The sequence below is a fragment of the Crinia signifera genome, chromosome 1 (genome assembly GCF_055691185.1).
Source record: "Crinia signifera chromosome 1, ASM5569118v1, whole genome shotgun sequence".
Classification (NCBI taxonomy): domain Eukaryota; kingdom Metazoa; phylum Chordata; class Amphibia; order Anura; family Myobatrachidae; genus Crinia; species Crinia signifera.
Genome location: NC_139217.1, coordinates 421252145 through 421324233, shown reverse-complemented (window position 1 = coordinate 421324233; position 72089 = coordinate 421252145). Strand labels below are relative to the sequence as shown.

Below are 72089 nucleotides of genomic sequence, written 5' to 3'. Positions count from 1 at the left end.
CCATATATATTGCACAAACTCTTTCATATTTCTGTTACAGGACATATGAGGCCCATATGAGCAGCATGGACGGTGTAATGCAGTGGCGTAACTACTGTTAGGCAGACCCCGCTGCCACTTGGGGGAGCAAGCAGCGGTGGGGTCTGTGTGGGCGCCGGCACCTGCCCAGCACACTGACATGCTGCCACTGCCTGCTGGCTAAGCACCGGAAGACGAGTCAGCCGCGGCGTGGGTGCTCCGTGACAGCTTTAGTTAACCCTTTGAGTGCCAGGTAAATTTGTCAAAATAGGTGTCAAAATTGGCAAGGTAACATTTTTATTCATCTTCATGACCTGTAATGTTTACCCAACATTTTTTATTTGAATTTATATAACAATGTGATCGATGCTTGTACTTTTAGCTGACATTTTGCACATCTCTCAAAGACATGTTGGCACTTAAAGGGTTAATATTTGTATTTTTCTTCATCAGGATGGCTTTTATTATAGCACTAGGTGATTCATCGCGCCCTACGGGCGCTCTTCACACTGCGCCCCCATAATTTGTGAACGTTTGTATATGAGAAATATGGTTAGAATTGTATGAAAGATGCCCTGTATTGCAACTTAGGTGTCCGCGAATCGCGGGAGGGGGGGTCGCGGAGGGTGCCGCGAATTGCAGGAGGGGGGGTCGCGGGGGGTGCCGCGAATTACAGGAGGGGGGGTTGTGGGGGGGTGGATGCTGCGAATCGTGGGAGGGGAGGGATTGCAGAGAATCGCGGGAGGGGGGTCGCGGGGTGGGTTGCCGCAAATCGCGGGATGGGGGTTACGGGGGCGGGGGTTGCGGCGAATCATGGTAGGGGGGGCCGCGGGGGGTGTGCCGTGAATCACGGGAGGGGGGGTCACGGGGTGGGGTGCCGAGAATCGCGGGGGGGTGTGTGTGTGCCGTGAATCGCTGGAGTGGGGGTTGCGGGAGGGGTGGGGGGGTGTGACGCGAATCGCCACAAGAAAAAATCAACACAGAAAGGTCAACACATGTAAATGTTGACATAAGTGTGGCACTTCATTGGTGTCCATGTCGACACATGAGAATGAATATGAAAACATTCAAAAAATGAAAAAAAAAACTTCAAAAACTCATGTCAACCTTTTTCATTGTCGACCATAGCCATGTCAGTGTTTTCCATGTGCAATTTAATTCTGGAGCTGCTGCGAATCGCGGGGGGGTGCCGCGAATTGCGGGAGGGGGGGTCGCGGGGGTGGGTGCCGCGAATCGCGGGAGGGGGGGTTACGGGGCGGGGGTTGCGGCGAATCATGGGAGGGGGGGTCGCGGGGGTGTGCCGTGAATCACGGGAGGGGGGGTCACGGGGTGGGGTGCCGAGAATCGCGGGGGAGGTGTGTATGTGCCGTGAATCGCGGGAGTGGGGGTTGTGGGGGTGGGGGGGGTGTGACGCAAATCGCCACAAGAAAAAATCAACACAGAAAGGTCAACACATGTAAATGTTGACATAAGTGTGTCACTTCATTGGTGTCCATGTCGACACATGAGAATGAATATGAAAATATTCAAAAAATGAAAAAAAAAACTTCAAAAACTTTTTCATTGTCGACCATAGCCATGTCAGTGTTTTCCATGTGCAATTTAATTCTGGAGCTGCCGCGAATCACGGGGGGTGTCGCGAATTGCGGGAGGGGGGGGGGGGTCGCGGGGTTGGGTGCCGCGAATCGCGGGAGGGCGGGGTTCACAGGGGTTCCGGTGGGGGGTTGCCGCGAATTGCGGGAGGTGGGGGGTCACGGGGGGTGCCGCGAATCGCGGGGGGGGGTTGCGGGGGGGTGTGACGCGAATCGCCACAAGAAAAAATCAACACAGAAAGGTCAACACATGTAAATGTTGACATAAGTGTGCCACTTCATTGGTGTCCATGTTGACACATGACAATGAATATGAAAACATTCAAAAAATGAAATAAATCTTCAAAAACTCATGTCAACCTTTTTTATTGTCGACCATAGCCGTGCCAGTGTTTTGCATGTGCCATTTAATCCTGGGGCTGCCGTGAATCGCGGAGGGTGCCGCGATTTGCGGGAGGGGGGGTTGCGGGGGGTGGGTGCCGCGAATCGCGGGAGAGCGGGGTTCATGGGGGTTCCGGTGGGGGGTTGCCGCGAATTGCGGGAGGGGGGGGGTCGCAGGGGGGTGCCGGGGTGCCGCGAATCGCCGGAGGGGGGGTTGCGGGGGGTGTGACGCAAATCGCCACAAGAAAAAAATCAACACAGAAAGGTCAACACATGTAAATGTTGACATAAGTGTGGCACTTCATTGGTGTTCATGTCGACACATGAGAATGAATATGATAATATTCAAAAAATGACAAAAAAACTTCAAAAACTCATGTCAACCTTTTTCATTGTCGACCATAGCCATGTCAGTGTTTTCCATGTGCAATTTAATTCTGGAGCTGCCGCGAATCACGGGGGGGTGCCGCGAATTGCGGGAGGGGGGGTCGCGGGGGTGGGTGCCGCGAATCGCGGGAGGGCGGGGTTCACAGGGGTTCCGGTGGGGGGTTGCCGTGAATTGCGGGAGGTGGGGGGTCACGGGGGGTGCCGCGAATCGCGGGAGGGGGGGTTGCGGGGGGGTGTGACGCGAATCGCCACAAGAAAAAATCAACACAGAAAGGTCAACACATGTAAATGTTGACATAAGTGTGCCACTTCATTGGTGTCCATGTCGACACAGGACAATGAATATGAAAAAATTAAAAAAATTACAAATAAATCTTCAAAAACTCATGTCAACCTTTTTCATTGTCGACCATAGCCGTGCCAGTGTTTTGCATGTGCCATTTAATCCTGGGGCTGCCGCGAATCGCGGAGGGTGCCGCGATTTGCGGGAGGGGGGGGGTTGCGGGGGGTGGGTGCCGCGAATCGCGGGAGAGCGGGGTTCATGGGGGTTCCGGTGGGGGGTTGCCGCGAATTGCGGGAGGGGGGGGGTCGCAGGGGGGTGCCGGGGTGCCGCGAATCGCCGGAGGGGGGGTTGCGGGGGGTGTGACGCAAATCGCCACAAGAAAAAAATCAACACAGAAAGGTCAACACATGTAAATGTTGACATAAGTGTGGCACTTCATTGCTGTTCATGTCGACACATGAGAATGAATATGATAATATTCAAAAAATGACAAAAAAACTTCAAAAACTCATGTCAACCTTTTTCATTGTCGACCATAGCCATGTCAGTGTTTTCCATGTGCAATTTAATTCTGGAGCTGCCGCGAATTGCGGGAGGGGGGGTCGCGGGGGTGGGTGCCGCGAATCGCGGGAGGGCGGGGTTCACAGGGGTTCCGGTGGGGGGTTGCCATGAATTGCAGGAGGTGGGGGGTCACGGGGGGTGCCGCGAATCGCGGGAGGGGGGGTTGCGGGGGGGTGTGACGCGAATCGCCACAAGAAAAAATCAACACAGAAAGGTCAACACATGTAAATGTCGACATAAGTGTGCCACTTGGTGTCCATGTCGACACATGACAATGAATATGAAAAAATTAAAAAAATTAAAAATAAATCTTCAAAAACTCATGTCAACCTTTTTCATTGTCAACCATAGCCATGTCAGTGTTTTGCATGTGCCATTTAATCCTGGGGCTGCTGCTAATTGCGGGGGGGGGGGTGCCGCGAATCGCGGGAGGGGGGTCGCAGGGGGGGTGCCGCCAATCGTGCAAGGGGGGGTCGCGGGGGGGTTCTTTTTGCCGCGAATCGTGGGAGGGAGGTCACGGGGGGGGTGTTTTTTCCGCGAATCGGGGGGGGGGTCACGGGGGAGGGTTTGCCGCGATTCGCGGGAGGGGGGGGTCGCGGGGTGGTGGTTATGCCGCGAATTGCGGGAGGGGTCGTGGGGGGGTTCTTTTTGCAGCGAATCGCGGGAGGGGGGGTCGCGGGGGTGTTTTTGCTGCGATTCGCGGTAGGGGGAGTCGCGGGGGAGCGGGTGTTTTTGCCGCGAATCGCGGGAGGGGGGGGGGCACAGGGGGGGAGGTTTTGCCGCAAATCGCGGGAGGGGGGCGCTCACCTGGTGGCTGTGGAGTAGCAGTGCTGGGCAACATGGGAAGGCAGTGGGTGTCTGGCACTGTCTGTGGGCTCACTGGGCTGGTTCTCTGTCACATACCTCCCAACATGACCCCCTCCAGGAGGGACACAATGCTCTGTTTCTAGACTTCCCCTTAATGTATGATTGCCATCACCTGTTTTAAACAGGTTAATTTCTCAGAAAGGTGTTCAGCACAGATGAAGGCAATCACACATTAAGAGGAAAGTCCAGGAACAGAGCATTATAGACACAGACACCCACTTTGAGTGACAGATGTAGCCAAATATATAGGAGATGTGGGGCCTAATTCATAAGAAAATGGAGCAATTATAGGCAGACTGCACATATGTGTCGCACTCACACTGCACATGTAAGAACAAGCGTCGGAGGTATTAAGTACCAACTAGCCAGCATGTGTCATTCTTCAAACACTGCCTGTAACATGACAGGCTAATGATGATTAGTTGGTACTTTATCTCTCTCCACCTGGCCAAGGTACTGTTCAGAGGGTGTGGCCTTATAGCAGGAGGCATGGCCATACACCCGCAGAATAATACACAAAAATCAGGGCCGGATTAAACCTTCGGGGGGCTCGGGGTCACTTTAGAAAGGGGGACCCCCTCCCACTTGTCAATACTGGCCGCAACTGCATGGGAGAATATTACACTTTTTTATTGCAAAACACAGAGTAAAGGCAGTATAATCTTGGTCAATGGGTAACTGCAGGGGGGGGATTAATATAAACAGAAATATAAATATATAAATATATATATTGCAGGACAGCGGCACTCACGTCACATCAAAGAAGAATCTGTAGTCTGTAAGTATTATCAACGTTTCGCTAATTTTATTAGCGTCTTCAGGATATAACAAGAACATTAAAATCGCTCACTTTAAATAAGGAGATTCACCCATGTGCAACAGACGCCGGGACCCGTCTCCGCCTCCAGCCGCTACATCAAGGGGCGGGGCTTCACCTCGGGACTCGGCGCTATGGTAGCCCCTTGACGTAGCGGCTGGAGGCGGAGACGGGTCCCGGCGTCTGTTGCACATGGGTGAATCTCCTTATTTAAGGTGAGCGATTTTAATGTTCTTGTTATATCCTGAAGACGCTAATAAAATTAGCGAAACGTTGATAATACTTACAGACTACAGATTCTTCTTTGATGTGACGTGAGTGCCGCTGTCCTGCAATATATATTGGCAACTACCATTGTCCTTGATGGCACCCGTTCAAAGCTCTCAGCTGGTCAAGTGAGTGCCGGGCTTACTACCTGTATATAAATATATATATATATATATATATATATATATAACCAAATGAATAAGGGCGTCACTCCGGGGCTTGTGCGTAGCAGAAATATTTATTAAAACGTTATGTCAACGCGTTTCGAGAATCACTCGTCGTCAGGACATTAACAAATAATGTGAAAGCAATGCATTAAATACATACCAGCGTGTGGGTGCTCCCCCTCCGTCAGCGGTCCTCCGTTCCGGTCATCGCCCTGGCTTCCGGGTTGTAGCCCGGAAGTGACGCTACTCCGGCGGTGGAACGCAAACCAGCGGCCGGGGGGACACTGTGATGCAAACAAGAAAAACTTTATTAATACGAGACAGTGTTATTCAGTACCTATCCTAAAGATAGCATTAAGACTGTCAAAGAGTGTGTATACACTTTAAAACTAGTGCATCTAATAAAAAACGGTACGGAACCGTGTGATAGCCTTGGTTATTATAATCAACTCAATTAGTGATCGTGATTGAAACATTATTCTTTAGAGAAACAAATACATGGGCACTTGAACCTCTACGTGATGCCTCACTACCCAAGTGAGAACTTAGAAATATATGAAAAATATGAGTGTGATTATAAGTCTCCATAAAGGTGCTGATCTATATACTGAGCCAGTGGGCATAATATATAAACCCGGCAAACGTGAAAAACATATATACTGTACTAATATAAGCCATTCAGGACACCTGATAATTATGGTGATCTGCGGCTGAATTAAAATTAAAAATAAAGCTATGTCCTCCTTTTCCCAAACGTATAGGGAATGGGAAAGATTGAATAAACAATAGTAATAAACAATTACTCTGTAGTAATGATAAGAGGCCTATATACAAAACATATATGAAAAAATATGTGAAAAAATATATAAAAAATTATATAAAAAATTATATAAGCATTTTTTTCACAAAACTGTGAATATGTAGCCAGAGCCTACTGGCAAAAAGACATGAAAAACGTGCAAAGAAAATATAACAACACACAGAATCATGCAGCAGGTAGCCTATGTTAGAGATGGAAACCATCACCTAATCATAGAAAACAACTATAATTGATGGCTTCATTTAAACCCATCGGGTTGATGGTTTGCAATTTGAAAATCCATTCACACTCGCGTCTCAATAGTAATTTATCCCTATCCCCCCCTCTCACTAGGGGTGGGATGTGGTCTATCATGTAATATTTGAGACCAGCCAAGCTATGACCTGCCTGGGCGAAGTGGCGGGCCACCGCCTGTTCACTGTTTCCTGTCACTAGGGCGGCCTTTATGGCCGTCCTGTGTTGAGCCATCCTCTCTTTAAATTGTCTAGCCGTCTTGCCCACGTAGTTTAACCCACATGGGCAGGATAGCAGATAGACCACAAGCCCCGGAGTGACGCCCTTATTCATTTGGTTATATTTGTGAGTCTCACGGCTCTCAGTGTGGGCACCCGGGCAGGATTACAATTGCCATTCCCCCTGTTGGCATAGGAGTGCCGGGCCACAACACTGCTATATATATATATATATATATATATATATATATGGTAGAGAGGTGCAGCACTCGGTTCTTTCATAAATAAAAAAAGACGTCAGGACATGTTGACGTGTCAACGTTTCAGTGCTTTATTCGGCACTATCTTCAGGATACCTCCAGATTGAATACCCCCCTTAATCTCTTCTTCTTAGTCTTGGGTAACCACATCTCCTTCTTTGAACATTTCCTCTATGTCTAGAATATCTCTGATCATTCAAATCTATTTATTAGAGTGCAATTTACAGTACTACCATCTGTATTACCTACACTAATGCACCTTTACATAGACCATACTATGACCTATACTACCTACACTAATGCACCTCACATCAACACTACTCCTACCTGTACTACCTACAATAATGCACCTGACATCAACACTACTCCTACCTGTACTCAGTGGTGTAGCTAGGTGCCACGGCGCCCGGAGCAAGGGCATGTTTCGCGCCCCCCAATTTGTAGTAGGTGAGGCTCCTGCGCAGTGAAAAGTTATACCACGCACAGTAATGCCCATTGCACATTTTAGCAAACTTTGTAATACCAATTACACATAAAGCCACACGCCATAATGACAATTACACATACGGCCACACATGATGCCCATTGCATACTATATAACACAACCTAACACACCGTAATGCCCATCACATACTATTTAACAAACCATAATGCCCATTACAGATTTAACACATAAGTGCCCCTTACCTACATGCTCCATGCCAGGGGCTTCATGCTCGATGCCAAGGGGGACTGATATTGCTCGCAGGTAGGGAAGGTGGGAGTAATAGTGTGGATCAGGGAGGGTGGGAGTGATAGTGCAGAGCATGGAGGGAGGGTGGGAGTAGTGGTGTGGAGCAGGGAGGGAGGGTGGGAGTAGTAGTGTGGAGCAGGGAGGGAGGGTGGGAGTAGTAGTGTGGAGTGAGGGTGGGTGGGAGGGAGTAGTGTGGAACAGGGAGAGAGAGTGGGAGGGAGTAGTGTGGAGCCCCCCCAGCTGTCAGTGGAAGTGTGCGGTCGGCACAGCAGTTGTGCTTGCAGTCACATGGCCACCAGTGGGGGGACCTCTTTTCTGGTGTGTGTGCAATCCGCGCACCCCCTCCCCCCTGTCGCCGGGCCTGCCCGCTCCCGGCTCCCCACTGGACCGCTCTAGCCAATAGGCGCTCGCGGTCCAGCAGCCACCAGTTGATTGGCTGCTGGACGCAAGCGCCTATTGGCTAGCGGTCCAGTGGGAGACGTGAATTTTAAATAGCACCACGTCTCCCGGACACAGCGGGGAGCCAGGAGATAGCGGGGGAGATGGAGTAGGCACTAGGCAGACGAGATTGCAGGGGAGCGGGCGAGCTGGCGGTGCCGGCATTGACCCCACACACCCATAGGAATTGAACCCATGACCTCCGTACTGCTCAGCTAAAATATTTAATCACAATGCTACTTAATCTATCCTTAGCTATGGTTGATTGCCAATTTTTTCTTATACCAATATACAGTACATGAACTAGTTTACTACACCAACCCCTAGTATTACTGGGGTTGTTACACCAGTGTTGCACGTAGCAGTTGAAGAATATCAGCCCAGTTTGGAGTATAACTTTATAGAACATTCCTAAATGTATCGGGGTCTGTAGAAGTGGTTGTTCTCCATTTCTCTATATAAGTGTAATGCAGGTACTGTAGGTGCCAATGCTACTCTCCAACCATGACATCCTACTCACCATAACACAATTATAATATGTATTTGTATAATGTAAGCTATTAAGGCTTTTAAAAGATAGATACATGCAAATCTGCATTGCTTTATTCATTAACATGCAGCTTTTTCATAAAAAAAAAAAAAAAAGTTTGGTACCGTGTTAGCCAGTTGATAAGAAAAGTTTTATTGTTCCTCAGTGAGAAAAACAAAATAGCAATCTAGCAAATATGATACCTTTTAATGGCTAACAAAAATAAATGTTGTTAAAATGCAAGCTTTCGAGACTTCTTAGGTCTCTTCCTCAGGCATGGTATAACAAGGTGTGTGAAGAACCACATATATATACACAGCAGAGTAGGAACAAGATGTGATAGATGGACATTCTTAAGATCAAAACAAAACAAAATAACAGAATGAGCTTGTAAATTGAGTCCTTAATTGGTTTGTAGATAAGTAGTGTGAAAGTTTTATTGTCTCTAAGTTGATGACAGACCAGAGTTAGAGCTCCGATGCCCTCACTCTCTCTGGGCCAGTGTCCTCAGATGTTGTAGTGGGCCATAAATCCCTCGGATAGATTCAGTCCTGTGTTAAGGGTGTCAAACGTTGTCATTAATTTGTATTCCCAGACCCTCCTGTCTCTTTGTGATTTGAAATTTCCTTTTAGTATAATCACTTTCATATGATCCTGATTGTGTCCTGGGCTGCAGAAATGTTTGGCCACAGGAAAGTGTGTCTTTTTTTCCTTTATTGTGTGGCGATGGGACCTCATCCTTGCCTTAACTTTTTGTCCTGTTTCTCCAACATACAGACCCCCAATAGGACATTTGGTGCACAGAATCAGGTACACTACATTGGTAGTAGAACATGTGAATGTCCCTGGGATCTTATAGTCCTGTTGTGTGTTGGGGATCCGTACACTGTCTGTAGTGAGGATATGGGCACAGGTTTTGCAGCTCCTTACATTGCAGGGATAGGTTCCTCTTTGTGTAATGGATGGCAGTGAACTTCGGATTATAATATTTTTCAGGTTTGCAGGTTGTCGGTAACATAGTAGTGGAGGGTCTGGGAATATTGTTTTCAGGCGGTCATCTTTGTGTATGATGTGATGTAGTTTTTTTGCAGTTTTTCTTAGCACCTCAAGCTGTGGGTTGTAGGTGACTACCAGAGGTACACGGTTGTTTCTTTCTCTTTCTTTATATTGGAGAAGTTGATTTCTGGGTATCCTGATGGCTCTGATAATCTGATCGTTGATTGATGTGGGATGATATCCCTGATTTAAAAAGGTCCCTTTAAGTTGTTTTAAGTGGACATCTCTATCTGCTGGGCTGGAGCAGATGCGATGATATCTGATGGCCTGGCTGTAGACAATGGATTTTTTGATGTGTTTCGGGTGGAAGCTGTCCCATCTGAGGTATGAAGGCCGATCCACGGGTTTTCGGTATAGGGTTGTCTGTATTGCGTTGTTTTGAATTGTTATAGTGGTGTCAAGGAAGTTTATCTCGGTATATGAGTAATTCATTGTCAGGTTTATTGTTGGATGAAATCTGTTAAATTTTTCATGGAAATGTATGAGTTCTTGTTCAGAATCAGTCCAGATGATCAGGATATCATCGATGTAGCGGAAGTAAGCCAAGGGTTTGATTGAGCAGGATGCCAAGAAGTCACTCTCGAGTTTGGCCATGAACAGATTGGCGTATTGCGGTGCCATTTCCTGATCCTGATCATCTGGACTGATTCTGAACAAGAACTCATACATTTCCATGAAAAATTTAACAGATTTCATCCAACAATAAACCTGACAATGAATTACTCATATACCGAGATAAACTTCCTTGACACCACTATAACAATTCAAAACAACGCAATACAGACAACCCTATACCGAAAACCCGTGGATCGGCCTTCATACCTCAGATGGGACAGCTTCCACCCGAAACACATCAAAAAATCCATTGTCTACAGCCAGGCCATCAGATATCATCGCATCTGCTCCAGCCCAGCAGATAGAGATGTCCACTTAAAACAACTTAAAGGGACCTTTTTAAATCAGGGATATCATCCCACATCAATCAACGATCAGATTATCAGAGCCATCAGGATACCCAGAAATCAACTTCTCCAATATAAAGAAAGAGAAAGAAACAACCGTGTACCTCTGGTAGTCACCTACAACCCACAGCTTGAGGTGCTAAGAAAAACTGCAAAAAAACTACATCACATCATACACAAAGATGACCGCCTGAAAACAATATTCCCAGACCCTCCACTACTATGTTACCGACAACCTGCAAACCTGAAAAATATTATAATCCGAAGTTCACTGCCATCCATTACACAAAGAGGAACCTATCCCTGCAATGTAAGGAGCTGCAAAACCTGTGCCCATATCCTCACTACAGACAGTGTACGGATCCCCAACACACAACAGGACTATAAGATCCCAGGGACATTCACATGTTCTACTACCAATGTAGTGTACCTGATTCTGTGCACCAAATGTCCTATTGGGGGTCTGTATGTTGGAGAAACAGGACAAAAAGTTAAGGCAAGGATGAGGTCCCATCGCCACACAATAAAGGAAAAAAAGACACACTTTCCTGTGGCCAAACATTTCTGCAGCCCAGGACACAATCAGGATCATATGAAAGTGATTATACTAAAAGGAAATTTCAAATCACAAAGAGACAGGAGGGTCTGGGAATACAAATTAATGACAACGTTTGACACCCTTAACACAGGACTGAATCTATCCGAGGGATTTATGGCCCACTACAACATCTGAGGACACTGGCCCAGAGAGAGTGAGGGCATCGGAGCTCTAACTCTGGTCTGTCATCAACTTAGAGACAATAAAACTTTCACACTACTTATCTACAAACCAATTAAGGACTCAATTTACAAGCTCATTCTGTTATTTTGTTTTGTTTTGATCTTAAGAATGTCCATCTATCACATCTTGTTCCTACTCTGCTGTGTATATATATGTGGTTCTTCACACACCTTGTTATACCATGCCTGAGGAAGAGACCTAAGAAGTCTCGAAAGCTTGCATTTTAACAACATTTATTTTTGTTAGCCATTAAAAGGTATCATATTTGCTAGATTGCTATTTTGTTTTTCTCACTGAGGAACAATAAAGCTTTTTCATAAGAAACACTGTTGCATAGAAACTAATCTTTAAACGCAATTATCCTTAGGCTGTTAAACATCCCCAACCGGCTGTCTGAATCCCAAATTATTTTTGTAGTTGAGATAGATTAGTCCCTGTACTTACAGTTCCATCTAACCTACTTGACATTATATGAATACCTGCAAAACAATGAAGGGAATTATACAGCTGTTTGGGCGACACCTAGATACCCAGAAATCCAGATTTCCTTTCCACTTGTCGCAGATATATTTAGCACGTGCTGTTTATCTCATTTACTACATTACTGATAATGTATAACCCTCATATGTAAGCATTAAGCTGGTATCTTTTTTTCCCCTCTCAGAATGCTACATGCACTGCAAAATTTGGCAAGCTAATATTATGCCACCCACCTTCCATACCCGGCGTTACACCTGACGCTTTTAGTCATTTGATGACAAGTGGTTGATCAAGTATAAAACAATTTAATAGCACACACATGTAAAATCTCAAAAGGGAATGAATAATGGATTGTCATAAAATCAGGGCTTGGGACCCTAATGGGAGATAAAAGGGAATGTAGACCTGCACTGGATCAGTAAGTATGGTTCCCAAACAATGGAGTCCAGTTGGTAAGTTCATTTGATGCCGTTGGAGGTTTACGATCCCAGATGAGGGGGGGGCTGTATGGCATCCAGCGAGTCCTCATTAGTAAACGGCTAGTATCCAAGAGCACCCACAATCTTGCATACGAGCCGTTTACTAGTGAGGGCGCGATGGAGTTACTCACATTTGCACAGACTGGAAAAATCATTTAATTGTTCAAGAACTGCATATGGATATGCATCTAGATAGCGGATAGCGATATTTGTGCAATTAATTTTCAGATTTGCGCTGGGACAGATTTTTTTCTGTGTGGATAAGTGGCTATCTACTCACAGTGATCAGCAATCAGGTCTGAATCATGCCCTATGTACGATAAGGCTGCCTAACTGGGCGACACTCTATTATCAGTGAGTTTTAATGTCAAGGGAGGTGTGTAGAGTGAATGTGATATTGGTTAGGGTGGGTGTGGTGGACGTTATAATAGATTGCATCACTGTAATGTGGCATAATCTGAATGGGGGAACTGTAATCTGGAACATTTTAATGTTACATAATATGAATTGGGAGCATAATATAAACTGGATGCACTATAGTGATTATAAACTGTGACATAATATAAAATGTGGGTACTGTGTGGCATAAAGTGCACAACAATAATTTAGTTATGTTTAGCAGTTTTATTACTCTAATTGTACAACTTTCTTACTATTGTTTTTTCATATTACACTCTGAACGATATCATTAACGATATAATTTAGTGACATCACCCACCCCTGCTCCCCATGCAGTTCATTGGCTACATAGCCAAAATTGACCTGAAGGGTACAGCCGACGGGTATTACAAACCTGGCTTGGTTCACATTTACTTTCTAGTTTCTCAGAGTCTCCAGGCTTGTTTGTGTCTCCTTGCCTTGAACAACTAGTCTTATCCCTGAGTAACTCCCCAGAAGTCAGGGTTCTAGGCTCCAGGGATTTTTTAACAAGCCCTTTCTTCTCTTACCTGTCTCTGAACAGATATCAATGTTGGTTTAGCCACTAGTGTGGGGATTTAGGGTTAGTCTGCAGGGAGGAAGTGTTACGGTAAGACACTTGCAAGGAGAAGATAGGGTTAAGCTGCAGGTTGGGGGGTTGGGGTTATGTTTAGGCAGCAGGGTGCAAGAGTTAAGGCCCCATACACTATGTGACTTCTCCTACAGGAATCATGTGGAATCGGGACCAAATCACATAGTATATGGGGGCCTTTAGGGTTAGGCACTAGCGATTAGAGTCAGGCTGCGGGGGGGTATTACAGTTAGGCTGCTAGAAGGGATGGTTGGTGGTAGGATAGCAGCTGGAGGGTATGGATACTTACCACACCCCTGTCAGGATTTGCACCTACAGGATGCCGTCATAGACATCCTGCTGCCGGTCATATGTATGTATACCGGCGAAACATTCATGACCTAAAGTTGTTTACAATAGATCATAGTTGCCTACCCTCCTGCATTCTGCAGGAGACTCCCTGAAATAGCAGCAATCTCCCTCTCTCCCTCATTAGTCTAGCAATCTCCCTCATAGCACCTAGCCCACATTACACAGTTACATTTTTGGGGGAAATAGGGAATGAGAGATAAGTACATTTACATAGAATCATCAGTACCGTTTCCCAGCACTTTACCAAGTATAGTAGCTCTTACTAACTGCTTTGGGCTCATCTACATTTGTATATGTCATTTTAAAAGATTCCTTTCAGATGTAGATCTTTTCATCATCTCTCCATATATGGAACAAGACACGCCCTTTGGGAGAAGCATGACACGCCCCCTCAACGGGGCACTGTGCACAATTCTATCACCAACTATAATCTCCCTGAAACTAGTTTCCAAAAGTAGGCAAGTATGCAATAGATTTTCCTAGAATTGCCATTACTGATATTCCTCTGGTAGTTGAATGCTGGAGTTAGCTGCTGCAGCTATTTTAGCAATAATAAAAACTGCATTTTGTAGAATTCTGTCTCTGCTAACATCTGTGTCTGTGGCTACTGTCTGTCATCATATAATATCTGCTACAGAGGCTGAGAGTGTGAGGATTATAATTAGCTCCACATTGTAGTTAGGCAGCTGATTTGGGGCTACTTTTTCATGAATACGGCTGATTTTTATATAACTTGTTCCTTAAAATCGGCCACTTTAATATGCAGCTGTGTCATCTCTGTATCCATTTCCTCTCCGGTATCTGTAAACAGCTACAGTATGACATTTCACAAGGGCAGTACATTTTTTATGGTGACTTGTGTGCTCTCCGTTATTTGACTTATGTATCCTTTTGTAGAAGTTAAATGTAGTTCTACTGTTCTAAGTACCTCATTATCAATCAAGTACCTGATTTCTGTAACTAGGGGCAACATACTGTATTTTTATCTTATGGAGATGAGCCTGACAGGAGACATAAGCATGAGACATTGGAGGACAGAAGGAAAGGAGCCCAGCTGCCAGACCCACTCACCTGCAGGCCATTGCTTGAGTCATCCCTGTGTTGTGCTTTCATGCAGGTGCATTGTACATGGAAAGCAGCTAGCAAGGTGAAATGACTGGTGAGTTTAACTGTGTGTTGTGCTCTTATTTCTCCTCTACTATTCGTACAGGTCATACCAAGCAAGAATGGCGTAGACATTGAGCGACAGCTGCTCATTCTGTTCTCTCTCTTCTCCCCGGACTACAGGGTTTTGTGACGTTGCAGTGATAATAGCCAAACGCAGTGTTAAGCATGCCTGTGCCACTCTCTTATTCAGTAGCTACCCACTAAATAGACCTTACTTATTATATAAAGATGTCACATTCCAAACTCAGAGAGAGTAGGGCCCTTCTTCCACAATGTGAAGGCACAATATCGATCACAATGGCCTTAATGCCAACAGTTAGGGTGGCCAATCCCGGGATCGGGATCAGCGGGATCCCGGGAGTTGGCCCCCAAAACGCCGGGATTTCAATCCCGGGATTGGGGGTATGGGTGAAAACCGGACCAGGACAAAACCCACGGACTGCCGGACCGGACATCAAACTCTGCATTTTGTAGCTTGTAGCCTCCGGTCCGGGGGGTGTCCTGTCCGGGGGGGGCTACCTGTCACCAGGTAGAGGAGGAGCGGTAGAATAAAGCCTCCTTGTATGGTCCAGGCATGTAGCAAAAACCGGACGGTCCGGACCACCCAGGGAGGCTGTAATCTCCCCTCCCCCATGTCCCTGGTGATAGCTATCACAGGGCCCCCCCCCCCAGACAAGACACCCCCCGGACAGGACACCCCCCGGACCGGACCCTACAAGCTCCGGACTGCAGATTTTGATGTCCTGTCCGGCAGTCCGGAGATTAGTCCGGGTCCGGTTTTTTACATAGTCCCCGAGGTCAGAGGTCACGCTGCGCAGGGCACAGCCGCACAGCCCGCCTCAGCCGGCCGCCCGCCCAGCCAGCCTTCTTGGCTTCCGGCCACTCAGCCACCCCACCTACCAACCCGGCGGCAACCCAGCCAGCACCCCTCCCTCACACCCACACAGCATACCTGGCTCCCGGCTGCCGGCCACCCAATCAGCCCGGCCGCCCACTCAGCAACCTCCGCAAATGTAAGTAAATAGTGGGCGGCCAGAGCGTTTTTTATTATTAAGGATGCCAATCACGGGATCCCGGGAATGAGCATTTTTCAATCCCGGGATTGAAAAAATGCCCCGGGATTGGCATCCCTACCAACAGTCTATCTTGTACTACATATATAAGTTTTTTTCATATTGTGCCATCACGTGACATCAAAACATGCAAGAGTATGAAAGGCTTCCATAAATTAAGTACGAATAATCCTGGGACTAGTGGCATTTACAAAGGAAAGGCTGCAACACAGTGCCAGACATCTCGGCATGATTGGCAGTTGGTGTGATTTTCCTGTCAGCACCAGGGTTTTCTGTGTTCCCGTCTGTGACCTGGGTGGGCCAGTGAAGGGCGCTGGAAACAGGCTTGTTGATGTATCGTGAGGACATGCACTGGGACAACAGACGACAGCTGAACCGGGTTTTCGGGGGTTTTTACAGCATTTTCATATGTAGCAAAGCCCCACCGCCGGGGCTTCGCTGCGGGGGGTTACGCCAGTTCTAGATGGCGTAACCCCATGGAAGCCTATGGGCTTCCCTTTGCATCCCACGCCGCCCCGCCCCCTCACCTTTGTCTGGGCAGCCTCCTGCTGTGCTGCCCAGACCAGTGACCTCCTCCTCCCTGCACAGCTTCCGGATGCAGGGAGGAGGAAACGGAGCCCTCACAGCCGGGTAAGGGTGCAGGGAGGGAGGGGGGAACCCGCTGCACATCGCCTTTGAGTTAATAATCGCATATGTTACTGCATATGCTATTATTAACAATGCCAATGCCGGCGATGTGCGGCGGGGGTTATTAGAGAATCCCGCCCCAAGTGAGTAAACCAGACTGTATTTTACAAGTCTTCTCCACCCGGCTTGTGTTCAGCAGTAACTTGATATCAGACTTGTACCTCTTGCTAACCCAGCTATTTGAAAGACTTCTTTGGTACTATGGGTTCATCCTCCACAAAGCTATTGAAAATATGCCCCAATACTATTGCAGTGTTTTTAATCACTATTCCATTCATTTTCATCTTCCCGGGAGTCTGTCATCAATTTTGATCTAATGTACCCCACTGGGTTTTAAAACAATGACAAATACAATGTCATGCTCCGATTAGCACTACGAAGGGTGCAGCAATCTGTATACACGTTAGAATCATATCTCAGATTTGTATTGTAGAATGCTCCGAAACCCCAGTGGGTTAACTCTTCAGCGACTAAAAGTGCTGCCATGCAAATCTCTACGCAGTGTTCAGCTTAAATCCAGGGGGTAATGGCCAGAGCAGGGGATGCGGCTGCTAAGGGCTCGGCTCTGGCTGCCACCATGTCCCGCTACTTCCCCTGCACGTACAGGTAGTAGGGGGTGGAGCTTTGCGCCCCACGGACTGGCAGGTCATGTTACAGTGACCTACCAGCAGCTTCACCTCCCCAGTCCAGCATCTTTGAAAGAATGAAAACCCGGTGCACGCGCGATGACGTCACTCTCATGTCAGGGAAGAACATTTTTGCAGACCCACACAGGAGGAATGCTCCAAAAAAAGATATGGACTGCTGTCATCAGAAAGAGCGGGACCGTTACAGTTCATATCTTTTACCAGTGCATATCCCTTTCTAATGAGTATATTTTTTTATCTGACCTTCCTCTCCCCACACATGTCCTGTATCCAGAGGCAATATCTAGTTATGCCCCTGCAATCTTAGGTTATTAGCCCCCAAAACCTTAATCCAGCTCTGCACTATACAGTATATGTGTCTAGGAAAGTTTCCAATTTTGTATAGACCTTTATAATACTACTCAGACCTTATTTTACATTGCTATTGTGTACCAAATATTTTCCTACATTTTGTCTACAATTTAATATTCCCTGAGCCCAGGCGGCTGTTTATTTCCGTGGGTCAGCTCCTCATTTTGGTAGCAGCTGTCCTGAAGCCATGAATTGCACGGTTTTTAGAGTAAATCATTTCCATTAGCACCTTATTCATTGTCGGTTGTTACAGTGGACTATGAGAATGAAAGGCTTTGCTTTTTTTCAGGTACAGGCAGAAATGTATATTGGGGAAAACATTTCTATTCTCTTTTGATAAAGTAAAATGTTTCCTCTATGATGGTACTACGCCTTACAGACGCCTAACCATCTCATTAAAGTTGTACTCACAGAACACAATAGAAATTCGACAAGTACAAAATGTAACGCATTTAACTTTATTTGTACATTTAGTAGATTACATTAATATATAAACAATTTGTAATACTTTAAGTGCAAGTCACATACATGACAACTTTCTAATAAGAAAATCTTATTTTATTGTGTAAGAATCCTAGGATGCCATTTTCCTTAAGAACAAAATAGAAGCAGGCATTAAAGTGACATGATACAGCATATCATTATAAAGGTGATTACAGAAGCCTAATATACTATATGTGTCTGTATCTTTATTAGTCCAGTGTAAGCACACAATTGCCTTATGGCACACAGTAGATGTTGTAAGTTTGTCTAAGGCTAGAATAATATGTCAGTGATGACCAATCATGTCAGTCATACGTTAAAGCAATGTCAAGACACTCCCACAAATGCGCGCACACGCTGATAATGGGCATGTTTTGTGCTACACTCAGGTGACATGTTTTCAGCCCCTTGCCTATCCATGGGCAGCTTATGTTGTCCTTTGCATGGAGGTCCTAGGCTGCTCCCTACATATATTTATTTACTAAAATGTAAAAAAAAAACCTCAGAATGACATCACTGCCATATGTCCATAGCCCAACACTTACTACAGAATTCCCAATGTGCCCTCAGATCCCAAATGTTCTCCTGCAGTTTCCCTACTGATGACCAGTGACAGCTCCAGTGGATGGGCTGCAGCACAGTTAAAAATTCAAATAGGGGAGCCACACCTACTGCCAGTGAGTCAGTTTGGAAAGGCAGTTGGTGGCAGTTGCTATGCCTCCCCTATTTGAATTTTGAACTGTGCTGAAGCCCCACCTCTTTTTTCTCATTTATGCCATTTTGCCCCCATACATTAATGTGAGGTATCACATGCCATACCCAGCCAACTACCCACCAGGGATCAGGATCGCAAATGATGCACCTTATGTGCTCCTTATGAATACAATGTACCGTATGCGATGACATTGACTGCCACAGGATCCGACAAATCTTTGTGGCAGCCATGGCGATCTCCAAATCCTATGCACACAGGAGAGCGCATCAGATTGGATCCGGAGGTAAAACACATACGCTATGGCACTTTTCAAACAATTTAGTGATGTAATGGGTCAAAATCATGTATAAAATGACCATATCATATAAGTGTATGGGGCACCTTTCACTATTGTAATCTCCTCTATTGAACAACACTATAAATAACTGTCAATAATCATTTATCACAGTACTTTTTGTGCTAAATCGGATCGCATCGCAGTGCATGCGTTGTGCGTGCGATGCGTTCAGCACATACTTTTTGTACTGTACGATGAGATTCCGCACACATCGAAACCGGAAAATCATTGCGTGTATGGGCACCTTAAAAACCTCATCAGTGGATTCAGTGGTACACAGATGGAACAGAACCATACTTTGAGACAAAACCGTTATTCAGTCTGCCAATCATTTTTATTGGTTTGTAAGAGAATAATTCTAAACAAAGAATTCAAGAAAAACGTAATGTACAGCAACTAGTTTGGTCGCTTAGCAACCAGTTTGGTGAGAACAGCAATCATCAAGGTAAATATGGGTTTTGTTCCACCCGAGAGTTTGATTTCTGTAGAATTTTTTTTCACATTCGCTTGTACAAGTTATTGACTTAATGAAAGTTATACACAACTACAAACAGTATAAGAACGTAGACACTAATAGCTATGGGTCTATAAAAGATATCACCCTCCACAAATGCTGTTATAATCCTTATTTCCAATTAGAACACAATAAGGTATGCAATTACTTTTTTTAAAGGGGGCTTTTCAGTTGTTCTAAAGATCAGTTATAAATATGGCAAACAAACCAGAACAGAATAAAATTTTCTGAAGCTCCAGAGCAGTGTTACTGTGCCGCTCCCAACTCTCCGTCGCTCTGTAACTTCCATATATATTCTATATATACATTTCTAGGCCAGACACAGGATTCCAATGCAGTATGCATGTGTAACCCGCAATACCAGGTCACTCGTGCATATAAGGGACCTAGGCCCCTATTCTGGTTGACTCGCTCGGATGCGAATTCGCATCCTTGCGAGTCACCCAAACCCCGCCTTGCAAATGGTTAGCCGGCACCACCCATTTGCAAGCGGGATTTGTTCGCAAGGCTTGCGAATGGATGTTTTACATGAACATCCTTTTGCATGCCAGTGGGAACCTCCCCATCTTTCGATGGTCACCGACCATCGAATGATGGTGAAGGCATACGCATATGAAAGAGTGTCCAGACCACCCTTACATATGCGTGTAGAATTGCAGGGAATTGGGCGGGCAGCTGACATCCGTTAAGTCAACTGTCCGCCCCCCGCATATGCGTCATGGACACATTAGCACGTGTACGCCCGGCGTTTTCATGGGAACGTCCATGAAACGCTGGGTGTTCACAAATGCTAATGGCCCAGCCCGGCACCCCACACTCCTCTCCACCCCCCGCTCGCAAGGCTGGGTGCGTGCATCGGTGGACAGACTTTTTGCTGAGTTCGCATGCACCCAGCATATACACAAGCGCAGAAATGCTGCTGCGCATGCGCAAAACATCGGTCCCCATGCGAATTCGCGGCCACTGCGAATGAACCAGAATAAGGGCCTGAGACTGGTCGGCAAAGCGCTAAGTCCCTTTGTACTGCTGCTAGGCAGTATCGCTGGGGAGCATCAGCATCATCATTTTGATTACTATATTGTGGTCAAATAGGGTAATGTAACTTTAACATTTACCCCCAAAAAATGTCAAGTCACATCTCTAAGGTTTCCCTATTTACAGAATGTTCTAAGTGCAAATCTCTTCAACAGTAAATAAGCCCTAACTATATAAAAGTAAGCTATTAATTGTACATGATTAATACCGGTAGCTTAGTTTTATATATTTAGGGGCTTATTTATTGTTTTAATGTGCTGACAACTTTGACCAGATGTAAATAATCAGCTAATCAAGTCTCTCTTTTCTTGTAAGGACCCCATTTAAGAAGAAGAAATAACCCCATTAGCCAGAGGTGTCAAACTAAGAGGATGCGAACCGCACTTGGATTTCACCTTTCGCGGGTGACATAAAAAGTTCAACTCCTCTACTTTGACTAGGAAATATTAATGTGACATTATCAGGCAGGCAGAGTCTCAGTGAGCAGCCTGTCATCTCCGAGAATTCTGGGCACGTTCCCTGGAGTGATGGAAACAGGGGCTCCCTTACTATGACACTATGCCCCCTATTTGCTACCAGCTACAAAGCGGAGAATTCTGCTGAGGAGGGGAACATTGATCAAACTCAACAGTCAGGTATGTAATGTTGAATACAAATGGAATATTTGTTAGTATGGCTGTGATACTAAATGAAATATGCCACTTTTTAGATTTAGTGGTTTAATATAAATATGAATTAGTGATGTTAGGGTCATTTCTGTTTGTACACAGTGGTGGTCAATCCAGAATAGCGTATGACAACTTCACAGTTTAATAAATCTCAGTGAAACCTGAAAAAAAAAGCATTTCATATTTACATTGAAAAATATAGTCTCCATGTAAATAAAATTGTATATAAATCTTTCATTTGACTTCTGTGGAGCATTAAATCATACACTTTTACAAAAGTAATAGAAGATGAGTAATGAAATGTTATTGGCTTCCCTGTCTTTTATGTTTTGGAGCAATTTTGCTCAGGATGGACCTCTAATTTGTATGTAATCTGGGACAAAGACATGCATCAAAAATTTGTACTGCTTTTTGATTGTGAGCTGGAAAAACTGTGGTAGGATTCACATGCCAGCATGCTGTAATTGCCTACTCTCCCGAAATAACTGTGAGGTCTACCGAATCTCAGATGGCTTTACAGCAGGGGTCTTCAACCCATGGCCCGCGGGCCACGAGTGGCCCGCGGAGCTGATCTCAGTGGCCCCCTGCCCGCCATGCACAGGATTTTTTTTTTTAAGTAAAAGAAAATGCTGCCGAGGGAGGCAGTGTAATGGAGTCCCCTTGGGTGCCGCCTACCCGATTTCCATTGGCTGCAGGCAGGGCAGAGGAGTGGATCCAGCGCGGCTGAGGGAGGAGGAGGCACGTCTGGTCACGAGCTGGGGAGTTGGGACCCGGCGAAGCTGCGGGAGGAGGAGACTCAGCTGGCGGGAGCAGGGGACCCGGCACTGGAACTGCAGGAGGAGGAGGCACAGCTGGCGGAGGGGACCCGGCGAAACTGCAAGAGGAGGCATGGATGGTGGAAGCAGGTGACCTGTCAAAGCTGCAGGATGAGGAGGTACATCTGGCGGGAGCAGGGGACCTGGCAAAGCTGCAGGCATTACTGGGGGCATTGTGTGTGGGGCATTACTGGGGGCATTGTGTGTGAGGGGCACTGCTGGGGCATTGTGTGAGGGGCACTGCTGGGGCATTGTGTGAGGGGCACTGCTGAGGCATTGTGTGAGGGGCACTGCTGGGGCATTGTGTGTGAGGGGCACTGCTGGGGCATTGTGTGTGAGGGGTACTGCTGGGGCATTGTGTGTGAGGGGCACTGCTGGGGCATTGTGTGTGAGGGGCACTGCTGGGGCATTGTGTGTGAGGGGCACTGCTGGGGCATTGTGTGAGGGGCACTGCTGGGGCATTGTGTGAGGGGAACTGCTGGGGCATTAGGTGAGGGGCACTGCTGGGGCATCATATGTATAAGCAGGAGTACTGCTGGCATTATGGTCTGTGGCATAATGGGCATCAGTGTGGGGCATAATGTGCAATGGGCATAATTTTGTGTGGATTAATGTGTAATGGGCATCACGGTGCGGCATAATGTGTAATGGGCATTATGGTGTATGACATAATGTACAACAGGTATTATGGTGTGTGGCATAATGTCTAAAGGACACTATGGTGTGATGCACAATGTGTAATGGGCATTACGGATAAACAGTGTAACAGTGTATATAGATTTAAGTAGCCTTTCATTGTTTGGGTTTGATCTGTGAGGCATACTATTTCACTGTGTGGGCCTTCATGTTTATATGTCATTGTGCAGCCTTCAGTCAACTTAAGCGTGTGAGGACAACGACCATTCCTGCGGTAACCAATGTCTGGTCATGCAGGGTGCAAAAGAGGTGTCAGGTAATTGTTTTCCTGCTAGTTCACACTCGTTATAATTAGACCACGCCACTTATAATTAGGTCACACCCGTTTTTGGGAGCGCACCTACGGCGCGTGCAATTTATTCAATATCAAATTATATATGGGGGGGGGGGCGCACATATTTTACTGTTTGCACTGGAACCCAAATTGGCTGCTGATAGCTATTAGGGTGTGTGTGTGTGTGTGCGGGGTTTTGTGCTGAGTATGGGCGGCTGTGCCAACTATCTATGAAGGACTGTGCTGACGTTATAGGGGAGCTGTGATTCTATGGGGCTGTCCGAAATTCCGTAGGGGATTTTAGTGGCCCTCGGGCTTCACTGGATTTTTTTAGGTGGCCCACGCTGTCTTAAAGGTTGAAGACCCCTGCTTTACAGGATAATGGGCAAGTTTCCTGGAAACAGCTCCTTGTCATCTGCTGATGCCAATTCCCAAATACTTTGTGTGGTCTGAGGGCTTGATGACACAATTGCGTCATCATGCTCCCGTTCCCTTCTCTAAATTGGAACTGAACAATTGGGAACTATTCTCCTGAGAGACCTATAATCTGCTGGTTATGAGGACCACACTTGGAAACTCCAGTTTGGAATGGAGGTTCTAGAGCACAAAATAGTTTTACTATATCGGGGTCAAGAGGTGGAGCAGAAAGGAGCAGTTGGAGAGTACAGGAGCCTGCAAATGTCAACTCAAAACATATACAGATGGAGCCTTCTTCAGATAGCTTTCTCTGGATAGCCATGCCTCACCAAGGACTATTGGGTACTTATGTAATATCTGGGCTCCCGTTTTTCTTATGAGACCGTGTCCCCTCGCGGGGCTCGCCGCGCTTGCCACGCTTCGGGTACGGTGGCTCGCTGCGCTCGCCACACTATATAAAATCGACTCCATGCGTAGTTGGATAGTAGTAGTATGAAAAAATGGGGTGCATTTAACATGGGAGCCCAGATAATACATAAGTACCGACTATTGCTCTCAGCTGCAATACAATACATAGAACAATACAGTAGGGGATTAGCATATTATTATATCTGACAGCTCTGGCTCACTTAATCCTATTAAAGGGCTAGATGAGGATGCTCTTTCTCTAGTGCCAAGTTACCTACACCTTCTCTAGATTGTAAGCTCTTACGACTGATGCTACATACAGGTACATAATGTATTGGCCCAGAAGGAAGTTTGTTGCAACAACGTAACATTGGAATGCAGCTGAGAAATTCATTCACTTTGCCAAGTGACAACTGGACCCCGAGGAACACTACTGTATGTATGTCTTGTAATACTGACATTTGGTTCCAGCAGAGTTCTGTGGCATTTTACAAATAGACAATAATTATTCTCTTGACTATTGGTTATGCATACCATGTAAATGTCTCAGCTGTGTGTGTCTGACAATTTAACAGCGGTCATTTAATGAAATAGAGGCACATGCGTGGCACTTATAAAAGAAATATCTATCCACAGAAGAAAGTTTCACATAACAATTTCTGCAAATAACAAACAAACCATGTAGCATATAATACAGTACTAATAAACCACACAAACACACTTTCTAGACTATACTATATGAAAAAAAAAACCTCAAACAATTAATTTTGAATCAAAAGTTCTCTGTAGAGATGTCAATGGTCCTGTTGGGTCAATCACTCACACAGTGAGGGCTTAAGGCAGACATCCGCTCTGTGTAACACTGGTTTACTAGAGGCAATATAATAAATACAATTACATCGAAAACGTACTATTTACAGAAAAAGGATTTGCACTGTCAAAATAAACGTATAAATTGTCAGCAGTGGCGGAACTAGTGAGCGGTGGGTCCAGGTGCAAAAATAGAATTTGGGCCCCACTCGTCCACCCCATCCCAAGGGAAGCGGTACATCTGTCAGAATGAACTTAGGTCTACAGTCATTAGGTCGACCCCACTAGGTCGACTGGCAGGAAGGTCGACCTGACTTAAGGTCGACATGGGCCAAGGTCGACATGATTTAAGGTCGAATTTGCATAAAGGTCGACATGAGGAAGGTCGACTGGTCATAAAGTCGACATGGGTTTTTCACTGTTTTTTTATCCGAATGTCGACACAGTCGACATGGACACAGTTGGCAATGAGAATCGGACCCTCGCATTGCTCGCGATGCTTCGGGCACGGTGCCTCGCTGCGCTCGGCACACTATTTTATTCTCCCACCACGCCCTAGTGGATGGTAGGGCATGAAATACCGCCTGTCGGCACATGTCGGCTCAAAAAACAGTGAAAAACCCATGTCGACCTTATGACCAGTCGACCTTCCTCATGTCAACCTTTATGCAAATTCGACCTTAAGTCATGTAGACCTTGGCCCATGTCGACCTTAAGTCAGGTCAACCTTCCTTCCAGTCGACCTAGTGGGGTCGACCTAATGACTGTAGACCTAAGTTCATTCTAATAGATGACCGCTTCCCCTCCCAAGCTCCTAATATGCCACATGGCAGTGGGTGACTGGGAGAGACAGAGGGTTATAGTGTAATGCAGGAGGAGGCAGAGGTTGACATCCAGAGAGGCAGGGTGACATGGGGAATGGTGGGTGATGGGGAGGGTGACAGGAAGACATAGTGGGTGGCAGAGGTACAATACCCTGTGCGTTATGGACAACTGGGGACATGTACTGTGACAGAGGCCCCCACCCCTTGTTCATTCCTCAGTTTGGCACTCAGTCATACAGACATTACCAGTTACTGGGTGTGAGCTGATTTTTATTTAAAAAAAATGTACACCTATCTTAATTAGATGCAATGTGTGGTTGTGATCACCAGCGCTGATTGGTGGCAGTCAGGTCAAGACCACAAAAGGTCCTTCAGACAGTGGTGCCCACCCTGCTCTTCGGCACTGGGCCATTTATGCAGCATTGCTGAAAATGGTCTGCTTAGGGGGGCAATGGACCTGCTGCACCAATGGTAGTAGAACCCCTGATTGTCAGCAGTGCCTACATCAGTTATCGGTCTGCTCTATATAGGTATAGTAAACAACTAATATGCAACGCTCCTTACATACCATAATCTATGCTCAAAATAAGATCTACTGTACAAGCACTGGAGGGGAATAAACAGATTATATAATGGATACCATTATTACATATATTAATTGTGCAATTTATAGTTAAAAAGAGATGTACACTACATGTCCTTTAAACATACATAGTCTCCTCCAACTTCTCCAGGTACCGTCTTTACCAAACGTGACGGCTATATAGATATACTATTTATTTATGGGTGAGGATACATTCCAAAATTCTATACTACTTGTTATGTACATTTGGCTATTGTATTTAGGCTAGTTACATAAAGCAAAATGTTAAATTCTGGGGATAGATAAATAGGTAGATAGATAGGTGATGCTTATTCTATGCTGAACCCGACTGCTCACTTCTTCCTATGTGAAAGCTCTATACTTAAAAATACTATAGTTAAATAAACTAAATTACACAAAATCTCAATCAAATCAATAGCTAACTTTAATATAAAACTTAATAAACTTAAAAGGAGAAAGGTATACTTATTAGTGCCAGGACATTAAATAGCAGTGTCCTGGGTAGTAAAATCTCTATTACCAGCTTACAGAAGTGGGTACCCTTTATCCCAATGACTTGGCTAAACCTAGAGTCACAGTAAGAGCTTCTGGGCACCAGTGCAAATTCTCAACCCATCCTTCCCACACTGAAGTAGATTTACTAAAGTTACTAAAAAGTGGTGGTATTGCTCATAGCAACCAAATTCTAGCTATCAATCCTCTATGTCAGGAATGGGGAACGTTCAGCCCTCCAGCTGTTGTTGAATGGCACATCCCAGAAGGCCCTGGTGTAGTTTTTCTATTTGGCCATGCTAACTCTTGCAGGGCATGCTGGGATGTGTAGTTCAACAAGAGCTGGAGAGCCGAAGGTTCCCCATATCTGCTTTATGTGATTGGTTGCTATGGGCAACTCCTTCAATATTTTAATTTAGAAACTTTAAAAAAAAAAATCTACTCCTTAGTATAATAGTTAACACCCACCAAATAGTTATTTTACCAACTCTGTATGATTTTCTGTCGACTCCTAAAGTAGAAAGCCTTGACTGAATCAGAATGTTACTAAACACCTTTACATGACTGAATGCACGGGAAAAGCCGGGATTTGGTGAGTTTAATTATATTAGAATGAAATAAGTATACTGTACATACACCGGATTAAGTTGGAGCGTAATCAAAAGTATTTTTAAAAAATCAAGGCAACTACGAAATACTGCACAATCCAAATCTGCCGGATAATAACCCTGTACAGATTAAATCAATCAAATATTATTTTGGAGTATGTGCTGCTTGGTTCACTAAAAACAAAATTGTGGAACACATTGTATTAGAATAATTTAATATAAACAACTGTACAGCGCTACAGAGCATGCTGGTGCTCTCTCTCTCTCTCTCTATATATATATATATATATATAAATAAATGTTAATGATGAGTTTAGTTAATATATATGTACAGATATCAGGTGATCAAGCAGAATTGGTGCTTTACAATTACAATAACCGCAGCAGTTGTATTTCTTAATTAATTGTGCTATAAAACACATACTCCCCGAAGCCTACACAGCTAATAAGTTGAACTAAGCACTTATATGCTTTACATAAAGTATTATACATAAACTGTGCATGGCTAAGCTCTTATAAAGTTCTAAGACTAACAACCATTTTTAAGTTTAATTTAATTAATATTAATAGCTCAGATCTATGTAGATTCTCAAAGTTTATACAAATTAGAATTATTCATCAATAAATAACGTTTTACATTAGAAATAGAATAATAAATAATGTACATGTGCTAGATGCCGCGTAGCAATAAATAAATAATTAAAATCATTTTTCTTTTAATACAAAAAAAACACCACTTTAAGGAGCTAGTTATACCCCATTATACAGCAGTCACCCTTCATTTTGTAATACTTTCCTATTGTTGAAAATAACTTAAATGCAAGTCCTACAACTAGCTCCAAGTTTTTACCCTAATTGCACAGGGCTATTTTTACCTATTTACATTTCAAAGGCCTAACCAATAAACTGTGTGCGTGTATATATACACCAAAAACTTCAAAAATAAGGTCTATAAACACTGTTGCACATTGATGGTTCATTTGTCAATAAAGATTAAATGAACAATAATGATAACATTCATAATCTGCAAAATACCGTCTTTAAAAGATTAACATTGTTTAACTCTTCATTGTGTTTTCTACACCCTCCATTATGAAGCCAAACTGAGCTCTGGGTTATACGTCACCTTTTCATCAACTGGTACTAATATAGTCATTATATATTTGGTATTGTGTAACCTTTTATTTTTGCTCTTTGGTTTAAACCCCATTCACTGCACATATAATATTGTACTACACAGCAGTGTAACTTGTACTTGCGGCTTATTAAGATTGGCTTATTTCTATGTTCACAGCGCTGTGGATTGTGTCATTACAATTTAATGACATACATGTAGATTCAGCAATGATCACCTTGACTAGGCTTGTATAACATAAAACAGCCCTCAAATTTCCACTAGAGGGCATTTTCCTTATCACTGTATACATTTTCACCATAAATAAAGACTGAATTTCTTCCTTTCAGTATTTCTCCAGAACCCCTGGATACTAAAATCAAGGCACAACATACCGTTTTGCTGCATCAAATACTCCATGTCCATTTCAAAGCAACAATTCCCCCGATTAGTGCTTTTAAAAACTCAACTGGTCCCAATCTCAAATTTGGTTGAAGACCGTTGTAAAAAGTCATACATCATAGAATATGCAGTAATACTATGTAATGCATTATATTTCACCATTATGCCACGTTCGTGCATGCTCCACCGTGGCTAGGCAATAGTCATTGTTCTGCTTGAATGGTCAAAAAACCACCTTTATACAACTTCTATACTGGTGGCTCATGACGTCATGTGAAGTCAGGTTTTAAATTGCTTAAGCTCAGTAAGTAGTAAGATTTCACTTAATAAATATATATTTTTTTATATGTCAAAAAACTCAGACGTAGTTACTCTAGTCTAGAGGTAGTAAAAGTCCATTATAAATATTCAGTGTATTTCTAGATCAAATACCACATTCTTATATAAAGCACGTGCAGTGCACTCAATGAAGGCAGAATGGGATTTAAAAGAATAAATTGAACTGTCCAACTTTCTGATGCAGCTAATAATAAACATGGTGTTATGACCACCCTGAAAGTAACTTTGAACCATACAGGTCCAGGTGGTACGACAGGTCAATCCAAATCCGTTCCTGCAGCTGAATTCTCAAATTCATTATCTCTTACTCCATTTAACCCGAATAACTCCTCACTCCGTATTTCCCTTATGTTCCTTTTGCCCTGCTGTACTGAAAGAGACTGCAAATGTAGGGCAGCATTTCATTTATATTGTAGAGAAAACTGTGATTACTGCTAACTAGCAAGCATTTTACCGCTTGAATAATTTATCCAGCATAAGCTGAACGATCTGTTTTCTTTACAGAAAAGGTCTGAAGCATTTTGTGTAGCAGGTGCTATCTGGAGAGAGCGCTTGTAAGACACTTTCAAGACGTGTGTGTTATGAAAGCTTGCCTTAGCCAAGAATCTCTTCAAAGTTAACAAGTTGTTTAATCTGTTCTGTGTGCATTGAATGCCTCCGGAGCAGCATTTTCTTGCATTTAGACTCTTTTGGAAAGAGAGGTGCGGAAGGGACAAATGGCTTTGTGCCTGAAAAGAGAACATTAGATATTTTGCTGTGGCCACTTATGTCTGGAATAGGAGGGTGGGGATTGACATTCAATGGTGGAAGGAAGCCTGGCCTGGTTTGACTTATGTGATCTAGCAGTAAAGCCCCAGATCCACGCCTCTCTAGAATGGCATGATTCCTTCTACTTAAGGGTGAGACGGACACACTTTCAAGAGACTCTCTGGAGCCTGATAAAAGGGATGGTGGAGAAAACATTTTCTTTTTTTCCAGAAGAGATTTGCTGTCTTCTGCAGCAGTCGGGCCATGATTTCTCGTGAGCTGCGAATCAGAACTGTAATGATTTGCACCTAAATTCCTCCGTTGAACGATGCTCCTTAAGCTTGAAACAGCCATTGCATGCATTGATTCAGGATCTTGGTCTACTGGAACGTCTGGCCTATTTGGTGTCCCTTCCGGGTAAAGTGATTGTGAATGAATCTCATCATAGGACAGCTTCCTAGGGCCAGAGGGGTCAAATGTTTTTAATAGTTGTGCAGCATCTTTCACATCAATACTCTGATGTCTAGTGAGATAACGCTTGGAATATACTAAGCCATTCATCTTAAGAGACAGTTCTTCCTCAGGGGTGATATCTTGTAATTCCTCTTGTAGAGAAGATACTCTGTGCTGGTGGAGAAGAGATGGTGGAATCTTTAGCCAGGGCTCAGAGTGCAACCTTTGTAGAAGTGGTAACTTTGTTCCGAAATGCATCATATGAGGCTTTTTTATTGGTGAACCCGGCTCCGAGGATCCCTTAAATTGAATTGAGGTATCAGCCTCCTTAAAGTTAAACAATTTTTGCTCTGCTTCCAAAGCATTTGATATGGGTGTTGGAGATGTCTGAAGCTCAATTTCAGAGGGTGACGTACATGGACTTGGAGAATTGTGATCATCAATCCCAGGAGATGGTGGGACATTTAGGTACTGCCTTGTAGTTTGTCTTCCCGATGGAGACTTATCAGTGGTAATGATGATCACTTCTTTGCCCTTTGCCTTGCAAGCATTAAGTAGAATCCGTAGAGTCTCTTTATCTTCTGCATTGACAGCATATACGAGGGCAGAGAATCCTGTGTGATCCTGTAAACTAGGGTCAGCCCCACTCTCAAGGAGCATGGACACCACTTCAGACCCAGCCCTCTCCTTGCATGCATGCATTAAAGCAGTTTTTCCAAATTTGTCTTGTATATTTGGATCTGCATTGTTTTCCAGAAGATATTTAATCATTTTGACCTTGCTTACACTTTGGTGGTCTACGTGCTTAGTTTTACAAGCAATCATTAGTGGCGTTTCTCCACGATCATTGCTCTCATTGATATACGCTCCTCCTTCCAAAAGAAGTCTTGTGAGACGTAGCCTGCTCTGGTAAACTGCTTTAATAAGAGAGTTTCCTTCAGTTGTGATGTCAATGCCTTCATCCATTATTAGTGGGAAATGTTCAGGTTCCTCAGATCCACCTCTGTAAAAAAAAAAATATAATAATAATAAACAATTACTACAAGTATATTGATAATATGTATTATATAACAAGTACTATCTCAATATCTGCATATATATAAAATCCATACAACTTATAGTCCTTTCTATTGTGTAAAGTCCTAAAACTCCTGAAACTTGTAAGTTAAAGCCTCTGGTTGAAAGTCCAGCATTATAATTTCATTCCTCATATGTGAGGAATCTGGGAGGGTTGTCCCATATATTCAAAAGTCTCCTAGATAGAGTAGGCAATTATGATGCAAACTTTGCATAATATAGAAGTGTAATATTTGGGTTGGTTGGGTTGGGTTGGTTACATGGGGCAAAACTTTCCAGTTTAAAGAAATTGTATTGGTTACATGGTGTCCTTGCTCCATCCACTTCAAGCTTTATCCTGGGATGGCTCGGCTTAAATGCTCTATGCTGCTAACATGGTACTGTGCAATACTGAACTGGCCATCTGGATGTTCTTGCAAATGCCATTAGGGCCTATGGCAAGATGGGCAGCAGACAGTGGTGGGTTTTCCTAGCGGAGCCACAGCTGTGGGCAAGAACTGCCAGGGATTTTAGTTGCTCTGAGCTCCAGACCAGTGTACCCATCCAGATCTCCTCTACACGCAGGCCCCACTTCTCCTCAAGATCGTGCAGAGGCTAAAATACCACCTGTGGTCACCCCACCAATGGCTGTCAGCCCTTTGCAGTCAGACTTGATCATGGTGTGATTTTGCCTAATGCAGTACAATGCCGTGCTAGACCTTCCAGAGCTGGAGAAGAGGAGCAAGTGAGGTGGAGGAAGAGGAACAGTGTACCAGGGAAGATTAACACTGGGAGGATATATGGCCCCTGAAACCTTATCTTCCTTATTCACCTCATCCCTGACTACCACTCCCCTGACAACCTTATTTTCCTTATTCATCTCTTCCCTGGCTGGCACTAACCCTAAAAAAACATATATTCCCTATTCACCCCATCCCTGACAATCACTTCCCCTGACAACCTTATTTTCCCTATTCACCTCATTCCTGACCGTCTCTCTCTCTCACAACCTTATATTCTGTATACCTCCCAACCCTGACTCCCTATGACTTTGTCTTCCCTATATCACCATCCCTCTCTTAAGACAACCTTATCTGTCTTATACATGCCCATATATCCTGTCCATGCCACCTCTGACAATCCTATTTTCCTTATAACCCCATCCATCCCTTCATCTTCCCTATACCCTTAGCGTGACACCCTCTGACAAGCTTTTCTTCCTTACACATGCATTACATCTGACTGTGACTCCCTGTGACAACCTTCCTTCTCTATATTTACACTCATCTCTGATTTTGACTTCCTGCAACAACCTTCTGCCACCAAATAGGACTGTAAATACTGCTCTGGATGTTGGTGAACATAGTTTCTGTTGAGCCTGCCAATGGCCAAAGGAAGCAGAGCAGCTGGAGCTAGGAATATACTATGGACATGTAGATACCTTGCTGCCTTCTCCTGCTCTAAATGTGTATAGTGTGAATAAGTTTCTCCCCTATTTCTCCTCCTCTCTCCCAGGTCCCCTATTCCTCCTTGTTCTCCCCTTACACTCTCTCTCTTTTTTCTTTCTCTTTATTCCTCCTCTACCCCTCCCCCCCCCCATTACTCCTTTATTTTTCCTGATTCCTCCTCTTTCTCCATTTATTCCTCCTCCATCTACTATCTGCTTCTATTCCTTCTATCTCACTCCCCCCATTTTCCCTTCTTTTCTCCATATTTCTCCTCTTTGTCTCCTTATTCCTCATCCCCATCTCTCTTCCTCCCTCCTCTATCTACTGTCTCCATCTATTCCTTCTATCAGACCCCCCCATTACTCCTCTTTTCGCCCTATCCCTCCTTTCTCCATAGTTACTCTCTTTCTCATCTCTCCCTATTCTTCCTCTCTTTCTCAATTCTCCTGTAATCCTCCTCTCGCACATGTCAACCTAGTAGTCCTCACACTTTCTCTCTCTTTCATGTCTCCTGCTACTCTCTCTCTTTCTCTCTCACACACATCTCCCCTAATAGCCCTCTTTCTCTCTCACACATCGCTTGCTATTCCGCCTCTGTCCCATCACACAGGCGGTTGTGCCCGGTGCCAGAAGCTGACACTGAGGAAATATTCATCATGATTTGCGCATTTTGCTGTTGAGCTATTTAGCCTTGATCACAATACAATTTACTCAACAAAGTGTTTCCTGTGCGGAGCAAACATAATATATACTAACAAATTCCACCTATATACCACAGGTTTCACCTTTCATTTGTGTAGCATCTGTTCACATGGGATCTCAATCACTGTTTCAACAGAACATGGAGAATTTGAATATCCTTGTGGTACAATTCAATGCAGCCACACAAAGTGGCATTGAGGGAAACACAAGTTTGTTGTATACATGTGTGCAATACAAAATGGATCACTAACAATTCCAAGATGAACATGAAATGTATGCACACACTCTGTTCTGTTAACGGAAACAGGATTTGTGCCCATTCCTCCTACATGCTGTTTTGAAAGTGAACCATCTGAACCAGCTGCCAAAAATAAATATTGTTTTCTACATAACTCTATGTAATCTGGGCTGCCATAATGTTTTAATACACCAGAGTCTTGCAAATGCTGAGACACCTGCAATAAATGAAAAGCAACACAACAGTTGTGACTGTCACGAATGAAAAATCTTGGTTGCAAAGGAAAAAAATGCAGTTTTCTGAGGTTTGGCTGCAGACTAATGCTGTGTACACACTTGTACAATCTGCATGAGATCCAGATGAGATTTTGACTATATAGTCAAAATCTCATCTGGATCTCATGCAGATTGTATGGGTTTTATCCCTTGCGATCCAGATGCGATCTAGATGCGCGCTCCCGTATCGCAGCCAGAAAGTCTTGGCTGCATAGACTATATAGTGCAGATCTGCATTATATAGTCTAAATTGTAATCCGATAGTCTAATATGTATATATTGTATGCAGATAGTCTAAATTGTAATCTCATCTGGATCTCATGCAGATTGTACAAGTGTGTACACAGCATTAATATGCACCAAGCCCGGAATGTGGTACATTAGTAGATAAGTGGAATAGCCTACATTAGTAGATAAGTGGAATAGCCTCCCATCAGAGGTGGTAGAGTCATATACAGTAGAGCAAATTAAACATGCTTGGGATAGGCATATTGATATCCTTACAAAAAAATAAGGATCAAATATGGTTTGAGGTAACATGTTTAAAAAAAGGGGCAGACTAGATGGGCCAAGTGGTTCTTATCTGCCGTCAAATTCTATGTTTCAATGTATGTGGTGGGCAACGCGATTTTAAAATCAGCGTTGCCCATAGAAGCCCATAGGCTTTTCGTGCATTTCTCTGCTGTGAGGGATCCAACCGGATCCCTTCCAGCATCCACGGCGGCACACGCATCACTCGATGCATGCGCAGATAGGACTCCATGTCTCTGACAGCAAGACCCTCCTTTGGTAATTTCTTAAGGCATATGGCATTACTAAGCGCCGGTATGCATGCAGAGTCTGGCGGCAAGCATCGCAAGATTCTTGTGATGCTTGCTGCATCTTGCACATTATGGGGATTATTCTGGTTCACTCGCAAAGGCAAATTCCTTCTCAAATGGACAAAACCATGTGCACTGCAGGGGGGCAGATGTGACGTGCAGAGAGAGTTATATTTGGGTGTGTTATTTTGTTTCTGTGCAGGGAAAATACTGACTGCTTTATTCTTACACTGCAATATAGATCTCACTTTGAAGTGAAACCCCACCCAAATATAACTCTCTCTACACAAGTTACATCTGCCCCACCTGCAGAGCGCATGGTTTTGTCCATTTGAGAAGGAATTTTCCTTTGCGAGTGAACCAGAATAAGGGCCTATGTGGACAAACAGGGTACCCTGTTACCATTTTTAAGGATGACTCAATAAAGGACTGTTTTATGCTACCTTGAAAGAGTCTGGTGAGTGCACTCCAGTTGAATATATACATACATACGTGCAGTTTGAGGCCACTCCCCGTAGCCGATTGTTGCGAACGAATGCGTTTGCATGTGCGACAGGCGTGCCTTCGCTGCCTGTGTGCGTATGGGTTCCGGTCGGTCGGCTGTGTGCGAATGTGCGTGCGTATGAATTAACCAGAATAACCCCCTAAATCTGGCCATGGCTGTATTCATGGACATTTTAACTAAATTGCTTCTGAGAGCTACCGCTGAGCACGGTTTCTAATAGGAAAATTAAATTCATTACTAAGACACAATACAATATTCTGAATTACATTTGGTAAATGAATGATCATACAGCATTTTCTAACAATTAAAATGACTACTTTGAAGAAGCCTTATTTTTCTGTACAAAATACGGAATCTGGTACAACCTTAGCTACGTCCATAGTTACTGACCTATTATGTTATATTGACCAACAAATTTCCCATTGTGTAACAGCTAATGCATAGAAAAATAAGTGGGAGTGCTGATGGAATAAAAAAAAGTTTTTTTTTAATTAATTTAAAATATTAATCATCTTGAAGTGTGCTGATTGACAACAAATAAAACATTAGACAATAATTACATAAAACACATACATTAACCCTTTGAGTGAAAACATTTGTGAGAGATATGCAAAATATCCGCTAAAAATGCCGCGTCGCTCACATTTGTTATATAAGTTCAAATAAAAAAAATGTTGTTAAAAAAAAAGGATGTATTTCCTATATAAGGTAAACATTACAGGTCATTATGATGAACAAAACTGTTTGTTAGTCATTTTCAAACCTATAATGCCCCTGGGTACAGAGTAATAAAAGAGAGGCAAAAGGGAAGCAGAAACAAGATCCTTTATTAATAAAAAAAAAAGGTTTATTTTCACAATTATATGCATATTAGTTTTTATAGTGTATAACATGCAATCAGGGCCATCTTAACACCATTATGGGCCCCCAGGCAAAGCAGTGCAGTGGGGCCCCTCCAGGAGCACACACAAGTCTAAAAACAAATGCAGGGGGTGTCGCTTTATGGGTGTGGTATAGGGGTCCGACAGTCGGGATCCCGACAGTCATTATCCCGACGTCGGGATCCCGACTGTCCGGACCCAGACAGCATGGTGAGCGCAAGTAAGCCCCTAGCGGGCTCTCTTCGCTCGCCATGCTGTGGGCACAGTGGCTCGCTACGCGAGCCACCTATTCTAGTCTCTCTCTGCTCCTGATGAAGATGTGTTAACACGTCGAAACGCGTTGAGCCACCACCTGCTTCCCCCTCATCTGCACCTGTTACCAAACCACCCGGACCGGCTTGAATGACAAACAGGATTCCACAACCTCAGCTTCTTTCAATACAAGACGCACTTGGGTACACTGATACCATCCAACCCGAATAATTCTGCCATCTTACTGAGTTAATCTGGATTCATAAAATGCTGGACAATTCTCCAGGACCCTACTAATCCTCCTTCAAAAAAACATAGGAGAGAGACTGCCAAATTTCACACTTGGTAACTATCCAATAATTATTTCTGCATTTGAACTGCTGCTTTAACCCACTCACTGGAGCATTTCTTGTCTAGATTGTTTTTTACATACCCCCCATTTTTTTGTTGAATAAGAGAATTCTCTCAAGTCAATAATTTTAAATTGTCTTTTATTGATGTTAAATAAATGTTCTATACTGGTTAAATTGTATTAGCCTTTATTCAACACAATCATTAGGTTGACATGGGCTAGGTCGACAGTCAAAATGTCGACATGGAGTTTTTCCGCTTTTTACCCAATACAGTAAACATGGACACAGTATTGGTGCACTGCGTCCCATTGGGCACGGTGCCTCGCTACTCCCGTCATGCCCTAGTGGATAGGGCATGAAATACCGCCTGTCGGCATATGTTGGCAAAAAAGCCCATGTCGACCTTTTGACTGTCAACCTAGCCCATGTTGACATAATGCCATGTCGACCTAAGCCCATGTCATCCTTCAGTGGTAGACACAATGCATGTCGACCTTAGTGCTGTCGACCTAACGACCGTATGCCCATGCAACATTTCCATATATCAATTAATTAATTAGTGATATTGAGAACATTATAATTAACTTGGTCTCACAGGTTCAGGCAGAAACTTGGACGCAATTTCTTCCTTAACAATTTCCTACTCTTTTACTTGTAGTAAGGTGTGTACACACGGTGCAATATTGGCTTCAAATTTTAATAATATAGTCAAAATTGTATAGAAATGTTTAGCCAAAATTGCACAGTGTTTCCCCTCCTTGCAATACTGATGCTCGGCCCTTCAAGGTCGGTATCACATGGATAAATAGACTCGCTTGTAATGTATTTGGCCAAAGGCCAAGGTATGGTTCTGGGCTCTGTGGAGTTCAAGGGAAATCACATGGTCAACGTTGTCCATAGCTAAAATTGCACCGTGTGTACACAGTTTAGTACAAATAGTCTAATGTTTGTTACAATACCTTCTATTTAATTAGAAAATAATTTTTTTATCTGCATTAAATTTCTATAATTCAGAAATATAGCATGGCCACAATGATGCAATCACAATGACCATGCCCCCACACAAGGCTCAGTTGTTGAGCTCCAGCCTCTGGCACAGCCCCCTGCTTCCTCTAGCTGGCTGCCCTCTCCTGGAGAGGACAGCCTAAAAGTAGGCAACCCTGCTCAGATTGCAGACTAAGCCCAGATGATCCAGCTCGCTGTATTCTATTAGTGCAAAGTTTAAAATTATACAAGTTCACACTAAGGGCGGGATGTATTAAAATACATCGCCGCCCCCCCGCCGCGATGCTGCCGCATATATACAAACATATGCGGCTGGCATCGCGGTGACGGAGGCCCCCCCGCGATACCTGTACACCAGTGTGCGGGGGGTCTCCGTCACCTCCCTGCCGCCACGCTCTCCTCTCACGCCGGGGACAGCTATGCATGCTGTCCCCGGCGCTTCCTCCTCCCCCCTGCAGCCGGAAGGATGTCCGGCTGCTTCACTAGGGGGAGGCAGGGCTTACCTTCCGGGGTCCAGGAGGACCCTTCAGGAAGGTAAGCCAGAGGGGGGGTCGGCGAGGCGACGGGTTGGCGAGGCGGGCGGCGAAAAGAAGCCCATAGGCTTCTATAGGGTATCGCCACCCAAAGGTGGCGATACCCTTCAGTGCGGTATCATTTTTGATACATTGGAAAATGCGGTAAAACCGGGGTTTTACTGCATTTTCCATTTGATACATCTCGCCCCATAGGCTACCCGGGTCGGTCCTGGGTTCAACCCTTGGTGTTAGACCGGTCTTCGTTTTCACACACGGCCAGAACCCAGTTTACCCTGGTAATAGCTTGGATAACTGGCTCGGTGTTAAAGTTATATTATGAATTGCACCATACCTTTGGACTGCTGACACTATTATAAGGCATTCATATCATGTTAAATAATACATTTTACAGTATTCTTCTACAGATATCATATACATTACAGTGCGCATCAGCCACACAGGCTGCCGATGCTATTTCTATCTTACTTCAAACAGGTTTAAACAGCAGGAGAATCTATAATAAGCACAGAGCCAAGTAAAGGTCTTTTTGCCTTAAGTTCCATTGCAAATCCATTTTCTACTGATTCTCTAACAAAGCTCACCTTTTAGAAGTAGGATTTATTAACATTTGACCTACTCTAATAACAATTCTAGCTAAGGGGTCATTTTATTAACATTATTTTTCATAAAATAATGTAAAAAAGGATGTTTTCACAACCATTTTATTTCCAATTTATTTTAGTTTCACTTAAATGAATGAAACTGCTTTTGGAACAGTATACATGATCAAATGCTCCAAAACCTTTAATTCGCATTTTAAAGTAATTCAATGAATTTTCCCATACTTATAATGGGAAATGCGATCTGGCCAACTTTACTGAAATAAAATTGTGAATAAATACCGCAGTGAGCCCTGTGATAATAACTCTATCTTCAGATAGTTTCATCACAGGGCTCACTGCGATATGCCAGCCCCTGCTCAGTTTTCTCTGCCCACTAACAGTGAAAACGGACACACAAGCTGATCAGTGTGAAAAAAGTAACAAACAAAAAAATTACACCCCTACACTCAGGGAAAGGTGATCAGTGCTCCAGTGGATGCTGCTGGTCATCGGCTCCTCCTTTGATGATGCGTGACCCACGGTGCAGTAAAGTGATGCTGCAAAGAGGTTGCTCACTTTACAACCCCAGAGTTACAGTAGCAGCACAGGATCTGATAACCAGCCCCAGGTTGGAGCTGAGTGTGGGAGTAGTCATGATGGGGATCCAGCTGCGGCAGAATACAGCAGTAATATCAGCGGCCCACACGCAGTGCGGTCTGGGGCAGGTTATCTCATCCGCATCTGTGGATGGTGATAAATCTCCCTCTTAAAGTTCTGTGTTCCCTTGTATCAGCAGCATCTGTAGTTATAAAGATACCTGACAGTTAATAAGATTTGCTGCGTTTTGCTGGAGATATGCTGCCATACATTTACAGATTATTCAATGAATGCTGAACAGGTCGGGGTTGTGTGACTGTGGACCACACTGTTGGTTTTAAATGATTTATTATTTTAAAGCGTCACCAGCCCCTCTGTTATAGCCTGGTGCTGACTATCAGAGCCGGCCCTAGCCTAAATTACGCCCTAGGCAAGATTTTGACTGTTGCCCCCTAGCACCGCCACTAGTTCCGTCTCTGACCCTTCTCCCCTTTCCCAAGATCATCAACCCTCATCATAGCAGTCATCATTTTGGTGCTCCTACCCGCAATATTTTAAATAGAAACAGCGCACCCATTCGGTGCGGAGCCCAAACAGGGGTGTGTTCTTGCTGGGAAGAGGCATGGCCATACAATAGTACCCCCAATTCAAATTATGCCACACAGTAGTGCAACTTTATTCACATTATATCATGCGATGGTGTCCCTTATTCACGTTACATCACACAGTAGTACCACTTTACCTTATGTACATTACTCCTCATATTATTCACATTATACCATTAGAAAAAAATCCTGAGAAAATATTGTATTTTAAGCACCTCCATTGCCACACTGCAACCCAGCATAAAGCAGGGTGTGCTGGGCAGAGGAGAAGAGCTGCAGCTGCTGCTGTCACTTAAGGGGACGGGGCCCCGGGCCCCCACTGGGCCCTCCCATCAGACTTTGGCCTGGGTAATTTGTACCCCCTACCCCTTTTTCTCGGCACCCCTGATAATACCACACAGTAATGCCCCTTTCACATGACACATCTTATTAATGTCCTTATAACCATAATGCCCCTTACACATTATGCCAACCTTTATTAATGCCCTTCATACACATAATGACACACATAATGCCCCTTACAGATATGTCACACATTATTAATGCCCTTATACACATGACACACATTATGCCCCTTACACATATGTCACACATTATTAATGCATTTATACATGACACACATAATGCCCCTTACACATATGCCGAACACTATTGCACAACCAACCCACCCACAGACAGGACTCGCACAGCCGCTAACAGCCTCACTCACACACACAAAATAGGCATGCTGCATATCATTTTAATCAGCAGAAGCTGCTGATGCCCCTAGGCATTCCAAATGCCCTAGGCAATTGCCTAGTTGGCCTATGCCTAAGGCCGGCTCTGCTGACTATGATTTTTGTGTGGTGTTCCTTATGCTGTCCATCCCCTGGCAAATGCATACGCATCCCAGGCTTCGGGCATTGATTCTTCGAGGATTCTGGGGGAGGTTTTATTTTTCATTTTTTGGGTTTTTTTTATTTAAAAGATTTCCCTTTTTTACAATAAAAGCTCCATTCTTCATCATCATCATTCACATCTTTGTCTTCAAGTGACGTCATGTCTTGAAATGAAGGAGTCCCGTGGATATAAATGTATTATGTAATGGAGGATAGGAGGAGGGAGAGGACTTTTGTCCATTCTCTATACCTGCTGCCTCATGTCCTGACCATCCCTGCCATGCTCACTTCTTGCCTCAGGTCTCCTTACCTGCACCTCATGTCACCTGTCTGTCTCCCCCTCCCTCTAGACCAGTGATTTTCAACCTTTTTACCTTGCGGCACACTAAATAAGACTTTAAAATTGCCAAGGCACACCCTAAGATCCCCACAGGGCAAAACACATTGGCCACCACAGGGAAAAAAAACCTATTGGCCCCCACATTAAAAACAATCACACTGGTCCCCACAGGTAACAAAAATAAAATACATTGGCCCTTTACATGAAAATAAGAGACCAGTAAATAACATTTGAACTGGTGGTGGCTGTAAATGGGTTTGGGCATTTCTAGATCTGGAGGCACACTTGAGAACAGCTCAAGGCACACTAGTGTGCCATGGCACACTGGTTGAAAAACACTGCTCTAGACTGTAAGCTCCATAGAGCAGGGCCCTCCTCCCTCCTGTTCTCACAGCACCCTTCTTGCATTTCAATTACAGCTCTCTTACTCACCTACAATCTATACCTGCATCTCTTCTCACTCACTTCCCTATATCTCAGCTATATTGTGTACTAAGAGATGTGCTGCTTATTGTTACCTGTGCTCTGTTTTTGATATTCTGTTACTATTATGTCTAGTTCTGTATACCCTGTACTGTTCTAATATGTTCTATATGTATGGCGCTGCGTACCACTTGTGGCGCCTTATAAATAAAAAATATAATAATAATAACTCCACACATATGTTAGAAGCACATGTATAATCACTTGTTCATTTGGCCTTTGCAGGACTGACCTGCTGTCGTATCTCACTACACTATGCACAAACACCCATATATAGTTATGCAATGAGATATTATAGCACATACGGCAAATGCCTACACGCGTTTCACTGTACTTTTTTAAGCCAAGAATATGGAGCGTGCATTTATTTGAATGGTATTAACATGGTGAATTAATTGTAATGTAAACATAAAATGTACTTCTATAAAATAAAGTCCATGTTGATCTGATTTCAGGAGAACGCCCAGGGCCTGATTAAAGGTCCAAGATGCCCTGGCTAAATACATATGTAGCTTCCCTGGTAATGTTCATAAACACACGTGTATGGGCACTCAGGGACTCGCCATTCATACTGCCCATGTAATGCTTGTAGCATGGGAAGGAGGCTTTGGCTTTAGGCTGCCCAGCTGGCACTGTAGCACAATGTACATAAAGTAATGGTTCCATCATTAAGTTACATTGGCACAGCTATCTAGCAGTACCTACGAGAAACCGGGGGGGGGGGGGGGGAGGTAGCAGCGCTAAAATAAAACAAATAAAAGAATTGGATGATCTTTACAACAAATATTTTACTGAAATAGATGAATAAAATATGACCATATAAACATGTATATTAAAATAGTCGACATAAATAGCACAATAAATAAAAGCCCATTGCCACACAAATATATAACAGTAGGAGAGTCCGTTCCTATTTTGCCTGGATAGGGAGGAGGGGAAAATTGGGGGATAGTTTGGTGGGTATAGTTACCACTCCACACTTGGTTGATACAATTGTCCTGAGGTCCACGTGGTCGGCCCAAGATGGCAAAAATCACCGAAATCCACTGGAGTTGGGGTCTAGGACAGTTCGTAGATAACCTCAGGTACCTGGGTATTGTGTGTGGTAATGTTCCAGATGGTGATGTCCCCAGTTGGTAGAGAGGGGCAAAGAGATTTTCTCCTGGGCTGGTCCGGACTGCGATCCAATATAATGATGGTGGCAAAGGGGCAACAGCACTACTGACGCGTTTCGCTGCCACAGCAGCTTTATCAAAGGTGTGGTGCTGTTGAGACATGACTGGGTATATATACCTTGTACAATGTGGTCACATGACCAATCAATTACATTTAGATCATCCAATTATTGCATACAATATAAAAAACAATGTGGCAGAATAGGAGGCAGACCAAAAGATACCAAATAATTATAGAGGAGGTAATAAATGAATAAATCTAGTTGTAATGAAATAAGATCTAGCAGTACCTGAAGGACTTTACTCCCCATGCCTCCAATCCTGGCACTCTATTGGTTAATCAGGCTTTGCCAACGCCTTAGAATACAACCTCAGTACATCCCTACCAGTGGCAAACGCAGGATTTTAAGAAGGGGGTTTCCAAATGTAATCCAAAATCTCCAAATCTGCAGCGTATTGGACTAAGTACCGGAGTCTGGGGGAGCGTTAACAGTCCTGAAAATTGTTTTTATTTATATACACTGGATACTGTATGGAATACAGTATTAATATTAAACAGTACAAATGGTCTAGTACAGGCTGTTTCAAACATTTAAATAACATAAGTGGTCAGGAAAAGGTTAACCATATAATAAATAAATACATAAACATAATACAAGGAATACTGCACTTTATAAGCTCACAATCTCCCACTTCATGGCAGGGCTCCTGTCTCTTCCTCCTGACAGCTACTCTCTGGTCCATTTTGATGTTTGAGGGCTCAGATCGACACATACAGTAAATTTGGTAGAAGCTGATACACTAGGCATGTGCAGAAGCTCTGCTCTGTCCCCTACACTGCATGATGTGGTGGCAGCTCTATTGATCATATTATATACCAGTGCTATTTTTGTCATAATTTAAGGCACTTGCCAAGTGGAGGGGGGTTTCCAGGCAACCAGAAACCCCCCCTGCGTTTGCCTATGCCTACATTTATTCTACAAGTGTATAAGTTTGGGATCATCACAAGCAGCTTTATAAAAACATAAAGTTTTCAGTTTGCTGAATACTAGGCATCTCTTTCAATTAATGAGCCTGTTACATAAAACATACATAAAACTAAAGTTTACATGGTTAGTAAAGATGAATAGGCATTCATCTTTACTAACCATGTAAACTTTAGTTTTATGTATGTTTTATGTAACAGGCTCATTAATTGAAAGAGATGCCTAGTATTCAGCAACCTCTGAAAACTTTACGTTTTTGTAGATTGCCTCTATTTCCTATGGAAAGGAGGTATGGGGTTACAAAGAGGAATCCCTTTGCCACCTCCGTACTGTGTGTTCAATGGCCGTGTGAGTTATTAATATTAATGTTTTGTGTATTGGGGCAATTAACGCAAAGTGACGTTCAGGAGAGCAGATGGCAGGTTCTAATATATTGTAGAGGCAATTTAAGCAATGTATGAAGTTAATTAAATTATATTGCTGGAGTCTGAAGTTGGTCTTAGGGGTGGCTGCTGCTGCCAGGACCAGATTACTGCCAAGAAGTGAGACAGGGGGAGGGAGAAGGGAAAGAAGAACGAGAGAGGGTGGGCAGAAAAGAGATAAATAGATGGCAAAAATGGAGAGAGAAATTGGAACGGGGCGAAACAGGAAGTAAAAAAAAAAATACCTGCCACATTGTGCATAATATAATATGATGGGGCCAAAATATTATTAAGAACATGTTAGTTAGAGAATAATAGTATGTTTTAAACTGTAAAATACTAAATAAATATTTTACAATACTAATGGTTGATGGAAACCAAACAATTCCATATTTCGATTAAATACTCTGTAATTGTTGCTTTTAGCATCAGCAGACACATTTTCCATCTGGACCGCAAGTCTGCAGAAAATCGCTTCATCTGCCTTTTTGGGGTTTTTGCCTAAAAGCAAGTATGTGTCTCTTCATTCATTAGCGTTAATTAATATGACTGTTAAAATGTTTCTAACATTTTTAATAGGTGATAAAAAAAACTTGATACATTTGTTAAGTGCAATCATTAGTTTGTAGTTTATTTAACAAAACAATATTACATAATATGAACTTTATTCTGGGAGATAATTTGAACTTATTAGTTACTCTGTGCATTAGAACATTATTTATGACAGCATTTTGCTTAATTTGAACTTAATACACAGCATAATTGTCTGCCAGTGTAAATTAAGTTGAATAATATATATGAATATACCATTTGGCAAGGTATATAGCAACAATCTAAAGTTCCATGAATACCAATATGAAAAAAGGGGTGTCTACCCTCTGCAAGGAAAAAATCCACCCTCTGGGGTTTAGTGTGGGTTGGGGTATCGGGTAAACCGACTAATAATATCTCCCCTAAAGTGGCAATTTTGTGGTATAAAAAGAGTTAGAACATATTAGTTTATTATATAATAAAGGTAGCAATAAATATACAAACAACGGTACTTGTGTATTATAGCGGCGCCCCCGATTTCCATCGCGCGATGTTTTAATCGCGTCGCATAGCATGCCATGCACCCGATGGCATGTGATGCGATGCGACGCGATTTTTGGCCCCTATACGATGAAAGATTGTATAAGCACCCTAAAGGGTGCTTTTAAGCACCGTAATGGGTGCTTACAATGTTAAATGCACCCCCACGCCGCCCCCCCCCACTATAAATGTGAACCCGAAGTGTGGCGAGCGGCGGCGGTACGCGTCCTCCGACCTTTTCATACTCCCACTATCCATGTCGGCGTGGAGTTGAGAATAGAAAGTGTGGCGAGCGCAGCGAGCCACCAAGCCCGAAGCGTGGCGAGCGGACGCGGATACCTTCACAGGTATCGGAGTCCCCTCGCGGGCTTCACAGGTATCCGCATCCCCTCGCGGGGCTCGCTGCGCTCGCCACGCTTCGGGCTCGGTGGCTCGCTGCGCTCGCCACACTTTCTATTCTCAACTCCACGCTGACGTGGATAGTGGGGGTATGAAAAGGTCGGAGGACGCGAACCGCCGCCCCTCGCGGGCTCGCTGCGCTCGCCACGCTTCGGGTTCACGTTTATAGTGGGGGGGTGGCGTGGGGGTGCATTTAACATTGTAAGCACCGCATACCATCGTATGCCTTATGGCAGTGGTGGCCAACCTGTGGCTCTTGAGCCTCATGCGGCTCTCCCCCTTGTAAAGTATGGCTCCTGCTTCCACTGCTGCCCGAAGCCCACCGTTTGTCCCAGTCACCCCTGCTGCCGGTTCCCTGAATCCCTTCTCCTACTGAGGGGAGGAGAGCGCGCATCGCGCATCTCTCCTACCCCTTACTGTGCATCCTTGTGACTGGGCAGTCTGCCAATCAGAGCTCGTGGGCCAGCAGCCAATCAGGAGTCGGCCAGTGAGCTTTGATTGATTCCCAGTCACAGGGAAGTGAGGGGGAAGGAGATGTGCGGTGTGCTGTGCTCTCCTCCCATCTGTGACATGACAGGATTGCAGGAGGACACCAGACTGTCCTCTCACCGCCTGGCAGCAGCAGCAACAACAGTGAGTGCTGCTGATGGGAAATTTGCACTGTGGGGGCCTAGCAGTTTGTGGCACTGTGGGGGCATAGCAGTTTGTGGCACTGTGGGGGCATACCAGCTTTTTGGCACTGTGGGGGCATACCCGGCACCGTGTGGTGCATACGTGTATCTGGCACTATTGGGGGCATATGTATATATGGCACTGCACTATTGGAGGCATATTTTTTTTGGCGCATGCGGGGGGTGGCGTGGGGGTGCATTTAACATTGTAAGCACCGCATACCATCGTATGCCTTATGGCAGTGGTGGCCAACCTGTGGCTCTTGAGCCTCATGCGGCTCTCCCCCTTGTAAAGTGTGGCTCCTGCTTCCACTGCTGCCCGAAGCCCACCGTTTGTCCCAGTCACCCCTGCTGCCGGTTCCCTGAATCCCTTCTCCTACTGAGGGGAGGAGAGCGCGCATCGCGCATCTCTCCTACCCCTTACTGTGCATCCTTGTGACTGGGCAGTCTGCCAATCAGAGCTCGTGGGCCAGCAGCCAATCAGGAGTCGGCCAGTGAGCTTTGATTGATTCCCAGTCACAGGGAAGTGAGGGGGAAGGAGATGTGCGGTGTGCTGTGCTCTCCTCCCATCTGTGACATGACAGGATTGCAGGAGGACACCAGACTGTCCTCTCACCGCCTGGCAGCAGCAGCAACAACAGTGAGTGCTGCTGATGGGAAATTTGCACTGTGGGGGCCTAGCAGTTTGTGGCACTGTGGGGGCATAGCAGTTTGTGGCACTGTGGGGGCATACCAGCTTTTTGGCACTGTGGGGGCATACCCGGCACCGTGTGGTGCATACGTGTATCTGGCACTATTGGGGGCATATGTATATATGGCACTGCACTATTGGAGGCATATTTTTTTTGGCGCATGCGCCTTCGGCGCACGCATGATGTCGGCTCTTTAGCTTGACTACCAATATATTTCGGCTCTTTACCTCTGACCGGTTGGCCACCCCTGCCTTATGGTATGCGATTCGATGGGCGCCGCCAAAATACACAAGTAACCAAACAACAATTCATTAGAAAAAGTAATTTAAAGGATTGAAATAAAGAAATGGAATAAACAATATAGGGCAAGATTTAAAGCATGATGAAAGATAAAGTGGAGAGACATAAAGTCAAACTTACCTTCTTTGTAAGTCTCCGATCCGGAGGGGTGGAGCACTTCATGGGGTAGGGCAAAATAGTCTCGTTATTAGACCATGAACCCAACATAGAGAAATACCAGTGAATTGTGGCACAACCAATTGAAATTCTGCCACAGAGTAGCACCATCTTATTCACTTTACACAGCGCAAATTATTCATGTTACACTACACAGTAGTACTCCTTATTCAGGCTATGACACACAGCAGTGCCCCTTATTCATTTTACAACACACAGCAGTGCCCCTTTTTAATATTACGCTACACAGTAGTGCAGGGCTGCCACTAGGAATTGTGGGGCCCAGGACTGACCTTCAGTACCATTATGGCAGCCGCCCCCGCCCCCCCCCGAGTACCATTATGGCCACCCCCCCGCCCCAGTACCATTACGGCCACCCCCTCCCCCTTCCCAAGTGCCACTACTTACCATTACTAGCTGCGGCGGCACATCTCCTTGGTGGCGCAGCATCTCCACAGGTGCGCACATTGCACAGTGCAGCCTGCAGAGCACCGAGTGCCTCTGTGTCCTAGGCTCGGAACTCTGCAGGTTGCACTGTGTATTGTGCGTGCCTGGTTGGGGGGCCGCCTGGTAGGGGGGTTGGCATTGTGCTGCTGCAGCTGTGGGCATCTGTCCGGGCCCCTCCAGAGGCCAGGGCCCGGGACAGCTGTACCCACAGCACCCCCCTGTCGACGGCCCTGCAGTAGCGACACAGATTCACATTATGACACAGACCCCTTATACACAATGTCCACAGTAGTGCTCATTATACACATAATGCTCACAATAGAATTGCCCCTTTCACATAATGCCCACAGTAGCAAAGCTGCTTACTGCTTACACACATAATGCCGTGCCCCTTACACATAATGCCCACAGTAGTAAAGCTGCTTACACACATAATGCCCACAGTAGTAATGCTGCATACACATATAATACCCACAGTACTATACCTCCCAAAAGTCCCGATTACCGTGGGGACATTCCCGTGTCCCTCCCGCGGCCGTCAGTTTCCCGCGGCAAGGGGGGGCTGTTGGGAGTCCCCTCTATTGGCTTCTGAGCAGCGGGGTATAAACGCTGTGCGCACGCACAGCGTCTATTCCCGCAGCTAGGGGGCTGGGGGCATGGCTAGAGGCTCACAGAGCCTCTGGGTCATGCCCCCATAGCGTGAAAACGGGGGCGTGACCTCACGGGAGAGTCGCGAGTATAGGCCAAGCCCCCTTACACTCCGCCTATGGCGCGCATACCCCTGTCCCTCCTTCATCGCTGCTCAAGTTGGGAGGTATGCAGTACTAGTGATAGTTTGCTAAAGTAACAATCACAAACAAGCAACAAAATGAGTCAAATCTAACAAAAGGGGGATTAAGGGTAGGTGCACATCTACCAGGAATGACTGATTTTTAAGAAAATGCAACTGGTATAAAATAAAGTATCCTGGTCGCTGTTTTTGTATATAGCCATCTAAAAATACTGTATGTCAAAATATAATACAATGGCATAAGATATATGCATCCAGTCAATATTAACATTCTTTTGGCGAGTAGGACACCACTTATGTTAAACTGCTTATTCTCAATGTGTTCCAGGATGAGCCTGTGCTTTTGCCTGTCCTGTTGCCTTCAATATTCTACAGTATGCTTTTTTTTGTTGAAGTGCAAAAATAAAATATACTACAAATATTTTGTGTACAATTTACAATAAATAAATCACAATCATTTGTCAAAATAAAAGAGCCTAATACATCAATGATACAGTAATGATTCAGCGGTTGTCTTTCATAAGGGCAAGGTAAATAAAGATAAGAATCAACAAATACAACAATAAGAACGTGGCGGGTCTAGGGCCACTGCCAAGCCAGCAATCCATACAGGCCCAAAAGGAGGAAGTTAAATAATAATGCTGAGTAGTGTCAAAAGAAATCGGGGGGTCTTGCATACAAATTTGAGTTTCGTACCAAAGTGTATCAGGCCCACAGATTGTAACTATAAATAAAAAATGCTTCTTTTGTCAACTTTGATGGGAACTTGACTACACTTTGAAAAAGAAAGTAATCCAGCACATGCATGACGTCTGTACGTGATGGGTTCATCTTATTTCCAAAATATAATACTACAAAAAACAAGAAGACATTTGATGATGCTAATATTGGTTTTATTATTCCTGCGTTCGCTACTACTGTATCTTCCTAGTGATGACACAAGTCTTACAATTACAATTCTCTGAACTCATTAAAACTCTCTGAACAGCATTGGAAAGAAGCAAAAAGAAATTCCCTGTTGTGATAAGAAAATATATTTTGGATGAAGACTGAAATCGAGTCGGCTGAATCATAATGAAGAGAAGAACATTCATGATCCATTGTCCTTTATTAGGACTGATCGAAGCAATATTCTTCCATACGCTTTCTCCAAACCACTACTCATTTGTATTCCACAGGTGCAAATGAATTCCCAGCTTAGACTCCCATGTGTATTTGTAAATTAGGTAACAGAAAATAAGGCCACAAATCAAAGTGTACTGTGTCTTACCATATATTCTCAGTGCTAATATCCTTCCAGCGCAGTACAGACAAGTACAAACTCACAAAAGTACAAAACAAGATTTCAGAGGGCATAGCAACAAATATCTATGCTCAATCTACTAATAACTATAACAGGGTATACGGCCACTAGGTCTGCAACCACTAGGTCACAAAGCATTAGGTAGACACCACTAGGTCAACATGCATGAAGTCAACATGAATGAAGGTCGACATGGGGTTTAGGTTGAAAAGTTCATTAGGTTGACATGGGAAAGATCGACAATCAAAAGGTCGACATGGGGTTTTTCACTTTTCTTTTTGAGCCAACAAGCTGACAGGCGGTATTTAATGCCCAACCATCCACTAGGGGGTGGTGGGAGAATAAAATAGTGTGCTGAGCGTAGAGAGGCACCATGCCGAAAGCATGGCGAGCCATGTGAGGGCACGCGGTGCACTTCTTTTTTTAGTGTCCATGTCGACTGTGTCGACATTCGGGGTGAAAAAAGTGAAAACTCCATGTTGACCTTTTGTCTGTCAACCTTTTGTCTGTCGACTTTACCCATGTTGACCTAATGACCCTGTCGACCTAACCCCATGTTGACCTTCAAGCATGTCGACATTCATGCATGTCGACCTAATGCTTGTCGACCTAGTTGCTGTCTATCCAATGATCCGTACCCCTATTACAAACAGTATACTAGCACTTGTCATGTATACACAATGGAGGCTGCCCCAATATTGTACTTGCCTACTGTGTCTGTGTATCACGAATGTCTGAAACCCCAGGACTGTAGACCAACCTCCCACAAGTAGCCTATATCCCAACTGTACCGGGTCTTGATAATGCAATTCATGCCAAATTACATCACGCTGGCCTTCCACCACCCTGGAATGGCGTCCCTATCTGAGGTGACACCGTTGTAGAAGGTTTGTTCTTTGAGCACCAAAGGCGAACGCGCCGATTGACTCATAGGTAGAGGGAGTTAATATATTATCTAAGCCGACAAAGTAGTTGCCTCTTATATGTATATTATATTAGATACACACCTGAGCTACACACACTGACTGTCCCACCAACTGAGTGGCCATTATGGTACATCTATACACACTATCCAATCTAAGCTGCATCCTATTATGCAGCACCATACACCATCACCATTGGCCAGCTGTGTGACCCATGGGGAACTCCATACTGTGAATTCTGAGGGTTATTAAGAATTGTATTTTTTTAAGCATTTAGCACCCAAAGAATATTCCACTCCCTCTATCATTCAATTATGCTATCCTAGAGACACAATTAAAGAGTATAATGTGTAAATTTACCCAGCACCACAAACACACTGTAGTCTCCAGTTTACATTATGCCACAGAAACCCCAGTCCACATATGTCAGAGCGCCCCCATGCTGGGTATGTAGGTAAGTGTGGGTGCTTAAGTGACCGACACAGCTGCCCTGTTGTTAATCTGGCACTCCTCCCTTAACTAGAGTGCCGCTGCTAGATGGGGCAGGTTTGGATATGGAATCAGTCTAGATCCCAATTATCATGACTGCAATTACATGGGTGGAGACCAAAAAGTATAGTCGAATAATGAATGTAACTCACCTGAAATATACTGTACAGCACAATACAATAGCTGTAAGGGTCCAGCGATGCAACGCTTTCAGAGAGAATGTTTTTAATTGTCCTTCGTAGCAAATTTTGTTTTCAAATAGAATTCCCAGGTGAAGGACATTGACAACCCTGTTTCAAAAAGAGGCAAAAAGTACATCAGTAGACTATTATAGGCACTGGAACACCCGCTGAAAGAGGAGAAACCCGTCTTGTATGTCTTCCCCATTAGTCTGTTATGGTCCCTTATTACAAAATTTGGTCAGCCTAATGTTTACTTATGCTATTCAAACTTTTTTTTTTTTTCTCTTCTGTACCCAATAATACAATAATGCATAATATGTTGATGCAATTGTGGTATTCCATGTTTTCATTTTGCTGACTTAATAAAAATTATTTGAAAAAAAAAAAAAAAAAAGAGGAGAAACCCAAGTTAAGTAGCATAAGTATATAATTTACTGAACTCCATCTAACTCAGTGGTCAGCGAACAGGGGCAAATTACCCAAAATGGGGTAAAAATGAAATTCATGGAGGTAATGAACGGTCACACTGGCGAGACACAGCCGGGCATGCATATGAATCTATATACATGCCCGGCTGTGTCTCAGTAGTGTGACCATCCATTACCCCCAGGAATTTCATTTCATTGCATACAGAATCTATATTTACATTCTATGTGCATGCCCGGCTGTGTGTGTTACAGTACTGTAGTGTACAAGGACCTGAGGCTGTGCAGTGCGTATAACACCCTTCCCTGTGTGATGCCCCAGGCCCCGCCTCCAAGTCCGCCAGCTACTTCAGTAGAGTCGACTAGTTGATGGGCCATTTTGGCAGTGCGCAGTCTGGTTATAGGCACCTATCAGGGTATACCCATCTCTAGTCTAGGGAAAAACATTGCACAGACTGTCACTATATTATTACTGACGCTAATAGTTGCCTGGAAGTCACATTATCAATGGCTATCAATGGCTATACCACTGGCAGCTATTGATGATGATCACCATGTATGGCTGTGTGTAGTACAAATTTTGTACCACACACAGCAATGCATGGTCATCATCATCATCATCATCAATGTCTGCCAGGCTGTGTACCGTACTAGCAGGATATATCATCAATTTCTGGGGTAATGTGTGTATTACAATTATATGATTTCCTTTCTTTCAAATCAAGGGGGTAACGTCGGCATACTGTATCTATGTTTTGGGGTAAAAGGTTAAAAAGATCCCTGACCCCTGACCTAACTGATATAGCTGGCGGTGCTTACCTGTCCGCTAGGCTGCGAGTATACGCAGTCTAGCGGACAGGTCTGAATCAGGCCCAATTCTCTATCTGCTCAGCACCCTCTATTACTGGATGATTTTCTGTAATGTGTCAGCTACACGGAAGTCAAACAACTGAACAAAAACATCCATAGGGTAAACAATTGGGGCACATTTATAAAGGTGTGGGTTTACATAAATGTAGGCGTCGCTTATAGCAAATCATCAGATTATGACTATAAATGATTTGGTGTTGTGTAAAAAATAAAATGATACAATAGCTACAGTACAATTTGATTGGTTGCTATAAGATACACCTCCACTTTAGTCAATTTAACCCCAGATGGAAAAAGTGATAGAATGTAATACCTCTGCCCTCATGTACACATCCTACTTACTGTACATACTTTCAGGGCCGCCGAGAGTTATGCCAGGCCCGATAAAATTTGGGGGGCATGGCCTAATCACGGGAGGCGTGGCCACCTCACTCGATTAGGCCAAGCCCCAAAATGTTTATGGTGGGTGAAAAATACTCGAAAAATAAGTCGAGGGGGTGTTATTGCCCCCCACCTTAGCAGCAGCGCACACCTACAGCATGTGTTGTGCTGACAGCAGGCTTAGCATGAGGTCTCACACTGTCAGTGAAATGTTCATGCTGAGCCTGATGTCAGCACAGACCATGCTGTAGGTGTGCACCGCTGCTGCCCGGGAGGGACAGATAGGGAAGGTATGGGGGGAATCAGACCAGGGCCCCCACCAGCAAGCCTGTGCCTGGGTAATTAGTACCAGCTACCCCCCTCTCTCGACGGCCCTGCATACTTATACTCCTCCAAAGCATGTGAAGCACATGTCAACATTGGGGCTAATTTAGCTATACATGCAGAAGAATTTTCACACTTCTGCACATGCATTGATGTCCAGACCGTTTTCGGGGGAGCTGTGTGATGTTACACACACAGCCGCTGAGACTGGAAAATGGTGGCGGGCCTGCATCTGTGATTGTGTTTAAGATGACTTTCCAAATCTAATCACATGGCCTAATTGTAAGTGTCTTCAATTGATCTAGAATCCAAGAGCAGGCAGGCACTTCCAGAATCTTACATGTGCGGATACAGGCACCATATTCACAGACAATCACAAAGTTTCCACGTGGGTCTGCCTGACCAGCCCTTGGCCAACTTAATCACATAAATGACAATGTTTTTTCAAGTGTAATGTGTGTTTGACAACCTATATAATACCAGTTAAAAGCCCATGAAAATTCTTCTGCATTGTACTTACCCTTTCAGCTGTGACAGTTGCCCATAAACTCTCCAGCCCACCCCCAGTCCCTAGCTGCTCCTACCTCCAATATCTCCCCACAGCTCCCTCTCTCCATATGCAGCAAGTTTGAAACAGACCAGTGTCCCTGCAATAATTGCTTTCACTTTCTGTTATAACATCTTTTAGCACACAAGGGAGTAATTTGGTCCGATGAGTGACCTCTAGTGGTCAATGGCGGAAGTTATGGAGTAGTTAGCCTTTTATATATAGATTTTGTCAGTGAATATGTTTAATAGAAATCTCATGCGTCCAAATCATGTCGGCATAATCTACATAATGAACATTGCTACGGAGTGTGAGACAAAACCTTTGAGTATGTAGAAACGCCAGCCACGTCTCCCATTATCAGTGACTTATCTCTGCTTTAAAGCATAAAACAAACTAAAAAGGTGAATAAGTGGATTAAGTAAAACGTATCATCACAGCCTCAAACTTTTTTTTTTTTTTTTTGTTCTAGGGAACAATGCTTTTAAGTCCTGAGTTCCTGTTACCATGGTTTCATCATGAATTCTTGTGATACACTGTATACATGTGTATGTACGGGGAAAACACTATATGAGAAATGAGGAGAAAGCAAATGATTACTTTTTCAGAAAGTGAGAATTTTATCGCATGTGTTCCCCTTGCTGATAAACTGAGAGTATGAAATGAAATAGCACCTGACACTGTGAAGCTGCAAGCTGCGACGCAGGGGTATAACAACTCTGCACAACTTTTCATAATTAACCTTTAGGAAAGCAAAGCAAATACAACAGTAAAAACACTTGAAGTGTTTATACAAACAATAAAAACAGGTGATTTTACCAAAAGATACGAAAGACAGGAGAAAAGGCAAAAACATGTTTCCTGGCCTCATATATTATTACCCTTATAATGCCACCAGTTTTGTGCTGTGCCTGTTTTTAATAGGCAAAGCCTGCGATCTAGGCTTTCCCTGCGGGTGATAGCGACACGTGGGACAGCGCATCGGCATCGCTGCAGGCCAGGGCATACACACGGAGCGATCCATGCTTCTTTCTAAGCGATCTAGTCAGATCGCTTAGAAAAGGGGCTGAAATAGCCCTCTGTGTATGCCCCTTTAGGCAAATCCCCCCCATCACATGATATTTCCATGTTTCAAATTAGTGACACAGTGACAGTGACCTGTACCCAATGCCCTGGTTCACTTACCCGCTTAACATGCACCACAGGCCTGATTGGTGACTGCACCAACAGGCTTAGTGCCCTGGCTACAACCCAGGTGGTCTAGAGAGGGTAAATCAGAGAAGGTGGCACAGGGAGAGGCTGTAGTGGTGAGCTTTGTTTATCTCTTTTTTTTTCTACCTTTGTACTTGCGGTCCGTAGCTATAATGGCTTTGGAGTCTCCTTCTACTTTCTTTTGCTGGAGTTTCTTCTGTGCTGTGCTCTTCCTTCTTTTTTTTTAGGGAAATCTTCTTTCCTCCCTCTCTGCTCCTCTCCTTTCCCATCACAGCACAGCAACCCTCACTGTACAGCATACCCACCCCATTTCATCACAGTACCGCTCACCCATTACATCAAAGGGTATTATAGCGGCGCCCATCGCATCGCATCGCACACCAAAAGGCATGCGATGGTATGCGATGCGATATCGCACGATATTGTACAATGTCATACAATTTTAAAATTGTATGACATTGTATATGGCATACAATGCCATACAATGCGATGCGATTAAAAATTGTATAAGCACCCTGACGGGTGCTTACAATGTTAAATGCACCCCCACGCCACCCCCCCACTATAAACGTGAACCCGAAGCTTGGTGAGCGCAGCGAGCCAGCGAGGGGCGGCGGTACGCGTCCTCCGACCTTTTCATACCCCCACTATCCACGTCGGTGTGGAGTTGAGAATAGAAAGTGTGGCGAGCGCAGCGAGCCACCGAGCCGGAAGCGTGGCGAGCGCAGCGAGCCCCGTGAGGGGACGCGGATACCTGTGAAGCCCGCGAAGGGACGCGGATACCTGTGAAAGTATCCGTGTCCCCTCGCGGGGCTCGCTGCGCTCGCCACGCTTTGGGCTCGGTGGCTCGCTGCGCTCGCCACACTTTCTATTCTCAACTCCAAGCCAACGTGGATAGTGGGGGTATGAAAAGGTCGGAGGACGCGTACCGCCGCCGCTCGCCACGCTTCGGGTTCACGTTTATAGTGGGGGGGGGGGGGTGGGGTGGCGTGGGGGTGCATTTAACATTGTAAGCACCCAAAAAAAAAAAACATGAAAAACACCATGTCGACATTTTGACTGTCAACCGTCCCCATGTCGACATAATGCTTGTGTCGACCTAATGATCTGTCAACCTAACCCATGTCAACCTTCAGTCATGTCGAGCGTCATGCATGTCGACCTTCAGTCATGTCGACCTTCATGCATGTCAACCTAGTGGTGTCGAACTAATGCTTGTCGACCTAGTTACTTGAGACCCAGTGACCGTATCCCTGGTTAGTAAACTTTTATTGGCTGGTACCAAGTTGAAACAGATGCCCGCAGCAGCTTGTTGATCTGTCACTCTCTCACTGCGAGTTGCGAGTGAAGTACCGGTATAACATACTGTGCCATTTCACACTTTTAGCCATACTTGCCTACTTTAAATTTCACCTCTCCGGGAGAAGCCCGGAGACACGTCAGGGAGGCGCGTGCAAGGCTGACATCACTTGGCCCCGCCCCCCCAAGCCGGAAAACTCAGTGATTCGTGGTCCGGGAAATGCCACAATCGCGTCATTTAAGCCCCACCCCCTAACTGCGGATCCACGATTTGCGGTAATTAAACCAGCGGCCAAAGTGGGAGCGGGGGCTCTGAACCGAAAGCAGGAGACTTGCCCACCTTCTCGGGAGGCAGACCCGATTTTTGGCCTGCTTTTAGCACTGAGTATGGCTGGTTTCACACACTCCGGCTACTGCCGGACGGTGAAATCCTGCACGGCCAGGGAGCCGTGCCGCACTCAGCAGATTACAATGGTGGGGATGGCCACAGCCCGGCAGCCGTCCCTTCCAGTGATGGGATCCGGCTGCAGCCGTGCGGCCGGGCCGTGGCCGTCCCGTGTGAATGGACACAATAGTGTCCATTCACAACTAATGTGTGCGGCACGGCTCCCTGGCCGTGCGGGATTTCACCGTCCGGCAGTAGCTGGAGTGTGTGAAACCGGCCTAAGGGTTTAGGAATTGCAGCTGTTTAATAATTAGCAGCTCTTTTTAATGGACTAAAAGCTGTTTCATGGACCAGCCTTTGCTATTCCTTTATTATTTCTTTATCAATTAAGCAGGCAAAAGGTTTGGCGTTGATTCTAATACCACTTTTACACCAAAACTGCCAGGTCGCACCCGGGTTTTTAGGACCCAGATGCGACCCGGCAGTTGTTCCCTTTTACACCGGCATTATGCCGGGTAGGGGATGCCGGTGAATTCGGGCCCTGAACCGTCACCCCGCAACGCTGCCTGACACCCCCGCAATGACAATCGACACGCTGGGGGCAAGCCCAGCACCCAGGTAAGCTGCTGGGCTGCCCCCAGCCTCCGTGCGCCCCCAGCCTCCATCCATAAGGTGAATGGATGCTGCACACAGACATCCATTCACCTCTGCTGCTGTCTGCATGGTACTGCAGGCAGCAGCAGAGGCTGTACGCAGCCCCTGCCCAACCTCCGGACTGACCTCAGGGAGCTGCGGTTTGGAGGTTGGGGCTCCCTGATTGGAGGAAATGGGTCCCTGGGTTGGATGACCTGGGTTACCCATTTACACGGCCCCTGACTCCGGAGAAGCCCCGTGTCCGACCCTGAACATTTGCCGGGTCGGACACCGGGTAACAGGACCTGTTTTTTTTTTTTGCCCTTTTACATCAAGCCCCGGCCCGGACTAGAGCGGCAATAATCCGGGTCGCGGCTCTGGTGTAATAGGGGTATAAGTGTGGCGCTGTCACCTGGAGCTGTTGTTGAGGACCCATAGCATGTGATCAAAGATGCGCTCAATACAAGTTAAACAGGCTATCCTTAAGTGGCAAAAAAAAAAACACCAGGAAGACACAAGGAACTTTAGGAATGGCAAATTGACAGTTTGGTACATTCTGGGGGGAAAAAGGAACAAACTGGTGAACGTGGCAGGACAGTGGTGGGTGGTCACAGGATCCTTTGCATGGCAAAGAAAGGGTGTGGGTCATAAAGTCGACAGGAATTAGGTTACTAGGTGAACCCAACAAAGTCGGCATTCAAAAGGTCAAAATGGGGAAATGATCAGCCTAAGCAAAGGGTCGTCATGGAAATAGTCGACATTGACATGTGTTTTTCATATTTTTTGGGAGGGTGTAAATTTGTATTTTGGAGCAAATGGACCCACATTATAGTACTGAGGCCCTGGCCCCTGGCATTCATTGCTTGGCACAGTTAACCATGTACTGTATGGTATTAAAAAGTTGAAACACATTGGGAAAATCGTAAAAAATAAAACCTCATGTCAACCCTTCACAACATCCAGCCAGGTGACGAACACTCTAAAGGCGGAAAGAATATCACTATTCTAGTATACCATAAAGAGAAGACTTCACAAGAGCAAATACAAAGGGTGACATTTAATAGGATGAGAGATTCAGAAAGTGAGAGATTTTTAAAGCGGCAATCATTTACACTGCAAAACCAGTATGATTTTGCCGTGTAAATGATTGCCGCTTTAAAAAACCCTGGAGATTTCATACCAAATCTCTCACTTTCTGAATCTCTCATCCTATTAAATGTCACCCATAGAGTTTACCACAAGGTGCAAACCAATCATAAACTAGATCAGAAAGGTCAGATTGGACATGTGACAAAAATCTGGTCCAGTTCTGGAACAGCATTCTTTAGATAGATAAAAATAGGATCAATTAGTTGATCCAAATCAGATTGAGCAATAATTTAACTAGCTGAAGACAACATTAAAGGCACAAAGACCAACAACAGAAGGCAGCTGCAGGAAAGGCTGTGGCAAAGCAGGACATAGGAGAAAACCCAGCATTTGGTAATGTCTATAATCTTCGGGCAGTCATTGCCTGCAAAGGATTCATGACATACTGTAGTATGAAAGATGAATATTTTATTTATGACGATTTTATTTATCCAATTATATTTGAGCACCTAAAAATAGGTGACTATGTACAGAGACTCTTTAAGAGAGGAGGGGCACATGTGGAGCTTCTGATTGGGCCCCCTTCTTTCTGGTGGTGCAGCAGACTCTGGCATTGTCCCAGACTCGAGTCTGCTGCGCATGTCTCCGTGAACATGAAGAACGTGCTGTGTTCCTGAGGACACCTCTATTGCGCATGCGCAAATCACTGGAAAGTGGGTGAGGCAGCCTTTTTCAGACACTTTTACACCCTTACAATAATTGTTGTGTCACTTGGACACCAGTATACACAGGAGGATCCTGACTTTGAGTTGGAATACTTGGTTATATGTGATCATGTTTATTGTAAAGTTCTTCATTTTAAGAAGCTCCACAGTTTTATTTCACTAAAATACACTGGGTGGTATTTATTAAAGTTTTGAGAGTTATAAAATTGTTATAGATAAAGTACTAATTAGCCAATCAGCTTCTACCATAAGATTTTACAGGTGGTTTCAATAATGACAGGAAGTGATTGGTTGGAACTTTACAGGTCAAACTGACTTGCAAATAGGAACCATCCAAGTAGTACTGGAAATGGAAATATATTTAGGTACTTGTGTATTATCACGGCACCCCCGATATTAAGTCGCACGACTTTTAATCGCATCGCATCGCATGCCATACACCCGATGCACACCGATGCGATTTCAAATTGTATAAGCCCCCTATACGATTTTAAATTGTATAAGCACCCTAATGGGTGCTTATAAGCACCCTAATGGGTGCTTACAATGTTAAATGCACCCCCACGTCACCCCCAGTATGAACGCCAACCTGAAGCGTGGCGAGCGCAGCGGTACGCGTCCTCCGTCCTTTTCATACCCCCACTAGCCACGTCGGCATGGAGTTGACTTCATATAGTGTGGCGAGCGCAGCGAGCCACCGAGCCCGAAGCGCGGCGAGCCCCGCAAGGGGACGCGTATTACTTTATATGTATTCCGCGTCCCCCCGCGGGGCTCGCCACGCTTCGGGCTCAGTGGCTCGCTGCGCTCGCCACACTATATGTACTTATTTTTATACCTAACTAACCGCCAATCTAAGCTGGTGGTGCCTGGGCACATGTAAACACTTTACCTATACAACTAAACACCTACTTAGGCTGGTGGTGTCTGGGCACGTGTGAACCCCTTACCATTTTACCACTAACCACATATCTAGGCTGGTGGTGCCTGGGTGTAAACCCCATTGCCAATATAACTAGACACCTATCTAGGCTGGTGGTGCCTGGGCACATGTAAACCCCTTACCTATACAACAAACCACAATTCTAGGCTGGTGGTGTGTTGGCACATGTAAACACACTACCTAAACAACTAATCACCTATCAAGGCTGATGGTGCCTGGGCACATGTAAACACTTTACCTATACAACTAGCCACCTATCTAGGCTGGTGGGGGTGCCGGACGGGGTCCCGACAGTCGGGATCCCGACAGGCATTCACCCGATGCCGGGATCCCGACTGTCAAAACACAGAATAGGTGGCTCGCGTAGCCACCTACTTACACGAGCCTGGGCATGTGTAATCCCCTTTCCTATACAACTAACCACCTATCTAGGCTGGTGGTGTCTGGGCACGTGTAAACCCCTTACCTATACAACGAGCCACCGTGCCCGCAGCATGGCGAGCACAGCGAGCCCGCAAGGGGCTTCGTTGCGCTCGCCATGTTGTCTGGGTCCGGCCAGTTGAGATCCCGACATCGGGATAATGACTGTCGGGATCCCGACTGTCGGACCCCTATACCACCCCCGGCTGGTGGTGCCTGGGCGCATGTAAACCCCTTAACTGTACAACTAACCACCTATCTAGGCTGGTGGTGCCTGGGCACATGTAAACACATTACCTATACAACTAACCACCTATCTAGGCTGGTGGTGCCTGGGCACATCTAAACACATTACCTATACAACTAACCACCTATCTAGGCTGGTGGTGCCTGGGCACATGTAAACACATTACCTATACAACTAACCACCTATCTAGGCTGGTGGTGCCTGGGCACATCTAAACACATTACCTATACAACTATCCACCTATCTAGGCTGGTGGTGCCAGGGCACGTGTAAACACATTACCTATACAACTAACCACCTATCTAGGCTGGTGGTGCCTGGGCACATCTAAACACATTACCTATACAACTAACCACCTATCTAGACTGGTGGTGCCTGGGCACATGTAAACACATTACCTATACAACTAACCACCTATCTAGGCTGGTGGTGCCTGGGCACATCTAAACACATTACCTATACAACTATCCACCTATCTAGGCTGGTGGTGTCTGGGCACATCTAAACACATTACCTATACAACTAACCACCTATCTAGGCTGGTGGTGCCTGGGCACATGTAAACACATTACCTATACAACTAACCACCTATCTAGACTGGTGGTGCCTGGGCACGTGTAAACCCCTTTCCTATACAACTAACCACCTATCTAGGCTGGTGGTGCCTGGGCACGTGTAAACCCCTTTCCTATACAACTAACCACCTATCTAGGCTGATGGTGCCTGGGCACATGTAAACCCATTACCTATACAACTAACCACCTATCTAGGCTAGTGGTGCCTGGGCACATGTAAACCTCTTACCTATACAACTAACCACCTATCTAGGCTGGTGGTGTCTGGGCACGTGTAAACCCCTTACCTATACAACTAACCACCAATCTAGGCTGGTGGTGCCTTGGCACGTGTAAACCCCTTACCTATACCACTTACCACATATCTGGGCTGGTGGTGCTTGGGCACGTGTAAACCCCTTACCTATACAACTAACCACCTATCTAGGCTGGTGGTGCCTGGGCACATGTAAACACATTACCTATACAACTAACCACCTATCTATGCTGGTGGTGCCAGGGCACGTGTAAACCCCTTACCTATACAACTAACCACCTATCTAGGCTGGTGGTGCCAGGGCACATGTAAACACATTACCTATACAACTAACCACCTATCTAGGCTGGTGGTGCCTGGGCACATCTAAACACATTACCTACACAACTATCTAGGCTGGTGGTGTCTGGGCACATCTAAACACATTACCTATACAACTAACCACCTATCTAGGTTGGTGGTGCCTGGGCACATGTAAACACATTACCTATACAACTAACCACCTATCTAGACTGGTGGTGCCTGGGCACGTGTAAACCCCTTTCCTATACAACTAACCACCTATCTAGGCTGACGGTGCCTGGGCACATGTAAACCCGTTACCTATACAACTAACCACCTATCTAGGCTAGTGATGCCTGGGCACATGTAAACCTCTTATCTATACAACTAACCACCTATCTAGGCTGGTGGTGCCTTGGCACGTGTAAACCCCTTACCTATACAACTAACCACCTATCTATGCTGGTGGTGCCAGGGCACGTGTAAACCCCTTACCTATACAACTAACCACCTATCTAGGCTGGTGGTGCCTGGGCACATGTAAACACATTACATATACAACTAACCACCTATCTATGCTGGTGGTGCCAGGGCACGTGTAAACCCCTTACCTATACAACTAACCACCTATCCAGGCTGGTGGTGCCAGGGCACCTGTAAATACATTACCTATACAACAAACCAACTATCTAGGCTAGTGGTGTCTGGGCACGTGTAAACGCTTAATTATACAACTAACCACCTATCTAGGCTGGTAGTGCCAGGGCACATGTAAACCCATTACCTACCGTATACAACTAACCACCAATCTAGCTAGGCTAACTACGAATAGAGAAGAATAAGAATGTGAGATTTTGACTGAAACTTAGCAACCGTTACAATTGTTAAAGACACAAGCTCATTGCAAAGTACAAATTGATGCATTGATTTAAAGCAGATTGCCATTCTAATGTACTGTAGTTTAACAGCTGTGAAAACATAAATTAATCATGTGTCAATCTCAACATTCCACATTCCTCTGCAATGTTATATATATATATATATATATATATATATATATATATATATATATATATATCCCTTCAACTCTGGTGTAATTGCATTTTCAATCTCCAATGTTTTAATTGTTGTTATTTTTCTACCACTGTACGAGGTATTATTATACCTCACAACCTCTCCAGCATTAGAGGGAACGGATCATATATAAAATAGTGTGTGTGGGAGGGAAGGGGAGGGGGGGGGGGGGGACCATATAAAAACTGGACAGCAGCAATTAATGAGTTAAATGACAATACAGGCAAACAGCACTCCATCAGTCACTCCATTGAAGCGAGTGATAATATCCATATAGCCAGTAGTAATTAAACACATCACCTTTTGACCTGCACATGTGTACAGGCAGTATATTTACACTTTGCAATAACATACTAGATCCATAGAAAAGCCATTAATTCAAACTAATAAAAAAAAGGGTACTTGTTTCCTAGAACGGCCACAATCGTGAGTGATCGTGGCTCTTAATTAAGGGACACGATCCTCACGATGTGGCCGATTTTTTACAATTTTTTCCCTTTGATTGACAGAAATCGGGTCAATCGGTCGGTCGCGACCAATTAAAATCGGCCGCGATGCGACCGACCGATTGACCCGATTTTTCCATAGACTTCAATGTTAAAAAAACTTTTAACATTGAAATCGGGAGGATCTTGTCGGTCTTGTGCCATTATAATGGCACAAGATGAGATGGACTTGATTAAGTCCATCTCACATAGGGAAAAATGATAAAAAAGGTGAAATGGGCCAATATGACCCATTTCACATTTTTTATGTGCCCGCCATGACCCCACGATAGACGTCAACCCGAAGCGTGGCGAGCGCAGCGAGCCCGCGAGGGGCGGCGGTGCGCGTCCTCCGACCTTTTCATTCCCCTACTATCCACTAGGGCGTGGAGTGAGAATAGAATAGTGTGGCGAGCGCAGCGAGCCACCGAGCCCGAAGCGTGGCGAGCGCAGCGAGCCCCGCGAGGGGACGCGTATACCTGTGAAGTTATACGCGTCCCCTCGCGGGGCTCGCTGCGCTCGCCACGCTTCGGGCTCGGTGGCTCGCTGCGCTCGCCACACTATTCTATTCTCACTCCACGCCCTAGTGGATAGTAGGGGAATGAAAAGGTCGGAGGACGCGCACCGCCGCCCCTCGCGGGCTCGCTGCGCTCGCCACGCTTCGGGTTGACGTCTATCGTGGGGTCTAGCCCACTTAGTAACATTTGGGGGGGCAATTGAAAATAATCAGGTGAAAAAAAAAAAAAATCGGGTGAAAAATCGGTCGGTCGGATCGGTCGCATCGCATGCGACCAAATCGCATGCGATGCGATCGATCCGATTTTTTATCTTACGACCACAACGATCTAAATCGTTGTGGCCGTGCTAGGAAACAAGTACCAAAAAAAGTGTTTTTCTAAAACAAATCATATTAGTTTCTAGCAGGAGCATAGCTGCAGAATAACTAGTACCACACTGGTAGAGATCCAAGATACTGACTACCTGGGTGCCTGGTGTATAGGGAGCTGCTTATTGCAGCTGTACCTGCAGACTGTGGTGCTGCTAACAGTGTTCCTGTCCAGTGCTGTAAACTTGTCATGCAGTTTGGAGATGGGCACACACAGCCTATGGACAAATACAGCACACAAGTTTAAAATGTGCCAACTACCATCGCATCTGCGCTAATATATTGCTGCAAACGTCCTTAGGGGCTGCTACTACTCCTGATACAGGTGCAAAGTGTAGAAATATGCAAGAGGCAGACATACCTGTGTAGTGATGTCAGTCACAGAAGTGGGGTCACATGTATTTGGGCACCCCGGTAAAGTAGTAGTGCAGGAGTTGGCAGGTAGGCAGGATGGAGTTTGTAGGCTGGCAGGTAGGATGGACGGAGTTTGGCAGCAGCTGTGCGCTGGTGTAGTGACGGGCACCGGCACTCTGTACATTGCAGTGGTGACTAGCCTCTCTCTCTCTCTCTCTCTCTCTGCAGCCCAGCACCGCCTCCGCTCCCACCTCCGCCTCTGCAAGCCTACTGTGCATGGAAACCTGCTGCAGCAACGACTCACAAGTGGCAAAGCCAGGGAAATCTCCTCTTCCTCCCCCTTCTTCTCCTGGGGATGCAACAGGGATCTGGGGGCGGCACAGCCAGACAGAGGCGGTCAGAAGCAGCAGGCAGAGTAGGGCGACTTACTGTAGACTCTCGCCCCCATTCCTGGGGCAAACGCTGCAGATACGGATCACACACTACAGTAGCTGAGGATTATATATAGCTTGCAACAAGGATACCTCATAGTCCTCGTTAGTTAGGATGTCAGGAGTCGTAGTGCAGGAACAATTTACTTGAGCTTCATCTAATGCTGCTGTTGTGTGCAGAGCAATGTCTACGTATAGGCACCAATAATATTTATTATTAGTTATATTATAGAGCTCTCCAGGAATTGTACGGGTCATGGACAGTCCACCAATGATTAGTACTGGTAATATCCTGTGTAGATGATACTCATGTGCCAATCTCTGTGCTAGTAAGAACAAACCACCCAGCAGTTCAGATGGTGCCCGAAAGACACAGGGGGTTATTCAGGCTGGCTCGCAAAGAGCCGAATTCAGTCCGGGGACCCCGAAGTTGCAGATCTGCGTATGTGTATCGGTGAAAATACTCGTGCACTTGTGGTGAGTATCGCACTCTCCGAGGAGTTCGCACATTGAGTAGTGCAGACAGGGGGAGGAGCATTGGGATGCCCAGCGTTTCCTGGGTGTTCCCACAAAAAGGGTGGGTGCCCCATGTGAACGCAGGCGTGCCAAAGCCTGCTCGGGGCATCCTGATGTCCTGTGACATCAGCCGTCCACCCCATCTTCATCCAGTCACTCGTTAACCCCTTCACTGGTAATCCCGGGAATTTTCCGGGCTATGCCTTAATGCCCAGGCTGGCAGGCCCGGAAAATTCTCGGGATTGCCAGTGATTAGCTCCCTCTCCTCCACCGCGCCCCCGGCTCACTCTGCCCTCCCCCGCTGTTGCATTACAGCTGCGGCGCCGGCTTCTGACAAGCCAAGTCGCCGCATGTAGGGACCGGGCAGCAGCTGATTGACGGATCAGCTGCGCTGCCCGGACCCAGGGACACCGGTGTTTATTTTTTTAGGGAGCGCTCCCCAGAAAAAAACTCGCCCAGTGGGGAGCGCTCTCTAAAAATAAAACACCACTGAAGGGGTTAATACAAGTCAGCTGAACATCGAGTGATTTTTTTCCCCGTACACTCGCATGCGAATGGATGTGTAAGTGTACAAATCCATGCAAATGCGGCCTTTCACTCGTGGAAGGGGGGCGTGCCTTCGCTCGGCCAGCCGGTGGCGTCTAACCGCTCGGTAAGCAGCGAATGTACGCCAACATGAATCACCCCCTTATGTAGCTTTCACATCACATAAAACATTTTGAAACGTTTTGAAAAACTGTAATTTTAATTGGTATTTTAAACGGGTCTAGTGTTCATATTGCAGCAGATTACCATTTAAAAATACCGTTTAAGTACCATTCACATCACCAGTCAAGCCGTTTAACCTCTGAACACGTTTCTACCCACAGCTTATTTCCTGGTTCAGGGAAGGGACACAAGACAAGGGACAGCCTATCACAGTGCTCTAACCTTTATTTTTTACTAAATACCATTTCAGTGCCATTCAGACAGCACAAAAAACGGCTCTGAATTGGCTTTAAAACGGGTAGGACTCTGCTTTTTAAACGTGTTGAAATACCAGTTAACTTTAAATGGTATTTCAACTATGACACTTTCATACTGCAGCCTTAAACGTTTTAAAAGGCAAAAAAACGGCAATATACCGTTTTAAAAGTGTGATGTGAAAGCTACATTAGTGTGTAAGGTGTCTTATTTACTAAGTCACGGCGAGAGATAAAATGGAGTAGGTATCAACAAAGCAGATCTTCACTGTCATGTTTGAAACGCAGCCTGCATCATGGCAGGAACTGATTGGTCTGTACTTTATCTCTCTCCAAGGCTTTGTAAATAGACCCTTAGGGTGAGATTTAATAGGATGAGAGATTCAAAAAGTGAGAGATTTGGAAAGAAATCAAGTTTTTTTTTTTAAAGAGGCAATCATTTACACTGCAAAACCAGTTTGATTTTGCAGTGTAAATGATTGCCGCTTTAAAAAAACTGGAGATTTCTTCCCATATCTTTCTGAATCTCTCATCCTATTAAATCTCACCCTACATTCCATGACAATAGTGTGGGATGGGTGAAAGCAGTAATAGTCTGGACTACAGAACACAGACAAGCACCCATAGGGGTAAATATGCCTCATGTCCCTTAGTTATTACATTGCAACTCCAAGCACCAGGGTGACTGCCATACTGTATTCTCTGTCACATCTACTTGGTGAAACCAAACACGTCTGGAGAGTGAGATAGATTCCAGCAATTAGTTTTCAGTAATCAATAACCGACCTTTAATCGTTATCACATGCAGCGCTGTAAAGGAAGAACTGGATTTTTTTTCTAACTGATCTAACTGATAAGCATGAGCTTAAAAGCAATTGTGGAACTACAGGTTGCAGCATGACATCCCAGCTAGAGTTTGACACAGTGATCGCAAGAAGAACATGTATTAAATATGCAATACTAGAACCAGATACCTCTATTCTAAAGCTTCCAGGTGGTAATGAGCCTAATTTACATGTGGTTGGAGTTGATATGATGATAGTGATAGTGCTGTATGCAGCAGCAGGCGTCTATTACAGTCAGATCCCTTCTGCCGCAGTAATGATCCGAACTGTGTCTCACACGCAAGCCATCCATTGCAGAGGTCAGGAATTCTCCATCCTAATACGGGTTGGGATCATTTGGCCTACAGCATGATGGTCGACAGTCATTACGCTCGACATCGGAAAAGGTCGACATGGGTCTAGGTCGACACGTTTCTAGGTCGAAAGGTCATTAGTTCGACAGGTCGTTAGTTCGACAGGTTATTAGTTTGACAATGTCTAGGTCGACAGTCAAAAGGTCGACATGGGGTTTTTCACTGTTTTTTTACCTGGATGTCAACACAGTTGACATGGACACAGTTTAAAGTGCACCTCATGCCCTTGCATCGCTCGCTGCGCTTGCTATGCGTCGGGTACGGTGCCTCGCCATGCTCGGCGCACTATTTTATTCTCCCACCACACCCTAGTGGATGGTAGGGCATGAAATACCGCCTGTCGGCACATGTTGGCTCAAAAACAGTGAAAAACCCCATGTCGACCTTTTAACTGTCGACTTAGTCACTGTCGAACTAATGACCTGTCGAACTAATGACCTTTCAATGTCGACCTAATGACTGTCGACCATCATGCTGTAGACCAAATGACAGTATCCCCCTAATACAGCGTCCCTTGACCACACCACACACCCCGAACTGAGGCAATACAACTCAGTTTTCAATAAACGAAAGCAGTTGTTACCCCCTCCCCCCCCCCCCCCCCAAATGGCAACAGAGTGTAATCTGCAGATAGTCTGCTGCTCTGTGTCCTATGTAGCAGAACCCATTGACACATGCAGAGAACGGGCCCTGGACCCAGATCTAATCACATCTGATGCAAAGGGTGTTCACACAGTGTGATTTTGCTTGCAATGGCAAGCAAAACTCATTAGATTTGGACTATATAGACTTGCCTGCATTTTTCTATTAAATTTTGATGCCACAGGGCCGCGCATTAGGATTGAATGCGGCTGAAAACCATTCGATGTCCATTTGATTACGATTCGATCTTGCTTATATAAGCAAAATCAAATAGAAAAGGGCCCTTGGTAGATTGTCTTTTGTGGCACCTACCGAACATGGATTACATGTCTGTCTTGTTAGGGTATCAGATAATGAATGAAACACGTACTGTAGTTCGATATATAATATGTTTATTTGTCAGTGGTAGCCAGGCTGTGCAGCTTGGTGGGTATGTGTTCTCTATGTGATAACTATACTGCCCCTGCTTATATTGCTGCTGCAATGACCAGCTCGGCGGGTACGTGTTCCCTGTGTGATAAACTGTACTGTCCCCGCTTATATTGTCACTTACCTGGCTGCTGCAACGACCAGTGGCTCCGCTGATGGCTGCCTAGGCGCTGTGCAGCTCGGCAGGCCTGTGTGTTACCTGCATGTAATGTCTTAATGTAATGTATGTAAAACACCCCCCCCCCAATAAAGTTGATTCTATTCTATATACAATTGGCCGGTGATAAGTAAAGTCGCACACATATTGATGAGCTCGTATGTTCAAATTGCGTGTGAATGTGAGATCAATCGAGGTATTGCTGAGCGCAGTAGGCGTTTCGAGTGGGCAAAGTGAGAGCCTGTATTTGCATAAACGAAAGACGCAGACAAATGAGATGCTCTTCCACTGCGGTGAACTGTGGCAGATGAGTCGGTTTTGGCGCATACTTGAAGCTGAACTCATTGCACATGGGTGGCAATTTCTTTTGTCGCAATGATCGCATACATGTACCGCATGCTAGAGCCTCTACATTTGCTCTGTACTTCGTCTTGCAAAACACTGTAGTTAGTACGCAAATGTGATCGGTGGTTCACCCTTGTGCCAGAGGCGATCGCAGACACTGCACACATGGCCAAAATAATTGTTTAGAAATAGCTTGGCAAACTTTTGTCTGCGCCAGAGCAGCGCAACGATGCTGCTGGTTGCTTTAGTAACAGCATTGAAGGGCCTGTGTTGGGGGTCCATTGTGATGAAGGTTGGAAAATGTGTGGTCCCTTCAGCTTCGTCTCAGTTTCAAAATACATATCCGACAACCTCGGTAATTTTGGTGGCCCTCCTGAGGGACACGGCTGCGGAGAAGCGGCGCGCGTGCCGTTTTCATTCTGCATGCTAGTATTTGGAGCCCCATAACTTCTTTCCTAGTGATCAGATTCTCTTATTTTTTTCTTCTCTGAGGCTCCATTCTGACGAAGTTAATAGCGGCTGTCGGTTTTGTTATCCTTGTTCTTCTTTCATGGCATGACACTGTTTCACAAGTTCAAAGCCCAGCTGCTTCAAAAATTTTCAGAGTAGATCAATAGTTATTGCATTAAACGGGGGCCCTTTTAAGCCCTTTCGAATGAGCTACCACGTCCGTGGCACTTGTAGTTTTGGAGCAATGGCTCGCGAAAGAATAAAAGTGCGGCAAATTGTGCCGAAATTTGTCTGAAACGCGATGACGCACCACCTGAAATGAAGGTGAACGTTATAGAACAATGTAGTTTTAATGTGCAGGCAACCTTGCTCCAGTGAGCGGTACACATGCACGGTCCAGTGTACAAACGGGGACTAAGTGGAGGGGCGACGAGCGGTACATGTTTTCGTGACAGAGAATGCAGTTTGCACTACCCTCCAAGCATGCGGGAAAGACATGTAATCCATGTAAAAAATAGCCCAAATGGAACCATGTGTACAGGGCATCAGGCCCACTGTCATCAGCTATTCTACACTAGGTAATCTTGACACTTAAGGTTTCCATACACTATGTGACTTCTCCCCTTAGACAAGTCGCCTACAATCCCCCTCCAGCCGCCCAGAACCCCCCAATCTGTCAGAATCGGTTGAAATCTATCCCAAATCGCACAAATGTATGGGGCCTTTTTACAACTATTTTTGTTGTAATGTCCTATTGGGTCAACCCCTATAACACAATGGCATATACTTTATTTCTTCCATCAACACGCCTTGGACTGCATTGCAAACATACTGACTCAGTTTTGCATAACAATCCCAGTAACAAAACCCAAACCCTTGGCTACTATTATATCTCTGTTTACCTCTAAATTTTTATTTATCTATAACTGAATGAATAAAGGTACTTGTTTCCTAGCACTGCGCCCACTAAGCAAATAGCTTAGTGGGCTATTCTGTGTAGGAAAATCGTCCATTGTCCATATTAAGTGCACAGGAGTGCTTATACAATGAAACGCGTCCTCCACCCTTTTCATACCCCCACTATCCACGGTGGCGCGGAGTTGATTTTATATAGTGTGGTGAGCGCAGCGAGCCACTGAGCCCAAAACGTGCTGAGTGCAGCGAGCCCCGCGAGGGGACGCGGAATACATGTAAAGTAATACGCGCCCCCACGCGGGGCTTGCTGCGCTCGCCACGCTTCAGGCTCGGTTTCTCGCTGCGCTCGCCACTCTATATAAAATCAACTCAACGCCGACGTGGATAGTGGGGGTATGAAAAGGTCAGAGGACGCGTTCCGCCGCCGCTCGCCACACTTCGGGGTGGCGTGGATAGTGCTGGTGTTTTAGGAACACATTCACACCTGCACATTCATACAGCTGACACAGTAATGATGACATGTGTTAACTAAGATCTGTACATTTACTGAAATATATTAAAAAGCAGAACGATAAATATAGTAACAAGAATTAATCAATTAAAAACAATAAAACATTAATTAATAACATAGAATCACAGTAAAAATCAATTAGTCATCCTTAGGAAGGCGGGTCAGTGCAACCAGGATTCTGTCAAATGGGTT

The 72089-nt window shown here is 45.0% G+C and overlaps 1 protein-coding gene across 1 annotated transcript; it reads right to left on the bottom strand.

The window, feature by feature from the left end:
- Positions 1 to 25544: 25544 nt before the first annotated feature.
- Positions 25545 to 65668, bottom strand: ANKRD34B (ankyrin repeat domain 34B). Its single transcript, XM_083151863.1, has 3 exons — positions 65349 to 65668; positions 51903 to 52040; positions 25545 to 31373 (listed from the first exon to the last, which is right to left on the bottom strand). The coding sequence occupies exon 3, from the start codon at positions 31334 to 31336 to the stop codon at positions 29765 to 29767; it is 1572 nt and encodes a 523-aa protein (XP_083007989.1). The 5' UTR covers positions 31337 to 31373; positions 51903 to 52040; positions 65349 to 65668; the 3' UTR covers positions 25545 to 29764.
- Positions 65669 to 72089: the final 6421 nt, after the last annotated feature.

Bases quoted from the DNA above. Each gene is read 5' to 3' on its own strand.
- ANKRD34B (XM_083151863.1), bottom strand. From the start codon at position 31,336: ATGGATGAAGGCATTGACATCACAACTGAAGGAAACTCTCTTATTAAA.